The sequence below is a fragment of the Drosophila novamexicana genome, unplaced genomic scaffold (genome assembly GCF_003285875.2).
Source record: "Drosophila novamexicana strain 15010-1031.04,08,12 unplaced genomic scaffold, DnovRS2.1 tig00000108-arrow-pilon, whole genome shotgun sequence".
Taxonomy (NCBI): Eukaryota; Metazoa; Arthropoda; class Insecta; order Diptera; family Drosophilidae; genus Drosophila; species Drosophila novamexicana.
The window spans coordinates 2,678,779-2,734,286 of NW_020824772.1; the positions used below are offsets into that span (position 1 = coordinate 2,678,779).

Here is a 55,508-nt window from a genome sequence, read left to right on the forward strand (position 1 = left end):
CCACATAATGCTGTCGGGATGGCCAAAAGGATGGCACAGGCTCTATTTCAATTTCAATTGTAGTCCTGTTTTAAATCGATTTTTATTATTCTCTTTGCATTTACGAGCATTGTTGTTGGCTTTCCCTATTCTGTTTTCTTTTTTTCACATTTATTTTTCTTTTTACATTTTTAAGCATTATCGTTTGTCGCATTGGTTCGTATGCGGGCAGTTTGTCGGTTCGTTTTGTGGCCTTATGTAGGTGACGGACTGAGAGCCCTTAAAGTCACAACAAATTCCATGCTATTCCAGTCTGGTGCTGTGACACAAGCACTCGTTACACCAGTCAGATAAATTATAGCAAGAATGCTCGAGTCGAGGGGCGTCAACTTAAAGATATCCCGTACTTGGCTTTAATATCTCAAGAGTAACTTCTAAGCGTACTATTAAAAAGCTCTTCAATATTTAAGGCGTGTGAAATAAATACAAAAATATGTGTGGGCGCAAACAGAAACTAACTTTGATTTCGCTTTAGTTTTTACCTACGAGCTAATTTATACTGTTTTTGATTTGTGAGTTATATATAGAAACTATACCAACATAAATCTTCCGAACAGCCTTTGCCAAACCTTTGTACACAGCACTACTTACGCTGGTTTACTGGGTATTAACTTTCTATCCTTTGCTGAAAGAACTGTAAATTTGACCTGAGATTTAGAGCTGGCAACAGCAATTGTTCTACATATAAATGACCGAAATTTATTATTGGGGTGTTGCCCACAGTGGCCATTTAATTGGGCAGGCAGTCATCGGGGCAATTGGCCAGCTCCCCGCAGTTTGCACAGCGAATTCGGCTAATGACCCGTCTGCGGCTTGGTTTTAAAGCTTCGGGCCACCAAACTTTGGCAAAAGGGCATTAAATTTCATCAAGTGCGTGTGGGTTTTTGTGAACTTTCGCAGCTGCCTTAAGGGGTGGAGGGGCGCGTGGGGCTTTTTAGTGAGCTGTCTACCCTCATTTGCCTAACTGACATGTCAACACGTATCTGCGGCGTCGACAGCAGCGCGTTTGCCATTCGTCTTCCGCCCCCTCTAAGCCTGTTGTGGCACACGCCATTTGCGCTACAGGATCTGTTGCCAACTCTATTTCTTTATGGCTTTTGGCTGATCCGCACGCCAACCTTGCGTCGGTTGACGCACTTTTTGTTTGACTTTATGAATGGCTTGTTATAACACAGCACAGTGCGCCTTGTAAGTCTACGCACGCGGTGCAGATTTGACGCTGCTTGCATTTGCTGTCACCCGCTAAAGAGTTGGGCGTAATCTATGCGACATGGGCGTGTCCAATTTAGTTGATGGATGTGTGCCATTGTAACGAGTTCTTTGATTACGTGAGCTGCCTCGTTAGTTGTGCTCAGAGTCGTAAATTGATGCTACAATCCAAATTGTATTCGGCGCGTTTGAGTGTGTGTGTGTGTCTTTAAATGTCATCTTTCGTTTTTTACAGAGGTTTGAGAAGAGAAAAAATATGGCCGCGTCGCCCTAAGGGTGGGGTGATTTGCTGGGTTGGAGGAGTAACCGGGAATGCGAGGACTCCCCAGATCGCGCATGTGCGTTTCGCTTAACAGTGCGATGTCTACCTTGTGGAGCTGCATGTAGAGTTGCAACTCGTGGATTTTGGCTGGAACGCCGCCCGCATTCCAGCACAGAACCCTGAGGGTGCTTATTTTGAGAGAAGCGCGCTGAGTAGCTCGAGCATGCTATTCTGCATCTGCATGTTCGCCTCTTGCATCTTAAAAAAGGTCTGCATCAAAGTATTTAGAGATTCGATTGCTTCGAGAACTCGATCTATAGGAGAATAGTTTTCAATGTGGTTTGTGGATGGCTCTTGTGGGCCAGGCTGTTGCTCAGCACCACGTTGGCGGATGCGAGGCGTTTGTTGTTGGCCTTGGTATTGCTGCTGTTGTTGTCGTATCCGAGGGTGCTGTGATGGTGCGATGTACTGTCCATTCGTCTTGCATGGAGCATTTGCCACCGGCGACTTGGGCGTATGTGGCCTGTTGTGGGGGCGTAGGCTGGGGCCGGAGGGCGTAAAGAGGCTGCCGCTGGTTGATAGCGGTGGGTGCGGGGGCTAAGTGGTTGCCGCACTACTTGTGTGGTAATTGGTAATTTGATTATGAATTAAATCATACTTTTAGTTTTCTCAAAATTGTACGTGATTTGCTGATTTAAGCCCGAAAATGTCGTGAATATGTTAGTTATATAAATTCACAATCGGAACACTTATGTTTTACAGCATCTAACCGAATATTGAATCTTAATATTTATGTAAATATTTGCCCAAAAAATTGTTGTGCTTCGAAGATAAATTAAACCCTTCATTTTCATCCTAAATTCATGTTCGGGGTAATTTTTTGAGAATTGACTGGTATAACACATAAACATAAATGTAGAAAATAATTTTCCAATACTGCAGACACACTACTTGTAATTTAATGAAAAGACAACAATTGTACAAAATTTGTTGGAATTACTTGAGAATGTCTAAATGCGAAAGAGCACACTTTATACCATTTAATTTTTTGTTGTATCAACTGATCAATAATGTCCATTTAATTTGTCTTCTAATTTTTATTAAAATAAAATTTGAAAATTCAGCTAAATAAATTTTGATATTAAGTAAAAACTTTCCAAATAACAAAATTTCTTTTAAACACTCACTTAATTTTTTAAAAAGTTACTCAAACTTTCCTATTAGAAATTATGGAAAGCTTTGAGCAAAAATGTGCCATGGAAAAATACATCAAATTGTGTCCATGCCCAACAACAGGACTTACAGGCGCCTTATGCCAAGGCGTTAATTGAATTATGATTGATTTTTGACGCTGAATTGAAAATGTGGCCAGGCGAAGGCGACAGGCGATATGCGCCGATGGAGACGATGGCACGAGAAATTGATGTCAATTGCATTAAGTTATTAACATTGTAATTACACAAAAATTTCAATGGACATTTTTTTTAATATTTCATTTCTGCATGCAACAATTGAATTTGAGCTGAAGGACTTTCAGGTTTTTACCAACAAGTGCAGTGGCAGCTTCCTGAAGAACAAATGAATACGCAGTTGTTGACTAACTAGTTTAATTGTTGGCAAACAAACGGTAGTATGTAAAGCAATTTGTTGATCGGTAAAGTAAACCAATTAAGTAAACATGCTGAATACACTACAAGTGCTGTCAGCGTGACAGGGTGCTGCCTAACTATACAAAGTGCAGGCAAATTTGATGCCAAAGGAATTTTTATTAGTCGTTTATTTGTTTTGCTTGTCTGACAGTCTGTCAGACAGACTGTCTGCTGAATACGTAATTTGATGAGAGCACGATACGCAGAGCGTCACCAACTCAGCACACAATGGGGCAGCATCCCTACCAGCGCCGAGGCGTGTAAATATGTATGAATATTTTCACAGCTTCCGGCATTGGCCCGCTGATAAGCCAGAGAATTTCAGATGCCTTCTGTAGCCAGCCATTGTTGTTGTTGGTGCTTTTGTTGCTGTTGCTGTAAGTTAGACTCAGCCTTGGATTGACGCACTGCTTTTGGTTGCCTGTTAGTTTGCCTTGGGGCATGACGCCCACCACAACCTTAGCGTTGTCATGAGGTTTTGCTAAAACACTCGCTTACCCCAATACGAGTACTTGTATGTGTCGGCAGTACTGCTTATTCCCAACCCAAATGCTACTTTCACTTCTTACTCTTGGTCTCTTCCGATTTTAAATTTGCTTCCCATAGCTTATGTATTTGTATACCCTAACGTAGGGTATTGCAGTTTTTGTCACGAAATCACTTTATATTGATCTTTGATCAGGAAGAGCCGCTTACTCGTAGTCAACATTTACCATAGAAATAATTATCTAAGGCTCTGTTTTGTCCCAGGAAAGTTATTATTCATAAAATGCCATTTATACATTCTAGTCAGTCTGTAAGTGTATTTAATCTTCGGCACTGCGGAGTTGGTTATTCCCCTTTGTTTAACTTATTTTGTACCGTGTAGATTTATGCCATCAAATCTGAGCCAGCAGCTGGGCGCCAACTGAAGCAGTCAAAATCTCAGACTGATTCTGGTTTTAGGCTGGCCCAATCAATGAGATCACGTCTCGACTAATGTCGCAGGCTGGCAAGCATCTTTAACTGGATAAAACTAATCCCATCGCATTTGGTAGAATGAATGTTTCGGCCATGTTGCTGCCTGCTTCCTTAGTCCTTTGGGCGTTTTAATAAATTACATTTCTGTGTTTGATTAACGAAAAAGCTCTGACAGCGCGCAGCGGCAAGCGGAAGTTGCAACAGGTGTTTGCCACAAAGTAAATCCTCTGCAAAAATTAAGCGTTTATTTGGGTAAAATGAAAACTGAACAGTTGAAAAGCACAGCATATTAAAGTTCGTCAAAGTTAAAGTTAAAGACTTTTCAGTTCAGGTGCAGCCATCAACTGCAGATACGTATAAAGCGCCAGTGTCCTATGCCTCAATACGAACCCAACAGGTGTGCGAACTGCGGCTGCTGCTGGCGCTGACAGGCAAACGGATTGTCGAGCGAATTGCCGAGCTGTGGCTGCCATTGTCTGGCAGCTGGCAGTGACAATGACAATGCCACTCAACGTCGCCATCGCTCCGAATTATAAACCGCATTTGGTTGCTGTGCGAAAATCTGTTTGTAAAATTACGCAGCACAATTGCTAAAATCAGCGTGTGGGCGGGGTTTTGGCAGCGTGATTTGGCGAACGGGTTTGCATTGTATTGAGTGCTCGCACTTTGCGAGCTGTCAAGTCAGAAGCCTCTTTACTAAGCTGATGTGATTATATGCAAATACGTGTAAACGTAATTTATTATGCGAGCAAAATATGGCAAATGTCAGGGGACCTACGGGCTCTGCGATTTATGCAACTAAGCGAAACACAACCAATGGCGACTCAAGCTTCGGTTGAGTCATTCATTGTGCAACGCAACGCAATGACGACGACTGCAGATCCTGGAAGAGCCGCAGCAGCAACAACACACTGAACGACTGCCTGCCACACCCTCTCTTGACCTACTGACAATGTGCTTTTAATATTCATCTAATGCACTCGACGCACTGCGCGGTGTTTTTGTATTGGCTTCATTTTTCCTGGTTGTTCACAGAGCTTGTAGCGGCCGGCTGTGGCAAAAGGCAGCAGATTGTTGCAATGGGAGCTGCACATTGTCTCTGTGTTTGCTTGTTGCTACCTGCGCGTTTTTAGCGCTGTAATCATTAGGTTGCAAGTGGCTGGCTCCTTACAACATGTCTGGCCCGTTCCATGATGGGGTATGCAATTCATGTGCGTACGTGACGTATGCGCATATTGGCAAGTGGGCAAAATGGGAAAAGTTATTGCCGCCCGATGTGGACTTTGATTAATCAGAGTGGGGTATGCAAATGCTTTCAGCATACTTCAGCAACAGCCCTACGTGATAAACATAAATACTTTACATTCCTCTATATAATGACTTGCATATCTCTTTCTATGCGAAGCACTACACACTATTTTATATAGGAGAAAGCACTTATAAGCCACATATTTCACTTTAAATGCCTGCACTTACTTAGCTTCTACATTGATTTAAGTTTCTTATTTGAACGTTAACAGTTTTGACGGCTGCAACTTTGTTGCGGTTTTCCTAATCGACAGTCTTTCTTTTTGCTTGAGTGGTTTCTGCAGTTGACATGGCTGTTATACCCTGTACACCCTGTCGTATTTACTTGAAAATATGTTTGGCCTTCATATATTGCATAACTGGAAAGGAGCTTATCGCTGGATAATGGAAATTTGTCCTTAGTACTTCTTGTTTCTTGGAATGCGAAACTAAGAGAATTTATTTGACATTTTATTTAGTTGGAAAGAATCGCTGCAACCTGCTACCTTTTGAACTTTTTAAACGAGACAATTAGTAAGTACTTACCACATATATTTCCTGCGAGGGCCGCTTTACTGACATCCTACTTTTATAGGCAACGATGTTTATACTGCCACCTCTTCTTCTTTCCACTCCTCACTCCTGATCTACGGTTCATACTTATATACGAATCCGAAAACATCCAACAGCACTCCAGCCTTGCGTCTTGAACTGACACCCAACTTGAACGAGCAGCTGTATTAACATACACTGCCTGGGAGAGCTTCCATTTCCGATCTGCTGCAATTTAGTTTTATGAGAGCAACCGAGCTCCATTCTTCACTGGCTGCCTTGCAGCTTCTACTGAACGCCATCTTCAACAGGCGGCTGTATTTATACTGCTAGCTCTTCTTCTTTCAATCGTTACGATTTAATACAAATTCCGCTCAGATCTCTTCTCTCGTCTGCTGCTTCAGCTAGGCTCTCTTAATCACGCGCTTGCTGGTTCGCTTGCTCGCTCGCACACCCACATATACACACACACATACACACTCACACACACACACACACACACAAACACGCGAACGCACGCACACACACACAGACGCACGCACACACACACACACATTTATATTTTAATACTGAGTATAGGGTATCAGAAGAGCGTGCAAATAAACAATAAAATTACATCTGTGTATTTTTTTTTCGAAAAAATCGTCGCCAGCAAATGGATTCTACGCAAAATAATGTTAAAGTCAATGTGGTAAGTGGCGCTGACTTGAGCTTAAGGTAGAAGGCCACATGTTGATGTGCGGACACGTATCCTTGCTTGGTTACGGCTGTGGCGGTGTCTGTAATTGTGCTAACAAGACTCTGGTAATTATAATTTAATTAAAGCGTTACCAGCTACTCTCATGGTCTCTATGAGGAGCTTTGCGCTCGTGTTTGCCATTAGAATTTTCCATGTGCAGGCAATTAAAGCGAATGAAGGCAGCTGGCAGCAAGCAGAAGCAGCAAACACCCAGGAAGAGCCTGCCGGAGTAGCAGAATATAAAAATTGATTTATGGCCCACAAGTCAACTCCCCAGCGCATACAAAATGTGTGTACGTGTGTGTGTGTGTGAGTATGGGAAAAATGCTGAAGCAAAATTCTTCAATTGCAAGTCAAACACTTGGCTGCAAAGTTTGTGCAAAACTTTTGTATGTTGAGCAGTTGAAATGTGATTAGAATTTGTGGAGAACGTTGGCCGAGGCAGGTGAGTTCGCTAATTGCGTTGAATAAGTAACAGGAATAAAAACAACAACAACAAAAGGAGCATCAGAAACAGCAACAAACTCTAGCTTTGCACAGATAGAGAACATCCTCCGGGCCAGGCCTTGGCCCGCTTAGAGTTTACAGCTTACGGCTTTTAGGTGCACATAATGTAAGTGTGTTGCACAGGTAACGGCTCTGGCTGCAGGTGTGTGCTCATTTGTGTATTAATAAACAAATTACGCAATTAATAACACACACTGAGTGCTCAGATGTGCGCGAATGGTGACATACTGCAGCCAGAATGAAAGTGCGACTCCTGCACTCCTGCCAGGCAGCATCCTGCTGCAATGTCTAGTTGAAAGGAAGCAGCAACAACACCTGCCGCATTAAGCAGGTGTGGTCTACACGTTTAATTATATGTGCTACGGTAATCGTGCAACATGTGCAACCAAATGTGGCCATCGCCGCTAAACGGCCCCAAAGCGTAGCTAGCAAACTCGGGCTGCTTTGGTGCTCTTGACATCAAGTGCGTGGCTGCACTTCTTTCGGGCTGTTGGTCCACTGATGAGGCTGTTGCCTTGTTGGCGTTTTATGCGCTCTACCAATGCTCGAATGGGAATTGAGGCGATGCTATATGAAAATGTGCCAACGAGGCAGTTTTCCTTTGCTGGATTTTCTTTTCGCTGCTGTTGCTGTGCGCTCGCATGGAAAATCAAGCGAAATGTATCTGGCAGGCAGCCAGAAAACCAGGATAACTGAGCGAAACGAAAGCGTAAACCAGAAACGACAAACGAATATTTATTACAGGTGTTTGCCTTTGAGTGACAGCAGTGCCAGCAAAACAGTCGCATAAGGGGCGGCTTCCGTGAAATACAGAATAACAATAACAAGCAGGAGACACGACCTCAAGCCGCTCAAGCAACGATACAAATCCAAGCATCAAGATACGCAATCAAAGGCGCAATAATAGCAGAAGAAAAGAAATAAGCCAGAAGCCAAAAGCAAAGGCAATGTGAGGCGAACTTAAAGTGTATTTCTTCTGTTCCAATAAAAGGTTTTCTTTTTTTAAACATCATAGAGCTTTAATGCAATACGTAATTACGAAATACCTGAGCATGGATAAGGTTTCGGCACATTTTGCATGTTGCAACGATTCAAAGTTCTGAGAGCCGCTTCGAAAATTATGTTTAAAATGTTTTGATGGTATTTTGAGTGCAATGTAAATAATTTTAAAAAACCTTAAAGTTGTTTGAGAAGCTTGATAAAAGTTTGAATTTAATTAATTTTATTTTTCATGCCAAGTTAAGCAGCATTACAAGTAGGTCAGCAGATTTTTAATTCAAATTTATTTGTACTTTTCTGGACCTTTTCTGCAAATAAATAAATAGTACATTTTAAAGCAGCTTCTCAGATCGGTTTCTTGTCCAATATGATTAAGTCGATTGAGTCTGAGCCCTTAATTGTAAAGTACCAAATCAATAAAAAAAAGGTAAAGAGTAAAAAAAAAAATGAAATCTGAAGATCCGAATACCTCTTGTGTGTTTAGGTGTGCGCCATTTATGGTATTTGGTGATGCAAAGTATGAAAATTGTGTAATCAGCTTTGTGCAAATTGAACACCCAAAATCGTCAGATAAGTTGATTATAAGAATTTGCGTGCAATTTCCAAGAATTGGGACAACAATAAAGTAACAATAACATTGTGAAGCTAAGGGGAAATGCGAAAACTTTCCACAGCTCGAGCAGAAAGCTCGTGCAACAAAGTTTTGTGTAAATATTTTTGCAGTGCTTTAAATTCTTTTGTATGGCTGAAAGGCGACCCAAGCAGCTGCCTGACAATATGCACTCAGATCAAGGCGTTGAATTCTTATACAGGCCAAGTCACTTTACGTTTAAGCACCATAATATGTTCCAGATTGCATGCTGAGCACCGTGTCCTGCTCCTGCTCCTGCCTCTGCCCCTGGCCCTGGCCCTGGCCCACGCTCTCCCACCCTCACTAAGCCAAAGAGACAGTCAGCAGTTTTTGCTGGTGACTTACTGACTGTCAGGTGCAACGTCCAAGTGGATTTTCTGGCTGTTTATGCAAATTAACAAGGAGCTCGCAGCGTGGAGCTGCCTGCAGTTTCCTTTTTGGCCATTCAACAAAAGTTTCTCTTTTCGCTTGGCAGCTGATTGTCAGATTTATTGCTGGCATAGGGATTGCCAGCTTGAGATACGAAGAGAATGGGGTAAATAAAAGCGGTTCGTCTTTCATTTTGATTACATTCGCCTTAGTAAGAGGTTGTTGATGGAAGGGGCGTGGTTCTTGGAAAAGAGGCAAAACAGTCAGCCCAAATAAAGGTTGCATTTGTTTTTGTTGAGCGATGGGCGACCCGTGCTTATGTGTTCATGTGCCCATCATATGTAATTAATTTGGCAACAGCTGTTTATCCTAATTAGCGATGAATTCTTGTTGTTTCCACTTATGAGGGTGCCAGTGCGTGTATGTGTGTGTTTGTGTATCTGCGAACGAGCGTATCTGGGGGCGGATATTGTGTATTATTCGCACCACTGGCTACCAATTTGATGTTCCAAGTATACAAATGTCAACGATTGCTAAAACAAATTGTTGGCAGCTGGAACCAGTACCCAAAAAAAAGAACGTATAAGAGATATATAGATCATAGATATATAGACCATAGATCCTAGAAAACCAACATACGGTTAAGAAAAAACACTCCCAATATGCTTTTAAGGTATCTTTCACTGTGTATCTGGTGAAGTAGTTAATGTAAAATTTTCGCTTGCAGCTGAAATTTAAATTTAAAAGTTTAATTCTCTATCTCAATGAAGACCTAAAAGTGCGCTTTCGCATCAAGTGCGCAACTTTCTGTATCGCTCCTTCCAAGCAAAAAGGGTCTCTTTTTTCATATCATCCCTATAACTCTTTTAGGTAGCCTATTGGCCATTCTGGCCAACTGGTTATAAGCCCTTGTTATAGAGTGCAATCAAATCAGCTGCTAAAATCCAATCGAAGCATTCACCGCCAAAAGGAAAAGTGGTTAGCAAAAAAAAGGAGCCGAAATCAAAAAAGAAAATTTGCTAAATTGACAATGTCAACTTGCTCATCAGGCTAAATTGTAAATAAAGCAAAAAGGGAGCGTGAAAACGGAAAACCCAGCCCAATTTGATGTAAAACTCGCACTTTAGTAAGCGGTGCGAGCCCCTTTTACCCTTATTGTCCTATTCTGCTGGTCAAAACCAAATTATTTGATGCTCTCCATTTATTATGCGTCCTTTCGATTCGCCCTTCTGCCGCCCCAAGGCGGCGTCAAATGGCTAACAAGTAGCCGTGTTTCAAACAAAATTTTTAAGACATAATTCCGTCCATATATCCGATATAAAAACAACAACAAAAAGTGAGCCTAATTAGTCCCGTTATTGATATACCACTTGGCCAAAAGTAATTTTATCTTCGCCAAATTTGTCGCATGCGATTTCTATCCGTAGCCGAACACAGCAGTCGCCGGCAACAACAGCAGCAACAACAGCAGCAACAACAGCAGCGGCTGTTGCTGTTCTGTCTTATTGGAAAACTCGCTGTGGTGTGCTGTGCGCGTTCCAATTCCAGAACGTTCCGCATGGCGCTGTGGCGCCAACTAGAATCGAATTGGCAATCAGTTTGTGTTGAAAATGCAGCCGCGTTGGTTGTGCAACGCATAAAAACGTTCACGTTGACGCCAATTTTAAGCCGTGCATAACGGTACAATATAATACGTACTCTGTGTGCGTCTGTGTGTGTGTGCGTATGTGTGTGTGTAGGCGCCGAAGCAAAGAGCGCTCGGTGTCGTGCAACGAAGCCGTGATCGCAGCCGCGTTTCCGTTTTACGCATTCAGTTGCCGTCGAGTCCTCGTATTGAACAAAAGTGCAAGGATTCCGCTGTCGAGTGATGTTCAAGTGAATTAATTAAATATTGTGCTGAATAATATGAATCACTGATGGTATATAAAAGTGAACACTTCTCGGGCAATGACACACGCTGAACAACTGCAGCGGCTACGTGCTTCACACTGCAAATTATATTTTGGGCAACAATTTCAAATAATATTCATAATTAAAGCAGTATATCAAGAATCGAGCGTGTCTGTAGAAGTGAGTGCACTTATATACTCAGAGCTCAATTGTTATGCATTCACAGTTGTTGTATCAAGTGAAATATGTCTTTTATGTGATTTTATTGTGTTTCGCAAGTTGTAATTTTTGTTGTCCATGTTATGTGTGTTGCCGTGTGCTCGCGTGTGTGTGTGTGCCACAATTATTTCTTTTGTTGTCGGCAATTAGCATCGTTAGGAAATAATTTCATTGTTTTTAATGTTCCCCCATTTGCATAATGACTGTTAAATAGAAAGACAAAGCAAATTTAATTTTACAAATACGACAATTCGATTTAAAGCCAGTTGTTACCGCTGCATATTATCTATTTTCCGTTAATTAGATTTGTTTGATATCAATATGGAATGCTGTCAATACTTTAATCATGATGTCAGCTAATCGTTCAAGCACTTTACAATTATTATTTGGCAAATATTTCAATGAATGCGCCATGACAGCTAATAAATATTTAGCCATAAATTGTGTGCTTGCAATTAACAAATTAATTTTATTTCAGCTGGCACAAGCAAACAATTCATGCTATAGATAAACCAATCATGAAATATGTTAAAGCAAACATAAATAATGCGTGACAACAATTTAATAGCAACAACAACAATTGGAGCGTAAGAGACAACAAATATAATATACAAACTCTAAACAAACTGTCAAGCCGGTTGCCGCCTCTAAAGTGCATCAACTGCAGCAGCAGCAGCAACAACTAAAAACAACTAAAAACTTGACCGAATTTGCAATCAATTTGGCGTCTCTAATCTCGACCAGAGTCGCCGTCGCCTTCACGATCGCAATGATTTATTCAGGTGAGTCTCGAGCCGAGCTAAACGCACTTTTTTTTTTGTTTTTTTGTTTGTCGTTGTATTTTTTGTCGAGCTGTTTGCCCGCGGCGTTTAGCTATGCAAATTGATATTTGCAATAGGCGTCTCTTGTTTTTGGGCCTGGTATCGTTTCAGGGCTGAACTCTCAAGTGCAACGATTTTGAATGATTTTTATTGCGCTTGGCACCAGCCGTAAATCCGCAACTTCAGCTAATTACAATTCGCTGTTGCTTGAGCTGTAGCTATGGAAATGATGCCTTTTTCGGTTTTCTTTCACGCTTTTTTGTTATTCTATATATATATATATTCGTTGTTTGAGACAACTTACGGCGTAATTAGCAACAAGGCGGAAGGGCATATTACAAAATGCAATTAAAGAAACACGCGTGTTGTTGTTTGTGCGACATTTTGCGGCTTTTTAAATATGGCACGTGCTTAACTAGAAACTGATTTTATTATAGTAATTCCAATAGCCTAATTGAGTGTTCGTCTAGCCGAATTATCAAAAGAAATCTCGAAATAAACACAACGAAAGCGGGTTACCTGAGCAACAAAGTTTCAACAGGCTTTGGAGGAATTATCACCTGCGAACGCGTATCGTATTGAATGACCAAAGAGACTGAGCTGAGCAAAACAGCGGCTACTTTCAGCCTAATTAAGTGCATGATTTCTTTATTTCACAAACATTGAGCAAACAACTTTTAAAGATGCAAAATATCAAGTCACATGGTTAACTGCGATTCAGCTTATTTTGCGCTCAAGGCTAAATTGATAATATTTCCACCCCTTTCAGGGCTGCATATTTACCATTGTCCGCAATTGCTTAAGTGTCAATTTCACTTAGGCAATTAAAATTGACAGTCGAAAAGGGTCCACAAACGCAAATATGACTTGGCATAGGTCAGAAAAGCACAATACTAAAACAAACGCAAATGAATTAATAATGCGCGTGAAAGCTTTTTCATGTATGTACTTAGAGAGTGGGCCTCAGTACACATACTCGATTTGTTCTACATGCAGACAATTTGCGGCTTGTACGCATATCAAACTCAATGAATTTTATTATGCTTTGCATTCTGTGAATGCATGCAAAATCGTTTTCAACAGTTCTTTGTCTATATAGCAACAGCAGTATAAAAAAAATAATAATTCAACGACAGACGCAGCCTACGTGCATAAGGCAATGAAACCTGAGATTCTTTAGAACAGTTGAATACCAAAACAAAAGCGAACATTTTTTTAAATATGCAACAAACAAAATGTATAACAAATGTGTGTATGTGTGTGTGAGTGAGTGTGTGCGTGTGTGTGTGTTTGTGTGGGTATGGGAAATGGAAACTTACTACTGGTAGCTGGTGACTGGGTGGCTAACCAGACGAGGGCAGTCTTTATCAGAGAGTGAGAGACAGAGACCCACACGTACTTATAAGGAAAGCAGTTGGAATATATACTTATTTATGGGTCGGTTATAAAATTGTTTTAGGTGTCTGCAGTTAGTGTGTGCTGGCATTAAATAACAATAATATAACAATAAAACAGCTCGAGCACGACTCCAGCCCCTAGGTAAAGAAACCAACAATGTAGCCAAAAAAGTACTAGCGGAGCCGAGGCGGTTGCACTGTACAGCCCTTTCATGAATTGTGTACGCTTGTTTAAAGTGAAACGTTTTTTTTTCTTTTTATTTTACATTTTTCGTGCCACTTTGACAGTTTATTGCAATGCTGTTACCTTACGTCTGTCATGGCACACGGGCCGGTAAGGAGAACAAACAATGATAAAGCCTGCCTGGTGAACTTTATTACGCATACGATGCGTGAGCCATGTGCGCCAAAAAAGTTGCTCAACAAACAAAAGGAAAAACCAATTTGGTCATATATTTGCATATATTGTCTTTAACACATTGCTAATGACGTCGCAAGTTTTAATTACATAAGTCTATGCCCTGAAAAATATATTCAATATTTATTTTTAATTTTTTATAATTAAAATATGTTTTTTTTTTTTGCGCTGCAAACTATCAGTGCCCTCTGAACTCTACTAAGCGAATGATATTTAAAATGATGTGGTATTTACAATGAAAGGAAAGGGGTATTTAAATAATTCGCTTCGTGGATAGGTCGCCGGGTTGTAGCCTTTGGAGGCGCCTCTTTCTGATGGGATCAACCAGGACCCCATCGCCGTCCGCGATGCTGCAGCCGCTTGTTGGCGTATCGGCTGCTCAAGAAGTTTATTTGATCCGCGACAGCCTAGAGTTATCTTATTCATTACATTTTTTTCACTTGAAGTACCTAAACGAAAATAAATACTGCTGCTACTATGGACTATGAATGCGACCCTCAGGATTCAGGAGCTATCCATTTTTTCCATTATTCAACAGAAAACTTTGAAACCGTTTTATCTGTTTCACTTGCAGCACACAAATTTCACCTGGCCATACAGCTCTCAAATACTGCAGCTTAATATATAGTATGTATGTGTGTGTAGATATATACGTATATATTTACGACCAAATAGAGTATCTTCTGTGCGCAAACACTTGACTGTTTCCTAATAGCAGGTTTATTTATATTTTGCATTCTGTTGGGACATTTCGTTCCCGTCTAAATAGATAGACTGTTGTAAAGCACCGACTGGCAAATTGCGAGCGGCTGTTAAAGTTTTGATTGCCTGTAAATAAACAGCTCGTTGTAGCCACAAAAAATGAAAGCCAAATGAAGCTTAAAGCGGCAACTTCTTGGGCAGCATTGGTGCAGGAACAGCGAATGCGAAGTGAGCGGAAATGAGTTTGCAGCTCGTGGCGAGCTTAGCACTTGAAAAATCACTTAATTCATTTAAATAAGCACCAAAATGTCACATCCAATGGCTTGGAAGTCCATTTGCCCCAAGAAGGATGTCAAACCGTACGTCCTACGTTCTTGCGCCTCTTCGGCTGCATGCCTGTGTAGAAGTTGGGAAACTAATTTAAAAATCCACTTTCTAAGCACTGCCAACTACACCTCCGTCTGCTTTGCCAGCTAGCCATAGACAAGAACTTGCCATCCTCTTTGGCTGGCTATTTATTTTTTCATTTCTTGCCTTTTTATGATGATTTTGCACTGCGCTTGTGCGTCGCAGCTCGGAGCATTGGGCAAAGCAAACATTTTAGCCTCAAGTGTTTAAATATAAAACGGAAATGAGCTTTGCCAGACGGTAGAGTGTGCTCCTAGCTGTCCCAACAGTGACTTCTAACGAATTATACTCCCAACTGGGATTATACCCGAAACGTGCCAAATGAACTGCACACGCTTACACTCGCACACACACCTACAGTCTTTGTGCCAGCTCTTACGCTGCATAAAATGCCCAGAAGAAAATGTCAATTAATGGCGGCAACTTTTTCATGTCACCCCTGAATTAATTGCACACCAAGGAAGTCATTTTAAATGATTTGCTCTGCTCACTTTAATAATTTGTCATTTAGTTTTGTCATTGTCAAAGTCATCTGCCATTCAATGCAATGTAAAAGCTGTCAAACGACAGACAGCGACACAAACAGCCAGACAGACAGACATACAAGCAATCGAATCAAATTCCTTTTTGGGGCGCTGCAAGCCACGCCCCTGGCGCATATGAGCATTCGTTGGCATTTAAATTGTTTTCCCGATGCGATAACAAAGCTGCATTTGCATTTTTGATTATTATGCAAAAGAAAAAAAAATATCAAGCAGTCGAATTGTTTATACCCTTACAAGCTAAATGATTGATTATTTAAATTATATAATTTTACCTGCCACAATATACGCGGGTAACTCATCTAAATCTACATCTCTCAGAAAACTATATAGATCTACATTTCTTTAAACCAAAAGACCGCAAATTCGGTAGCAAGATTACTGCAGATTTCCTTTACTCATCCAAAATATTGCGACTACGGCTTTAATAGTACCCAAGTATATCAAAACTTCATGTTTCACAAAGTCACAGTTTGAAAGTTTGAAAAACTACCTTGGTCTACATTCTTGGCATCAACAGCTGCCCGAGAAATTAACAAGAAGTTACTTTTGGACTTGTTTTTAGTTTTCACAGAGTTTTGCGCTGTCTGTTGCAACTACTTGCTAAGAACGACAAAAATTTCTAACAAGTTACATATATCTGGCAGACGTAGAGTAAATCAAATTAAATGAAATACAGAAAAAATTGTATTGCAATTTATGGATTTGATTTGTGTTGTTTTGTCATTTTGATTGGCATTCCGAATTGGCAACAACTCATCAATTTGGCAATGTGCTGCGCTCTCTGTGTTTTCTGTGCTCTGAGCTCTGTTCAATTTCAATTTCAATTTCATTTTCAATGCCACAGCCCAAAAACTATTTGCTGTCCAAGTTTTTGTTATTGCAGTTGTTGTAGTCAGAAAATGCATAAATATGTCAGAAATGAAAATAACAAATCCCCATTGAATACCTTATGCTTTTGTTCTTCGGCTTGTGCGGGTGTGCGTGAATAGGCAAGTTAATTGATAACATTTTACTGAGGTCCATTAAAATGGATTTGCTTTCGGTTTTAATTCATGCGTGTTGTTCGCAACGCTCTCAATTGCGATTAGGCCAATTGAAACCACAGTTTTAATTTATATTTCACTTGTTAAGTTTTTGCCAAAGGGCATGTCTGCTTTGGCAGCCATTCATGCGTTTATTTCGGCGTCATTCATTAGACGGCTTATGAGGCACTTTGGCGACACGCCTCAATGATCCTAACCAACTACATATGTGTGTGTGTGTGTGAGTGAAAAAGTGTATGTGAAAAGCTGTGAAATTTTCCCATGAATTTAAGCTACTACTTTCAGAGGATAAATGGACGCGAGGGCGTTATAATGGTCTTATGACATTTGTAACGCAATGAAAGTTTTGTATCAGAGATGATTTAACGAGATAGAATTACTTAAATTTAGTCACAATTAATTTAATATATCTGCGTGTCTAACACAAATGAGAACCGCAATTGTTTCTAAAATTTTGTAATTTATATTCTACACAAAATAACTTTTAGGGTCATAAGTTATTTAGAATTGAAAACGGTTTAGCCATTGCGTTGTGGCCACAACAAAATTTTCCTATGCCAAATAAAAAATAGAAAACTGGCAAATAAAATGTGAGAAATGTGAAAACTTAAATAAAAGTACACATCTGTAAAAAACGACACGAAACAGCATGAAAGGGAAACTTGCTGAAAATGTGAGCGGAGAGTGAGAAATGTGTGCGCAAAACTGAAAACAAATTTGCCCAAAGCGTTTTCACAGCCAATTTTTTATGCAAAGCCAAAGACAGCGTTTCACACACACATCCATCTCTCTTTCTCTATCTGTACATATGTGTGTGTAAGTGTTGTGTACATTTTCCTATTTGTTGTGCATGGTACATACATCCTTTTGTTGGACGGAAGCGAACTAGCCGCTCGCTTCGCATCAGCACATTTTACATTAACATATGTATATACATTTTGCATTCAAGTAGATAGGTCCGTGTGTGTGTGTGTGTGTGTGTGTGTGTGTGTGTGTGTGTATATATTGTGTGTGCATTTGGGCCAGCAATGAGCAAAAGTGTCATAAAACATTCAAGCACACGCACACACAAATGCACACACACACATACACACACACACGCACACACACTCATATTGCCACACACTTGAGTGCTGCAGCTGCCCTAACAATACGTTTTGCAAGGAAAGCGCCTCGACACCCCAGTCGGACGCGCACTAATGCAAGTAGCATGCAGCTCGTGTTGTTGGTGTTATTGTTGTAGGGAATTTTTGCACAAATTTACGCAAGTGAGAGCACAGTGAATGAAGCACAAATGATGGTAAACAGCTTTAAGAAGAGATGTGAAGGATGAAATTGTTGTGCCCCACACTTAAGTGGCATTTAGTCTAAATCTCAATCTGCTTTTCAGTCGAGTGATTTCGCCTTGTTAGTGACACACACTCACACACACACACACATTGATAAACAGCACTTGGCCAATTGTTGTTGGTGTTGTTAGTCATTTTCCATGGCAGTTAAGTTGGACTTTAGTGGCCATAATGGCAATATTTATGTCAAAAAATCTTTTAAAGGTCTGCACATTTTAAATATCCTGTTTAATGGTCACACACGACAGCTAAACACTTAACCAAAATATATGATCTATTTAACGAGTATACATGACATATGCATATTATTCCCAGAATAAATCACAATTCCTTGTGGCTGTTGAGTGTAGTGTATGCTTTCTACATATTAGAAGCAAGACATTATTGTATTTTATGTATCAACAAATCATGTTTTAATCTTAAGCTTCGTAACAAAAGTAATTCTAAAATTTCTGGTATGCCTAAAAGTATGCTTGTTTGTAAATTAAAGAAATTGCAATTATTTTCAAGAATTATATAAACATTTACTTGTCATGTTCTGTTAGTCGAGAAAAGTTATAATAAAATAACCTCAGCGTGTCTGTTAGAAATTCTTATATTCTGATTCTGTGAGGGACACACTGAGTTTGTCAACCATCAAAAGATAATAAATAAATAATTACAGAAAATATATTAAAAGTGACAACGCAAGACTACGATACAATAACACTCTAACAAATTGGGAACCAAGGCTATCGTATTACTCATTTTGAATAATTATATATTGAAAAATTAAACTTGGACTCAAGTCTCCGTTCATGTACAAGCATATTCATGTTAACCAGCTATAAGCCATTGAAGCTTTAATAAATTAGAAAATATTAAGGCGCATATTTTGGGAGACACGTTTTGACCAAAGTCATTAGCTGTCCAAATGGAAATTAGCTGCCACAAATAATTTTGATGTCCCAAAGTTCTGCCCAAAAATAACTATATATATGTTCAATGTTGTCATTGTTAAGCCGAAATTCAAAGGCGTGTCGAGGCGCACAAGCCTTAACAGATTTAGATTATAGTAATGAAAGCTAAATAAGTTATTACACAAAAATGATTCCCATTTGACTTATTTTATGTTCATTTATATATAATGAGCACATGCATGGGATTATTACGCCATACATATATGCATATGTCAACGCTTATGTCAAAGTATTTAAATTGCGCCCCAGAGCGAACTTTGAAGACCTTTTGACCTTTGTGCTTAAATGGCTCCTAGATGCTTTCCTGATAATTATATAAGCCAGATTACATATCGTACATGTTCCAATATAATCTCAACAAAATTTTGTGCGTGCGCATATTATCAAAGCATTTGGTGCTGAACGGGAAAAGGAATCGTTAAAATATTTAACATTATATAATTATTGATTTTTGCTCAATATTCAATAGTGAATGCTCAGCGAACTTGAATTGAAAAAGTTTTTGGGAGCAAAGAGACAAAATATATTTGTATGTGTGTATGTATAACAATGTTAAAGCTAATTTGCATGGCCAACGGATACGGAGTGGAGAATCAGGCTATGCATACAAATTAACAAAGGAAATGCAATTTGTCATACTTTGCACTTTGACGTTTCATTTTGGTAGCTGGTGAAAAGAAGGAAAAGATTATCTGACAAGTTGTTGGCCTGTGAAAAATGCTGCCAAGCTTAAGAATGACAGCGCATGAAATGAGAGAATTGGGCAGGATGCAAAGGGAAAACAATTCAAAAGTGCAACCGCAATGCGCCTTGAAAGGCAAATTAATCAATCCATACACGTAGGCAGCCCAAAGGGTGAAGCACACGCAATTTTATTGTACAAAATCCAATACTCTCGTTCTCATTTATTTATCTTGGCAAAATTTTACAATTAACGCAAACTATGCAGTTTAATGAAACTGCACACTTGCAGAACAAATTTACTAATAACAATTTAAAACTATATAGTGCAGCTTACTTAGCAAATGAACAGGTGATTTGTGTTTTGAGAATGGTTGGCAAACAAGTTATTGAAAACTGAACTATTTGCGGCAATTAAAATTTGATTACAGTTTTACTCTGCTCGCTGGCGAGTAATTGTGAAAAATTTCAACTATTATTGCTATTGATTTTAAGTGCACCATCTGTAGTAACTGTGCTCTTTATTACTTTATAGCGCCAAGGTGGCATTAAGTCATATTGCGTATACGACAGCTGCAGCGTATGAAGCTCTTCTTCACCTCATCTCTCTCTCCTTCTTCGTTTGCAGCATATTTCTGAAAAACTGACAATCTGACAACAGAGAAAAAAAAAGAAAAATAAAACAGCTAATACCGACACGTTCAAGCCCAAGCTTTTAGGCAGTCGTGTAAACAGTCGTGCAAACATTTTGCTGATGAATGTGCCGCTGGCTTAGTGAGTGCCAAGGATGCCAATGAAAGTGTAGCTCAAAGTGATTCATGCCACATATTGTTGCATGTAAACACAAACAACAGACAGTAGTGGCAACTCAAAGACTCTGTTTGCATAGGACACCAAGGCACAAAGGCTAACCATTTCCATGTTCTGAATGGAGACGACGCGTGGACGCCAACGGGCCACGGCAACCAGACGGAGCTATCGGGGCATTCGCATTGGCCAGTGTTTGCTAACATCAGCCAAAACAACAACATGGCCATAATAAGGCAACAGCAACGAACTAAATGTAATTCATGGTTACAAATACCCAACAACCTGCTGCTACTGGTAAGTGCGCGTGATTCGAAAATATTAATGTATTTAATTATGTTGCATTGATTTCCCGAATTACAACTCACTTGAGATAAGCTCTGTGCATCACTTAAACACCCCTTACTCATTAAAGATGTTTAAAGAAGGTCATGAATATGTGTGTCTCAGACCCAAGGAGGCATATCCGATCCTATCTATCCTTGGTATATAAATGTGAACCAGAACTTGAGCTGAGTCGGTCTAGCTTTGTTCGTCTGCCTGTCCGTCTTCGTGAACGATCCACATAACTGAAAAATTAGACAAGAATATATACATTTTTAAATAAATGTTTTAAAAGACAAAGAAACCTATTAAGGCATGCAAGCTATCCCCTAGTCGCACACTCTAGACTAGAACACTTTAATTTCTTTCTATCTTTGATTCACAATTAAAACTATTTTTACCACTCATTCATCATAAAAAATGTAAGCGTGTGTGTGCAATTAGTCAATGTTGGCGTGTTGAAAATATTGTTGGTAACATTTCCTGTTTATATTTCCGCTGCCCTTTTCCGCTGTTAATAAAAGCACGCACATCCTGTGCACTGCACAGTTAGAGGCCTTCGGTACCACAGGGACACAGCCAGCTTGTATTAGGCAATTCACACATGTCAACAGCAAATAGGAAAAGCACATGTAACTGGAATGTGGCACGTGTGGCAGCTGCAGCGACTCAGTTGCACATGGCTGCAGTTGTCGTCGACTCTTGCTCTGCGTGTTGCAATCAACATTGACATGATGATATGTGCCATAGACATTGATTATATTGTAACTGTCAAGTTTACACAGCTCTAAAGCCGCGTGTTGTGCGGAATGCGAATTGCAGTTACTGTTAGGCGAATGTGTGGCAATAAATTCTAAGAATAAATCTACATGCCACTTGTGACAGTGGCAGCGAGTGCGTCGCTTTTATGAGCTAAGTGCGACTCGTAAAAGTTACGTATACGCCACCGAAATGTGCCACCACACGTTGCACGACTGCTCGTAAAAAGATCATTAAACAGCAGAGATGAACGGCACACTAGTTGCCCAGGATTTCAGGACTCTGTTAATGGACGAACTATTTAGCTAAGCCTTTAAGCTACGCTTAATGACTTTAAGCAAGTCTTAGCCTTTGTTTCAATTTGACACATAGGATTTAATTTGCCATTTCTAACTGTTGGATTATTATAATAATAATGCATTCCCATGGAAAATGGCCTGAATTGCCGACTAAATACATTGCGGATTAAATTCAAGTGCAGTTTTGGCTTTTGGTAAAAACCACTTGGGTGCCACAAAACTGTAAACGCTCAAGGACTTTTCACTGCAATTTACCCATTCACGAAAGCCAAAAAATAATGCTCTGTGTAATGCTAAAGCTCAACTTGAAGTCAAGCAAAATTTGTATTTTACGAGTAGTTATTGCGTCGGTTTTATTTTGGTTATGTGCGCAATACGCGAGCAATTATCAGCTTTAAATTAAAAGTTCCTATGGGTTTTTAACATTGAAATGCGGTGACCGCAAACTTTTGGCTCTATCTCTGTATATTTTGTGGCATTTTGTGATGCTATGTGGCGTTCAATGGTTCCATGTAAAATTGTTGCACATTTTGCACCTAATTCTACGGTGAATTTTTTGGCTAACTTTGAAGTAGAAAAAATACGTTGCTTGTTTAATTTAAAGCCAAGGCTTAAATCCGATAGCTACTTCAAGGCTGGGAATTGCAAATTCATTTCAATTTACGCATAGTCTTTAGTCTAAGTACTTGCATTTGTTCGCTCTGAAAACTATAATTTGCCAGCAGGTCACCAATTAAAGCGAGAAACTTTCTTTTACAGTACATTCTGTGTTTCTACAGAATTCTTGTTTCTTAGTTAGGTAGCCGACGGCAGTTTACCCTCGACTCACTGAGAACCTAATTGGGCCATTGCAGTGACCAGCGGATCCACCTACCATTCTCCTCAGGGCCCAAAAGATTAAGAAACAAGCGCAAAGCTCCAACCCGAGGCATGGGTAAATCTGATATGCGTTTGGGTCTTTGCACAAAGAGATATGATAGTTCCGACAGGATTTTTCAAGTTAACAGCTTGCTACAACTCCTTTGGCGCTTGACAAAGCGTGTAAGAGGCGGATGCTTTAAAAATAAAATAAATTGGAATATAAATTAAACTTTTGCACAACAATATGCTGCCAAGTAAAGTAACTGAATAGTATACAATTTACAGCATTAATTTGTAATAAAGTAATTTTATGCAAAATCTGTACGCACTGAGCTTCCAGTGCTTGCAGTTGGATTTATTATCGTAATTAACAATATATTTTGATGACCGCAATCTAATATGCTTTGATAATTTAAACTCAATAATTTATGTCTGATTTTATTCAATCAAATAGCCTTTCTATGTATTGAATCAAGATTATTTACAGTTGAATATATTTTCATTTACATAGATTTCCTTTCATTGAAATTTTACGCGTCGGCTCTCAATTAAATGGCCATTTCGAAATCCAGACAACTTTTTTATGCCACTGTAATTAAATTGAGCACATGGGCCCTGAAATTTACCGTTGCCCTGCCAAGCCCGAGCGCGTCATGCCGTCGGATGTAAATCCTTCGTCAACTGGGCGAATGCGTTACGAAAAAGAAAAAGTTGCGTATGCGTCGTGTGGGCCGGGGGAAATGCTTCTTTTTTGGATTTATAGGCGCTGTTCATTTTAAATGTCAATTATTTATCATGCAAAAGAATTTAATGTTAGCAAATTTCAACTTGTAACTCAATTTGTTCATTTTTCATTATTAGCTGCCATAAAGCCACTTTTACCACGCGAATTTTGTACGAGAATGAAATGACAAATATTGCACTAGGAGGGAAAACTCATGTATGTGCTTTTAATTTTCAACGCTTCACAAAATTCGCTTTGGCGCATGCCATACCTTCCCCCCAAGCCCGGCGCCATGCAACATTTTTGGCAGCCTTGGCCAGAAAGGCTTCCTCTTCTGGCTTGTTTACTGCATATATTGTTTGTCATGTGTGTAATTTTTGCTGCCTTCCAACCGCCCTGAAAGCCACTGATTGCTTTTATTGTGAGCCCACAACAGCCCCGTTCTTTAATACACTTTGTTCTGCAACGATACCCGAGTAACAAGTAGTGATAAATTTCTGCTACCTCTTGCACGGAACTTTAATATTTTATTATTTTATATTATTTTTTTATTATTTTAATATTTTCTTTATAACGATATATCATTTTATGCGCTGCTTCACGACTGATGTCTAAAGCATACTCAGAAATTATGGCGAAATGTATAAATGCCGCTTACGGGGTAAAGTTTTGTGTTACCATTTTGCCCAATTAGCACAGTACCCATTAGTAGAAATTCAACTTGACTGTTTTGAGTGAAGTATTTGTGCAAAAGATTTTCTGATTAGGGATACCCGCTCTGAATATACCCTAATATTAGTTCAATATGTTTCATTTAAAATTATTATTATTACAGTCTTTATTAGACTTCGGCTAAAACACTAAAGCTACATTCATACACTCACCTGAAGTCGAGGCCAACTTATCGAATTTTTTAAAAAAGTTTTGATTTGGTGCTGAGGAAGCACCGAAATGTTGTATTGAATTCTTATCATTTATTCTACGATATCTCTAGCTTTTTAAGACCTTGAAATTGAGCGTTCAATGAATCCGATTTGGCTGTTGATGTTTATCAGGAACATATTAGAATTTTTATGCTTGTTAGATACTCAAAACTTTATTAGGCATTAATCAATTTATTGGGCAAGCAACAAGACAACTTTTCTATAATTAAAACTTGAAGCCAATTCATAGGCCATATTTTGAATAGCTAATTTCGACCAACGTCAGCTTTTTCCTTGACAATGACTCAAACCCAATCGATTGCTGTGGGAAATGACTTTGTGACATTCAATATTGAACAGCAGTAAGAAAGTAATTACATTTACAAGTGCACAATTGGCGACCCTTCAAGGTCTACAATAACAACAGCAATTGTTAACTGCTTTGATTCCTAGTGAATCTTTGTATGTAAACAAAGCATTTGGCAAGCCATGAAGGTGTAGCAGCTGTGCTCTATCGCATCAAAATGCGAGTCTATTAAAAATTGAAGCAGCTCTGATGCGAGTACTTAAGTTAAATAATATTTAATCGATTTATTGCGTGTTTTGAATATTTGAAGCCTAGTAATTAAGTCACCCAAGCCCAATATGAGGTGATGTTTTTTCTTGCCTTTTTGCTGCTCAAGCATTAAAGTCGAAAATAATTTCAACGGCTGCTTGCCACAAATATTGATTAGTGGCCAAATTGAGCGCAAATATTGAGTGTGTGTATTATGAATTTGCGCTGTATTTATAGCATGTTTGATGAGCCGATAGCACTCGCTATGGCAATCCGAGATTGCATTCGAGTTCATTCATAAAATCAGTATGACGAGTGCTAGGTACATTTGATAAACATGGCTAAAACGATGACAATTAATGGCCACAATTAAATTGCAATGTGCACGCCAATAGAATGGCGAGTGCTAAACTCGCCGACCCCTTCCCATCTCCCTGCACAACACCCTCTCTGTGGTCACCTCTGACTGTGCCATTGTTACAGTACTGAAATGTCATCGCTTCCGTTTCCGCAAGCACTTAACCTGCAATTATTTGTAAATCCCAGTTGAGTGGCATTTTGGTCTAGCTTGTGGCTTATGGCCAAGCAATTTCATAGCTGGTAAGTCTTTTCGTTAGCCATGTTAACCAGGTTTTGCCAGTCAGCGTCCGAGCGGCATTTCCCCGCTGGGCATTCATTTAAGTTTTCAAAAGGTATATTACAAAATTCTCCGACCCACATAACAAACACCTATTTGTTTTGGCCATTATTCTGCTGGCCTTGCTTCTAGCACTTGAGTTTTTCATCTGGTATCTACGTATTTTCATAAATTAATTAATTAAGCATGCCGACCACGCACCGCCTGTGTGGCCTAAAGCATAGAGCTAATTATGCATTGAATGGGCTTTTAGTAATGCTCGCTGTTTCTTATTAAATTGGCTTGCAGGTGGTGAACACAAATATACACCCATCACAAAAGTACCGCCATGAATGAGACAGAGTGTGAGGATCTCATTAAATCTGTGAAATGGACGGAACCGGCGAACCTGATCTCTCTGGCCATACTCGAGTTTATCAACGTACTGGTCATTGGCGGCAATTGTCTTGTAATTGCCGCCGTCTTCTGTTCAAACAAATTACGTAGTGTTACCAATTTTTTCATCGTTAACTTGGCCGTTGCCGATTTACTAGTGGGCCTGGCGGTGCTACCATTCTCGGCCACCTGGGAGGTGTTCAAGGTAATTGCAACGAGATATTTAATGAGAAGAAAAATACATAAAGAAAATAATTTATAATTGCAGGTTTGGATATTTGGTGACGTGTGGTGCCGCATTTGGCTGGCGGTGGATGTCTGGATGTGCACGGCATCGATACTGAATCTATGTGCCATATCTTTGGATCGCTACGTGGCAGTCACGCGACCCGTCACCTATCCAAGCATAATGTCAACGAAGAAGGCCAAGTCTTTAATCGCCGGCATTTGGGTACTCTCATTTGTTATATGCTTTCCGCCTTTAGTTGGCTGGAAAGATCAAAAGGTAAGCAGCCCACAACAGACTACACACCCAGACACACACACACGAACCCACCCACAATTACAATAAATTAAAGTGCAAAGTACTTCACTGAACTAAATTGAAGGCAGAAAAACTGTTTTTGGCATGCAACCGTCTCTCAGGCAACTACAAAAGAAACCGCAGTTAGACGCTTGGGCGACCCTTTGGACAGCCATGTTCTCAATAGGACCTGTCATTGACACCATTACAAGTTAAAGTTTTGGCCAAAACCGCTGCCCAGCAGCATGAAAATGTGGCAAACGTTGAAAGCCTGCTAAGCCTGCCATGTGGTTCATTTGTGTCAACATGCCCGTAAAAGCAGTAAAATTGCTTAAGTCAAATGTGTATGCTGGTAAATACCCTGTAACTAGAGCAATACCCTCTGCATACTTTATATATGAGCTTTTTTCTGTATCCCACAATCGTTATAGGCTCATAAGTCAGCTACAACATTATACATATCTCATAAATCCCTGGAGGCATTCATGTATATCCTTCCGCCTCTCGCTTCAGCTGCTCAGCCATACAACTCTCTTCCCAATTTTCATGACTGCAGGTATTCATATCAAGTGTAGCCTTTCTTGTCCTTTTTGCTAGCATTTTTGACTCGTTTTTGTGTTGTCGTTTTTGGCACACATGCATAAAGAGTCTTATGTAATGGCAATGATAATGATGTGCCACACATGTAGCAAAGGCAACACAGACAGAGCCAGCCAACAGACAGCATGGCATAATTCAAGTGTGTGCGCCTTGTACTCGGATAATCAGATCAGCAGCGATATGGCAACTAACTGGGCCAACGAATTACGACTTCCTGAAACACTTTATTGTCCACAGCATGTGTGGGTGTGTGTATGTGGGAGTGCTTGTTGTTATTGTCCAATGAGCCTTAGGCCAAGTTGGGTCGAATTTACTGGCCATATTGTTTCAACTTTGTAGTTAATGGGGAGATTCAGCTGACAAGTGGGAACTACCTACAAATATGTTTGGAGGCAATCTTGGTCTGTTTGTACGCTTAATCTTAATGGCAGTTGCCCATCGAAATGCTCCATTCAACTCGCAACAGTTGCCATCGGCCGCATTCACATAAACGTACAGTATCACATGAAAGCATCTTTTGAATGCATTCCTGTTTCTGTTTGCCATTGCATTACAGCCTCCCGGTTGCCTTACTCACTTAATGAGCATAATTGAAGCTCGATTTACAAGACCAGCGGCAGGTGGCATTGATTATTATTATCTTGCTGCCGTGTGCTATGTTGCGAGCAGCTCAGCCATTGAATGCGTCTCATCCCTTACTCTCTCATCGACTTTTCAGTTGGCTCCATTCAATTTCCACTCAGGTGTATATTTACCCCTGCCAATCCTGCAGATGGAAGAGCATATAATATATATATATATATATTTATATATGTATTCCGCTCAAATGTCGCCCTTGGCATCCGTAAGAGGCTTTAAACTGTTTGGGGCACATTTTATTAATACGCTTTCCACTTAAGGGTACCCTATATTTCTGATATGGCTAAAAGGGGTGTGATATACATACATTACAATACAGTTCGAATATAAATATATTTAAACAATCGAGGTCAGCTATGAATAGATATTTGATTAAATTTAAAACTATTCAGCAAGCATTAAAATCATTTAACAGAAATATACCTCGACGCAGGGTATCCCCAAGCCGACTAGACTTTCACTTGTTGAATATATATATATATAGTACATGTGTATATCCAGTTCCTGGCGCCCAAATGTATGCTACACCTTAGCATAATATTTATGCACAACACGTCCCGGCATATCTTTTGCAAAATAAACCGCTTTAAGTTGCATTTTTATTGGCTTATTGTGAGCAATGTGTGAGTCAGAAATTTTTGTGAGCGAGTCTAGAATTTCAATGGGTTAGCTGGATGACAAAGCTTTTAATATAACCCGTCAAATATCATATATACTAGCACTTCAAGGGGTTCGCCGTATGATACAGCTTTTAATAAAAACCCTCCAAAAACTATCTCTATGTATAAATATTCGTGTGCATTTCAGGCCATGGTACAACCGACCTACACACGGGGAAACTATACGCTTTACTATGCCACCACAATGTCAAGTACACAGGATGAGCAACTAGATGTAGGTAGAATTAAGAAAAAGCAGGAGGAGGCTGCTGCCTCACTGATTATTGAAAATGGCAATTTCAATGGCAATGTCAATGGCAATGCTTACAATCCATACGATCCCAACTTTGCGCCAATCGATGGCTCCGCTGAGATACATATTGCGGCCATGACGACGACAACAACAGCAACAGCAAGGACAACCACAACAGCAAAAAGCACAATTTCGCCTAGCACAGAAATGGATTATGATCTGTTAAATGCTCCGGCGGTGAACGTGCCACAGCCGGCAACAAGTTGCCCCTGGAAGTGTGAGCTAACCAATGATCGGGGCTATGTGCTCTACTCGGCACTGGGCTCCTTCTATATACCCATGTTTGTAATGCTCTTCTTCTACTGGCGCATCTATCGAGCCGCTGTACGCACCACGCGTGCCATTAATCAGGGCTTCAAAACTACAAAGGGTGAGTAATAAATATATCCTTTATATAGTAGTGTGAACATCAAGATCGGTAGCTAACATTTGGACACATTTTTTTAAATTCTCATTCACAAAATTTATGGCAACTTGTGCGTAGCTAAAAGTTTTGTCCCTTTAATATTTTCTAATAATTCTCACTCAATTCAATTTGATACTCTTAAACAGTAAATTATGTAACCCACGTAGCGGTTGTAGTTCGTACATTTAAATACTTACAATTTAATCCTCAATTTTCATATCGACTCTTAATTAATTTTCAAACTCTAAACGTGTAGAATTGTTGTGTGACGTCTTTGCCCCCGTTTTTTTGATTTAATAAAAAAACATCACAACAAAATGAACATAAAAGAGTCCGTCAAATATAACACACATATACACACATACACATTTTACAGAAGATCATCAGAGCCATTGTCAATAATAACCAGGCTAAACACATCCATGAATATCAGTTACCAGACCTGTTTCGAATTCCAATTTCGAATCAATGCAGTGCAGTCTATATAAAAACGACAATTATAATTTCCTTGGCATCAAAAATGTTGAATCGATTCGAAATCGGTATTCGAAACAGGACTATTATATAAGTTATCTTAGCATATTGAAAGTCAAGTATATAGAAGTTCATCTCTCTGTTTGTGCGTAAATGTCCCGTGTCTAACAATTGCAATTAGCAATTGCATAAATTACCAGACATTGTTTTACAAAAATGGCAAATATCCAAATTTACATTTATAAATAACCACACACATTTTTTTGTCGGCATTTTGTTTTTGTGTTCTGCACTCAATACATTATGAATAAACAAACAACGTTATAAATAACATAAATAAATAAACAAACATTTATAAATAGAGTTCTAAGTAAAAATGCAAGTGTAAATGGAAACGGCAAGTTTGTAATTTAATTAAGTCTACAGCAAAAAAAAAAAATTAATGAAAATGAAAACAATTAAAATAATTTAAATATTATCAATTTGTATACTAAATCCTTGTAACTAAAACCCTAACAAAAAATATTATAAACTGATAATGTGCATATTTGTAGCTTATACTTTAGTAATTATCTTAATTAGTATACCCATTTAAGTAATGCTCTAAAAATACTATACATGCAAAGTTCAAAATAACCCCGAAACCGAAAATTGTCAATAACACTCCTCAGAACATTTGAAAGCCCCCCTTTATGTAGAGCTTTCCCTTTAAATTAAGTTAAGTTTTCCGTCACATACACGAATGAAAATGAATACACATTTGATACTCTTAAATTCAGTTCTATCCTAGAATTAAGACACTTTTATATAAGTGAAGTCTTCGTTTTTGTCTCCATATCTCGCTTACGATCCCTGCAATAATTGGCATTGTTTCGCATCTACGAACATGAAAGAACACATCAAACAAATCGGCTTAGGCCAAAAGCAGCATAAATGAAATGAAATGAAAAAACTTCAGCCATTAGGGAAGGAAGAGTACAAAATTCCGCATGATAGAAATGAGTTTGGGCTCTAGCATTTTGCTGCTGCTGTGTGAATTTATATATTTTTTGTTTTGCCATTTTCTGGTACTTTTATTTGAAGTAAGTATTCCTTGAAATTGCTATAAAATACCCGTCCAACAGCTGGTATACACTTGTGTGTTTGTGTATTCTCAAATGTGGCTCATTAGTTGCGCAGTATTTTGCCAATCCTGCAGCGCACTTTCTTCCAGCTGATCAGCTCATTGGGCACAATTCTAGTTGGGTTTTTAATCTCGTCGACTTGGGCTCGACTTGGGGTCTACCTGGAAAAGTGTTGCCAAGCCAAGCGCACGCATTGGCTTTAATCCGAGCCAAACAACAGGGCCAACTGGCTGACTTAATGGTTATATAATAAAAATCAATATGCCGGGTTTCGTGCGTTCAATGCTTCTGCTAATTGTGCACCCAGAGCAGCTACTCTGGTGCGAATCCCAAAATAAAAGCCCAGTCAAAAGTTCTTACAATTTGCCCAAAGCCTAATGACAGTTTAATGTCCGGAGTGTAACATACAATTTGAAATTTTTTTCTATTATAATAAAACTTGCTATAATTTCGCTGGGTTCAGCTAAGCTCAACAGCTATTAAAATTAATAGATATAACAGGGAAAACAAGTAAAAGTTTTTGTATATTTCGTGTCCATGAGTGGATTCTACACTTGTTTACCCTGGCGCTACTAAGCAAATTCATATTAAACTTACAGTACAACTGAAACACACACTTGATAGGGACATTCAGCACTAGCGTGTGCACAATTAATCAAGAAAGTACGAGGTCGATATACACACACCCTAGACTACAATTTAGTTATAAAAAACTGTTATGTATTATGACGATACTCTGTAACGCCCAAGCTTGCTGCATCGACAATATTATGCCCTACTTTCATCACCAACGTGGAATTTAAGTGATTGACGAGATTCGAAATGTCATTAACATTAAAGGCGTGGCTCTTGAATGTAGCTAATTATGACCTAAATACTTTTCTGCTGGCATATGATGACATCGTGCTGTTCTCATATGTCTAGTTTTAGGCTCTGTTGTTGTTGTGCTGGCTTGTTTAGCAGCTGGCGTGTGTCCTTAGTTGGCGTTGTTTTGAAGACAAAGCCCAGATTTTCAGAAACAGCCGCTTGCAGAACATCAGCCGACAGCCTTGGAACACACATAGGCACACACAAGCACACAATCACACACACACACACACACTCGTACACACTCATGCACTCATGCAGACACAATGGCGCTGAGGTTGTTATAGTTTTTGTCCGGGCCACTTGCCGTGCGTGTCTTCATTTCTTTCACTTGCCGCGTCGGTATTAGTTTTAACACACAACACGAAACGCAATAGTCTAAAAACATTTCGTGACACAATGCGGGGGCGTGTGTAACGCTGTTGTTGTTGTTGCTGCTGTAGTTGTTGTTGTTGTTTGGGTAGCTCGCCTATATGGCCCACTCGCCCTTTAGTGGCTTTTGAAGGTAATCAAGTTTCAAGTTCAAAAACTAGCTGAGGTTCATGGCGTTGCCTATTAAAATGTACGCAGTAGTAGCAGCAGCAATAGGAGAGTGTCAGGCGTGGCATTTGAGCCTGTTATTGTTGTTGCGCCAGTTGCACACAAACTGAGGGCTTTCAAAATTTCAATTTCAATGGGCCCTGGCCCTGGCCCCGTGTCAGCAGCAGGCGTGGCTACTTTCACGCCAGCCTGTCTCAGATTTCACCTCGACTTTCACTGGCATCAGATTCACTTGGCTTAGTTTCTCTAGAGTGCCGATTCAAAGGTCAATTTGCAACAAAAAAAAAAACAATGTCACAAAACCCACATCAATCTGACTAATTAAACATTTAAATGTGTTTACAACAATACATTTAAAGTAGATTGCAAATAACGGCAATTGACGAGTAATTAATTTTATAATTAATTGAAGCAGCTACAAAATCGATTACGCTTAAATGTGCGATGAAATGGTATTTTTATATACATATGTAAATCAATTATTTTTGTATTGTTTTTCTCTCTTTTTGTTTCTGTCATTCTTTTTGTGGGTGAATGTTGTCAGCGACACATTTGCATATTGCGTGGCATTTCCATTTCCATTTTCAATAATTTAGGCGGAAAAAAACATTTTTTGTTATTTGTTTGTTTGCAGAGCAGCCCACGCTTATACTTACATAAATATGTACATATATCCCACTCAATGCCTGCGGCCGTACGCAAGCCTTCCGCATCGAGGAATAAATATAAAATAGTTTTCATATTCACATTAATGGAAATATTTACCGTTGCAACGTTTTCCTCTTTCGAATTCTTTCAAATTTATTAAAAGCTTTAAAACGGATTTTCTTCTCTTTTGTTCGGCTCTTTTATGAAAAGCTTCTCCTCTGTATTTACATTTTTGCATATGTCGTATGGTTTCTTGTTTACTTTCAAGCAAATGAAATTTTTCCCATATTTTACTACTCTCAATTATTAATTTCATATGCCCTTGCCAATATTAATGCTCATGGCAGCTTTCTTACCATATTGAGTATTCGGATTTATGTAAAAAAAAAAAAATAAATTATATTCAATCCGAATTTCTATATCTTGATTTCTTGTGGGCAGATACAAAAGTTTTGAAATGTTGTTGTCAACAATATTGTGATTATTTTCTACCGACTGCATTAAATTATCAAATTGTGGTGATAGTAAGTCCGACTGACATTATTATACATAATTATATACTCATTTCTCTAACATAAATTAATGAAATTTTCCGTGTTAATTAAATCAGTTTTGTTTTGTATTATGTATGAATGTAATAAATAACCAAATGGCCATGAAAAAACCCAAATTTATCAGACCCAGCGCATATACCCTTAGGCCACAACACGTGCCGGCAAATACAAATACACATTGCTCTTTTATATAGATTTTCCAATACCCAATCAAATCGAATTAGATACGTTTGTACATATGTTGTCTATTCTGCTTCCTAATTATTCGAACACACTTTATTGAAGCATACTTTTTCGATCTCTTCAAAAATATAGAATAACCTAAATTTGTCTAGCATGCTCCGAAAAGTAGGCTCTACATATCTATAAAATTATATGAAAATTGGTATTCGGAAATGACAAATCGTTATACATTCATCAACTATATTATAATATATTGCAGTAGTGTGTATAATTTTATAATTAAAGATAAATTCTAAAATTTTTCTACAATTATCTATATGTTAAAGTACGTAGTTAGATACCCGTTTTATGCTAATGTGTGCTAGCCTTAATTACTACAATTTTGTTTGTCTCTAACCAATGAAAACACAAATAATCAAAAATCAATACCGATCCATACTGAAGCAAACAAAAATCACGCACACACAAGCTCATGTATGATACAAGCTAAATGTTTTCATGTCTTCACGACGACACCAAACACAAACAACCAAAACAACCTCATGTGATTGCATTCCATGTGAAATTTGTATTGAGTTCCATTTCGACATCCTGCCAAATTCCCACACTAACTTATTGCAGGCAGTCCGCGCGAATCGGGTGGCAACAATCGCGTGGATGATTCCCAGCTAATCTTGCGCATCCATCGCGGACGACCTTGCGGCACACCACAGCGAACGCCACTCTCCGTGCACTCCATGTCCTCGACGCTGAGCGTGAACAGCAATGGAGCACCTGGAGCTCCCCCTGGCACGGCAAGTGAAGATCAGCAGTCAGTGCCGGCTTCTCAGCTGGGCACGTCCAAGCGAGCCACTTCGATGCGCGTGAATCGTCAGCGCCACGAGAAGGTTGCCATCAAGGTGTCTTTTCCCTCCTCGGAGAACGTGTTGGAATCACCACGTTTAGGTACTACGCAGCAACAGCCACCAGCGCCCCACTATGCAGTGATCAGCAGCGGCACAAAAGGCGGCGCCAGCAATCTTTCCAACGGGCGACGCACCTCATTCAAGAGCAGCCTCTTCGATATTGGCGAAACCACGTTTAATTTGGACACAGCCAGTAGAGCAGCAGCTGATCTGGAGAGTGGCATTTCGACCGGCTCGACGTCGGCCAAGAAGCGCTCCGGCAAACGCAGTGTAAAGTTTCAAGTGAAGCGCTTTCGCATGGAGACAAAGGCAGCCAAGACGTTGGCCATTATTGTAGGCGGCTTCATAGTTTGCTGGTTGCCCTTCTTTACGATGTATCTGATACGCGCCTTCTGCGAGGACTGCATACAGCCGACAGTATTCTCGGTATTGTTCTGGCTGGGGTACTGCAACTCGGCAATCAATCCGGTGATCTATGCGCTCTTCTCGCACGAGTTTCGCATTGCCTTCAAGCGGATTGTCTGCCGATGCGTCTGCACTCGCAGCGGCTTCCGAGCCTCTGAGAATTTCCAAATGATTGCTGCACGGGCACTAATGGCACCCGCCACATTCCACAAAACCATTTCGGGCTGCTCCGATGATGGTGACGGCGTCGATTTTAGCTGACTAATCGGCAACTACGAGACGAGTCCGCTGCAGCGCACTGCCTCGCTGCCGCAAGAAGCCAGCACTAGGGATGGCGATGTGGATACCACGGGCAGCACCAGACGTATACGGCGCGGTGGCTTCTGCAAGGGTCGTGTACTCTAAGCACACCAAAGCAGCAGCCACAACTACAACTACTTACAAATACTTGACATAAGGCAATGCATTTCGCTTTTGTACTTTTGTAAACGCCGCCAGCCCAATTGACATTGACAGTATTCGCATTGAACAACGTTGTAACTTTATGGCAATAATTTTCACGTATTTAACTAGGCATAAGGCATACATATACTTACACTTATACCTGTAGTTGTAAGCTTAATTAATGTGACATAATGATAACCAACACACTTTCAGTTAAGTACTTAGAGATAACTATATTAAGCAGGCCCCATTTGTTCAATTTTGCCGCTGGCAAAGTGAATCAGTTCAGTTACATGAGTTACATGCTAGTAGTTAATGAATATATGTGTGTATGTGTGTATCGGCCAATAATTTGGTTAGGTCAACAGCATTTTCAATAAAAATGAAAGCAAACAAAGAGCAAAAAACGAGCGCCGACAAAATAAAAGGTAATTTGTAATAAGAGCAATTGGAAGACACAACAGTTCCGCAGGCACACAAAAACAAACACACAAAGGTAATAACAAACCCAACACTGGTCAACATAAACATAAACATCCACAAACACCTTCTGCCTAAGCCAAAATAAGAAAAGTATTCACAACATATGAAAGCAACAACAGACGAATTGATTCTGAGTAGTTTAACTTCATGATATGGTCGAGACAATATTAGACAATAGACAAGATTGCTTAAATCTGAACTCTGCCTAAAGCTCTTATCACAGATACAACTTATAAGTCTGAATTTACTAAGTTTAATTGAATGTCCTAAACACTCTACTTCTACAATCACACAACACCAACTTTTCAATATTCAGGTAGCATTCTGGGAATTTTCATTAGTGTCTGTGCATCTGTACATTTCCAGACCTCACCTCAGCTACAGTAATGTGGGCTATGCAATCAATTCGCATTGCGATTGTATTGAGTTATTTGTACATCAAACAGTCGAGGTGCTTGTATCCAATATCCATTAAAATGCCCGGATAGGTCAAGCCCAGTGCAAACGTGCAACAATATGACGGCGCCGCGGCTTGAGGCGTATCAGGCAACCATAAATAATTGAACAGCGTAACAATCAGCATGACATGGTATTATTGTGCTGATTATTCATTACATTCACGCGGCATGCAATGAAAATTTATACAGCTGTTAAACGTGCGTATGAGTAATAAATGCAAAACAGGCAACAGCTAGGCCCACGCAACATGAATGTTAGTGTGTGTACAAGTGTCTGTATGTGTGAGTGTGTGTGTGTGAAATTATGCAAATGTATGTGTGTTAATGAAATAAAGTTCGCTTTGAAGGCAGCTTAAGACGTACAGCAGGACAGTTTTGTTGCCAAGGAAGGCGCTGAGACAGGGGCCAGCATTGAGTGCTTGTCGCGTTTATGCTAAGACATTTGCATAATTACGCGTTTAATTTAGTAAAGTGCAGCCTGGCAGAGTGCCAAGACATGACACGGTTACGCCAAACAGTTTAGGCAATGGCAATGGCAACGCATTGAAATGCGTGCGTGGTGTGCAGGGGGTGTATGAGCAATATTCAATAAGACGGGAAACATTATGTGTATTGTGTGAAGCACCAAACTAATGTTAATTCAATTTCTCCCATTTGGCAGGCTCCAAGGGCATTGGCTCACGTTTTGAGGAGCAGCGTCTGACGCTGCGCATACATCGCGGACGTGGCTCCAACCAGCAGGACTCGATGCACAGCAATGGCAGCACACAGAGCACCACAACCACACTAGGAACGCCCTCGCCGGAGCGTCTGAGCAAATATGCGACGCGAAGACTGCATCATCAACACGACAAGATCAAGATATCTGTGTCATATCCATCTAGCGAGAATATCAACGAGCTGACGCAGCCGGAGCCGACTCATGAATCGCGGCGCACCTCCAGCAATGCCCTCTTCTCCGTACACTACAATGGCGCCCATGGACGCGAGTCCACAGAATCGCAACTGTATAGGCAGCAGCATCATGGCGGCAGCACGTGCTATTTACAGGTCAGCAAGGCGCTGCCTGAGCTGGCGCGACGCCAGAGCAACAGCAGCGAGGTTGGCGGCGTTGTGGGTCATCCGCGAGCCGCCAACAAAAAGATGGGCAGACGGAATATCAAGGCGCAGGTGAAGCGTTTTCGCATGGAGACGAAGGCGGCAAAGACATTGGCCATTATTGTGGGCATGTTCATCTTCTGCTGGTTTCCGTTCTTCACGATTTATATAATCAGACCCTTCTGTCAGGACTGCGTTGATCCGCTACTCTTTTCGGTGCTCTTCTGGCTGGGTTATTGCAACTCGGCGGTGAATCCTATGATATATGCGCTCTTCTCTAAGGACTTCCGCTTTGCATTCAAGCGGATCATATGCCGATGCTTCTGCTCCCGCCAGAGTGTTTCCTTGAAGAGCTCCCGGCGTGGCTCCGACATGTCTGCTGTACGCATTCAGGGGCGCACGCCCAGCATTACGCCCAGTGCAGCGGCACACAGCTTTGGCGATGAGAGCGAGCTACATCATTCCCATTCGGAGCTGGGCAACGAGTCCAGATGACGTTCATTTGGGCCCAGCTCAAGCTCGCAGAGCAGCTTGGGCGGGTTGCGTAAGACGAGCCTGAAGGTGCCCGTCTACGAGATTTGCCATCCGCTAGTCATGGAAACGCCCTCCTATTCCTATGTCGAGGCTCCCGGCGAGATCCCAACCTCAGCCAGCAATGGCGGGGCCAAGCGCACGCAATTGTAGCCGCGGGAGCTGCTGGCGCTGCGTAGCCTGGCGACCAACGAGAAGAATCCCCATTCAATGCCAGGGCAGCGACCGCGGCGCACGGTGCGCATCGAATACAGCGATGCGAGGGTCTAAGGAGACATACTATAGAAGTAGGCATTAGGCCAAGTTAAGAACAGTGCTGAACAAATGTAAGCTTCTAGTTAAAAGCTCACAGATAAAATACGATGAAACGTGTTTGGTTAAACCAAAACAAATTCTGCTTTTTCCATTTGAACAAGCAAATTAACTATAAATTGTAAATGTGCATAGAATAGTTTCAACTACTAATTACTCTTTGGCTTAAGCGTAATCCACATAAATCGATTTTAAATAGTTAGTCAAAAGACAGAGCAGTAAAGTATTTCATACTAGATCAAATTTGTGTCTATTTGTTATAAATGATGTCTACATATATACATATGCGTGAGTCTTTGAGAAGACCAAATTGCGATAGTTGCCGGGTAGAAAGATTATCGCCGGGAATAAAATTGAGAGTTGTACCTTTAAAATTCCATATAATATGCAAAAGTTAAATAATTACAGAAATCGCCATAACCAAATAGTTGCACAATGCGTATTAAATATAGTAATTCCATAAATGTTTATTGACATGTTAATGTTGTGTGCTGTTCAGATTTTAACATACTTTTCAAAATATATGTGTATAATCGCGACATATATGAATATACCATATGAAGAAAATACATATGATTCTCAAATATAATATTCCATACGATTCCAGTTAAATGTTCAGTGTGCTATAAATAAATGCTTACTTAATTTATTGAAAAACCAGCACGCGATTATATTTTTTTGCGCCTTTCAGATGCCAGAGTAAAAACCCGAGTGATGGGTTTCCTTTCAATTGGGCGTAATTCTTATGAGCACTCAGCGATTATGGACAAAGAGCTAGAAAAAGCATAATTAAAGAATGTTCTAGTCAAGATTGCCCGACTAGCTAATTACCTTAGAACAAGTGTCTTGAATGCTTGTACCTGTTATTTAATTATCCTTAATTTATATGATCCTGATGCTGGTGTGTAAAAACTCAAGGAAAGGTAAAAAATGCCAGTGCTTACAAAGACAAAAATGTGTTCGATTGGTTTATATTTTATTTTTTGCATAGTTCAGCACTCCCTTCATACCCATAATTAAATCCGCAGGGTACAGAAATTCCAAGGCTGAAGCATCAAAGGAGAAATTAAAAACTGCATCTGGTTGGGACATAATGAAAGCCCGGTTAGAGCAGCACATAAAGCTGGTCAGTCAAGCCTGCGGGGAACACACCTTTAATCTGGCAGCCTCCTTCAACTTTTTCTTCGAAACTGAGACAATAAATACTTTTAGGGCAATGAGATTGTGTTCTCGTATTGAAGCGTGCAACTAATTTATGCGGCGAGGGGTTATTTGCCGGAGCACCACTAACTAACTTTTGGGCGCCTATTCCGTTCGAGGAATCCAATTTATTTGACTTCATTTCGCTTTCACTTCTCGCTACAAAGTGTTTCATTTGATGGAACTCAATTGATAAAACGCATTAGCTCGGCGCTAAAGTTCCAGAGCTCCCCCGTTTAAGTACCTTCCATAAAAACGTGCACGCTGGGCAAGTGATTCGTGGAGCTACGGCAGCTACGGCAGATAACATCGATTGTTCATTTAAGTTCGACTCTCATATTATCCAGGCAGACAGCGGAAACCCATTGTTTATCATCGACACGGAACCACCCAAGCCACCCTGTCCATCCGCAACCGTTGAGTGCTGCTTAGTTTAGCAAGCTATACAAACTTCTTCGTAATGCCTAGCAATCAGACACTTATTTAGATTAAGTGCGTCTTAAATTTGCCGATTTAATTAATTAAATTGAGTTCTGTTTAATGAGCGCACAGTCATAGTTGTGTGACTAAAGTGTATACTTTCAAGCCCTATAGCCATCAATCTACTAAATTCATAGCATTATGCTAAAAAACTGCAAACTAACAGCTACATTTTAAGGTTTTAGGACTTGAGCTTTATTCTCAATATTTGCCGGGAAGGTAAAGCAGGCTGCATTTAAGCCACTTTACCTCCGCCTGTTTATTGTTTTACTGTTTCCCTTTAAAGCCCTTAAGAGTGATAGGTACATGAGAAAAAATTCGAAAAATAAACAAACATAAATGTACTACGAATGCACTCATTCAGCCGCCTGGCCGACTGGCCTAACTGGCCACGGCTTAGTCGTGACATCGCACGGAAGTTGTTTGCTTTGGTAGGTGCACAGAGGCGGACAAACAAACGGCAGGACAAGACAAGCAAAGGGTGCAGAGGTCACTCAAACAGTCCTTGCTATCGCACAATCGATAGAGCAAACAAATCTGCATACAAACCGGGAAAATGAAAGGTTATAGGAGCAGAGAGCGAGGGAGAAAGACGAAGAGTGGGAGTGTGTGCAGAAACAACAATTCTACCATTTCTACGACCACAATATGAACTTTTAAAGTTGACTTTTACCATGTAAATATTGTCGTTTCGACTGGGCGAACTACCACTAAGATCAACTGATGACATATGCCCCATATTCCATGGATTGCTGTAATTGATTTTCGTGCCAAGTCTAGATTGCAACTTTTTTTCCTGTTATTTTTTTTTTTTTTTTGTCGATGGCAGCAACCACTCTAAGGCAGAAACCTAAGCCAAAATCCTAGCTTTTAAAAGGAGTATTCCTTTTCGTTTTCCTCGGCTTATTCAAGAAGTCAGTTCGGCGTGCCAGACTATAAAGCCGATTGTGCAATGAAGCGAACAAAGAAATATATGTATGTACACTTTGCCAGTATGTACAGTGCACAACAATACACAATAATAACAACAATAATATCTTAAACGAACGTCTGGAACGAACAGAAGTTAGCTGCAGCTTAGCAAAAACTGTAGACAACTCTAAAACACGGAAAATTCAGTGAACTGTTCGCATACTTTTTGCAGTAAACGTGTTAAGCAAAAGTTCCAATGCAGCCGCAAAGTGAATCGAAGTGTTCGGGGGAACAATTGATGGGCGAATTGTATATTTTTTCACTAAATAATTGTCTCAAAAACTTATTGAGCCGTACGGCACGGTTTTAGAGCATTTGCTTTTAACTTTGTTTGTCTGGTTTATGCAAAAGTTTAGTATTGGACTTTAGTTTAGTTTGGTTTAGTATTGGCAAAGTTTTACTCGAAATCGCACGGCATTTATTTAACAGTGCTGCCTATTTACTGTCTAAAAATACACAAACAAGTAAAGTTTATGAACAAACTAGGTGATATTTCCAGGCCTTGCGCGGTCTTAGTTTTTTGCTTCATATTGAAGGCATCAATTTTAATTTCCCGCCCGTGGAAATATTCTATCTACCCGTACTATCTTGATGTCTAATGCGGTATCTCACGTCGAAAATGAGTTACCTTAAGAACCGAAAACTTGCACTCGTAGGTTTCCTGTTCAATTTATTCTCGTGTTAATAAACTTGAACTTCAGAAAAGAAACTCTCGTTAATTCAATTGTTGAGCCGCATTTTCCATCTAAGAGGAATAGATTTAGCGAAAAGTATGAAAAACTTTACAAATGAATTTTCACAGAAAAAGTTGCGGAATTCCCAACATCACGGAAATACGTTTTTATTAAATTTCTATCGGCCAGGACTAATAGTTGTATGTAGATATTAATTCAATATATTGGTTTTTATGCTGTTTTTAATTTCAAAGTGCAGCCGCGAGCATTTGAAAAATGCTATTATGAAAGACCAACACGAATTATCTGTAAGGATCGATTCAATATCTATATAATCTGATTTATAAACCATATTTTTAAGCTTCAGCACACTAACCTGGACTTAATACGTAGCTTTATTATATTATTCGGCTTAAGCATATGTGCTTAATAGCTATTTAAATGGATCCACACTTGGGCACAGTTGCTGCCGCGGTTATCCGCAATGATGGCCAACATGAGTTTCCATGTGTGGGACTCTACCTTCCCCCCACCCCTAGCCATCATGACTTCGTGCCCCCCTGCCTGACAAACACACAACACGCAAGCTGCTGACAATTTGCACAACGCGTTAATTTCCTTAATTTCAGTCTAATTGTTATGGTCGCCCGCGGTGCCATCAACAGAGCCAGTACCACAGCAGCAGAGCAGCAGCACACTCAGCCCAGTTAGTGGCAATTGGTTTTTGTTAAAATAAAAACGGGGATAAAAAAAAGCATTGCTAAGGCCCTCAAGGGAATCGTAAGTGGGCCGACAAACGTGGTTGGGATTGGCATGATTCTTGTTTAGCTATTTGACGGAAAAGGCCTGTATACCCGCATCGGGGACCCACGACTACATTTTCCGAACACATTTGAGGACCACTCTGCCCTTTCCATTTTACTTTAATTTTTATGCCTTGATGGCAACGAGTATTTTCGGGTGCGACCAATCCGCAAAAATGGCAAGCAATTGACTTTTATGGCAAAACAAAACACAGCAAAGTCAAGCGGATATACTTTAACCACACTCACCTCCACTCCACGCTATAGTCCACTCCACTTTAACCACACTCCACTTTCAAGTTTCCATCGCAGTCGCAGTCCATTTGACTTTTTTGGATTTTTCGCGCCACTTGCAGTTATGTGTTAAAATGTTTTTGGTCACATTTTGTCGAACGTTTTTGTTGTTGTTTGAATTGCTGTTTGTGGCTGCTGTCAACTGAATTATCATTTCTGGCAGACATTCAACTCAATTTAATAGCCGATTTGCTTGAATTCAATTTTGGTCAGTCAGGGGGAATCGGCGAATGCAGTTGAAGCCAAGCCAAACGCGGCCCTTGTCCAGTTGCCAATATTAGTGGGTTCTTATCCTTGTTGACACTCGATTTCACGCACTTATAATTCCATTCTGCTGAGCTGCCATTAAATGAGACGCAGTTCCAAAGCGCACTTGGAAACTTCCTTAAATTACCTAAATTAGCTTAGAGCAAAACTCAGCCTAAGTGAACTGTCTCTGTTCGTTTCATCACAAAAAAAAAAAAAGAATGTACCTAAACGGCCTGAAATCTTGTTTAAACAAAGCACAAAAAAGTTGGTTTCTCTTTTATTAACTTCTTTGCCCCCAGCGTTTTGTTACAAGCGGAAGCGGAAGTTAAAGTCATTGCCATGGCCAGACGTTTGTTGTCTCTCGTTTGTTTTGTATGTGTGGTTGAGAGTGTGTTTGTTAAAAGCTGTATGCAGTGTCAGAGTCTTAGCTTCACACTGGCGATGGCCACGTGATTTTGCAATAATAATTTCTGTGTACATCCTAAGAGGCTACAAACCGTTTTTAAAGCAAAACTGTTAAGGCCTGCATATTAACTCTTACTAAACTTCGTAGGAAACAGAAACAGAAAATGGAAAATTCCAATTATTAAAAATGTAAATGTTTCTAGGATAAGGAAAGTCAGACTAACGAGCCATAAGAGTAGATAATTTATTTTCGGAATTTGCAGCTATGGCTCAAACTGATGGAAATAAGATATAGCAAACATATTTTTAATATTTTGTACTTTAATTATCCATAAAGCAATTTTGGCTAGCCCAATTATCTGAAGCCAAAAATAGACTACAAAAATAGAATATTTTATAGAAAATTCAACAATTGTTGCTTTCCCTCGTGCTATGTTGAAATTAATACGGCACGCGCCCATCTCCACAAGCTGAGCACAAGGTAAAAGCAGTCACCAAAATATTTGCTGCTTGCCATAAACATTTTAAATAGAACAAAATATACGCCTGAAGCTGAATTGAAAATGAGCCCAGCAAAGGCAGCAGCAGCAACATTCTCAATTATGTGCGCGTTAAGCTGTAGAACAAGTTTACAACAATGTGGAATAACTCTTCGATTTTCTAATTGGCAGATGAGACATATTAATTGGTTTGACACCATGACGGCAAATCTTTAAATAATAATTGAATTATTAAACAAAATGCATGCTGGCATAAATGAAAATTGCTTTAGGCACCCTCAGCTTAAAAATTAAAGCACGCATATAAATTGAAGAGCATTAGTCACTGATTCTGGGTCATCAACACCTTTGGGGGCGGGTCGCAGCTCACCGCAAGCCAAACAAACAGACTGAAACCACCTGAGGCGCACAAAAGGCGCAGGCACAAAGCGGCCCCGGAGGCTTGGCCATTCAAACTCATTTGGTGGCCATTAATTGCAAGTTTATTGCCAGAAAATGGCGGACACCGGCAACGGTTCTCCGAACCCTCAGCCGGAAGGGCCTCCGTTTATAAAAATTCTCACAACTGTTTGCACTGCCAGCCGCGATGCTCAAATTTATGACGCAGCCATAAATATGACGGAGGTTTCTTTAAGAATATGTGTGACTGCCGGGCTGTGAATAACTTTTATGCTATTATGACAGCAACTCGCGGAATGCCCATGCCTTAATTCACACTGCACTAGCGCAGCGAACGTGGATGTGGTTTGCGGTATTGACTGCATGTGATGTGAGAATGTTAGACAAATATTTTGTTATAAAATGTATTTAAAAATTCTATTTGGTAATCTGTTAAAAGCGGGTATTACCTGGCTATTTTACAAATATCTATAAAAAATATTTTGACGGCGGTAAACAAAAACTTTCAAATAACCTTATTACGCAAATTTACCAGTGCTGCTGAACCGGTACATACTTACATATATGAGAATCGCGTAGTAGAGCATAAATTAAGAATACTTTTTTTTTTATTTTCAGTAAACTTGCAAACATACACAAATTCATATATACATAAATGCATTCATAGAAACGCACATTAATACTTACAAATACACACACTCGTATATTCATACTTTCATACATACATACATAAAGCAGATCCCCTGGTCTTACAATTTTAGACATAGCCTTTTCAGCCAATTCCGCACCTGGAAAATGTAAGTCTATCTTGAGCTCCATGTTATAAGTTAAATGTTACAAAGATATTTGAAAATAAGTTTAAGATCCATCGAATTGAAATGAAATGTTAGAATCAACTGTTTACGCCACGATAGTCTTCTCGAGAGCAGTTAAAGACGAAAACGTTTAAGGCTTTGAGCTTAAAATATGATTTATTGAGCTTTAAGTGTGATTGATTGCACCTTGACGCATTTTTAAGCCAGATCAACGCATTCATAAGCTTTAAAAGCTAATTTGAGCTTCTAGCACATAATTTATGCCTTATACATTGAAGGTCTTCGTTGTTTAACTTAATTCAAGCATTTTATAAAATCAGTTATTTATTTGTGTCAATTCTTGCGTTCTCTGGTCGAGAGAGCAACAAAAAATGGTATATAAATTACTTGTTTAACCTATTTCGCTGTCATTTCTCAATAATTTGCGCTCTAAAATTAACATTTTAATGCCATTCCCAAGAAATGGCTGCCTTGCTTACCAGTATTTACATTTGACTTTACGCTGCCATTTATTTTCATTCACTCCTAATCAAAATCAAAATGTTCACATTAATTTGGTGCTTGATGTTGTGAATTTAAATGTAAGCTTCTGGCATGACATTCTGATATCTGAGTTGTGTTTGTAATAGACACTGTGTATGCAGAGACAGCGCGCGCTAACCTTCAGCCAAGTCTGGCCCACTTAGAACTCAGTCCAATTTTTCCGGTTGCGCATCACGCCCACATGCTCAGGGGGCGATTGAAGCCCACATGGCCCGTGGAACAGCATTCTAGCTGAAAGTCAACTGGGTTCTTTGAATACGAAATATTTTAGTGCGTTGCCACATAGTGTCGTTTTTGCTGTATGTCCTTTTAGGGCTTTTCATGGGTTTGCCTACTAAATGTCGAACTGCGTTCGGAGCCAGCATTATGCCGTTGACAGGGCCAAGATAAACAGACGTCCTGCCGCTTGGCTGGCTGGCATTAAACAGCTGCATGCCACCCCACGTGGCCACGTATCACAGTCGCGTTTTGCCGCAGTAATACAGCAACAATTGCAGTTTCCATTGATCCCCCCTACACCAACCACCGCTTCCGCTCTAAACTGTAAACGTAAAACCCCAAACACCCCGAAGCTATTCTGGTGCGACGTGCAGCTAAACGAGCGTTCAATGCTTTTATGGGTTGGCATTGTTGTTTCTGTCGTAGTTGTGATTGTTGTTGTTGCGCCAGGAAAAACAGCGACATTGTCAGCTTTGGAGATTGTGTGCAAAAAAAAAGCTGAAAAGTATGCTCCAGTTTACACGCTGTGCGCCCAACTGCAGCGATGAGCCGAGCATTTTAAGTAGCTAACTTTTTGCGTCTCAATTAAAGGCAGCCAATTGAGCTGTTTGCCGTTGGCCCAAATGTCAAAGCACTGCTGCGGTTGCCTTGCCTCACAACGAGCGCTGTTAATAAGCCGCAGCCATAAATCAATTGGCTCCCGGGGTACCGCTCAAGCAGCCTAGTTAAAGCCAATTTCTAAAACACAAAAAATTGACGTCAATTGTAACAGAAACGCCTGATAGAACATCAGGAAATACAAATACAAAAACAAAATAAAATAAAATAAAACACAAAATACTCATTGCTGAAACTTATCACGCAATTAGAGCTGCTGCACACCTGGCCATAAATTATGGGCCCAGCACAAAAGTAGGCAACAACGGGGCGCAAAAAATTAAAAGCCCTGGCAAAACCTGATGAAAAGCAGCAAGCGAAGTGAAACAAAACGAAACGAAACACAAAATTTGCTAGCTGTATGTGTGTATATGTGAGTGCTTGTACTGTAAGCAAGATCTTTGCACTTCCGCAGCAAAGCAAAGCAGCGGGGCGCACAGTGCGTATGATTAATGCGTTATAATAAAAGATGATTTGTTTTAAGGGTAGGTACAAGGCAATGTGGAAAGTCAACAGCCGCTACATAAAAGTCAAGTCCCCATTCGAAATGGGATCAGGTGGAGTATACACACACACACACACACCCACACACACAATCACAATCTTTGACTGAGTCACATGTAAATTGGCTTTGAGCGTATTTTTGGCCTGTATGTTCAATTTTGATTTGCTTTGGTTGTATGTTTGTTGTTTCTTGCCCTGCCAAGCTCATCAATAGCTAAAAGAGAAAGCAAATTGAGCTATTTTTTGTTAGAGTGAGACAGGTATAAATCCATAAATACCCCCAGGAAATTAAAGACACCACATCTACGTCGTTTCGCTGCGAAGAAGCTAACTTAAGTAAGTGTACCCAATCGATTTATTCATAAGCAGACTCGCTTAAATCTTATTTTTGGTAACGGAGAGAAATACAAATGTCATTGCAAAGAATCCTTCAAACATTTATTACATCTGCAATTCTTTGACTGATGAGCCAGCAAGCGCTCCCCATCCAACAGGTTGTTGTCTTTTACTCTGTGTGCGATGACGAAAGAACAACTACAAGGCCACAGCGGCGCCAAGCACCGAAAGTGCGTCATCAGCCAAAACTAGACGCCCACCGAAAAGGAATGATATAATACGCACTCGAATCTCTGTGGTCTACTCCAGCTGCGACTGTGCCCAGTGTCTCCCCTATAGACATTTATATAAATGGGCGACAACTAAACCAAATCTGCCAGCTTCTTACAAGACACTAGAAGCATGACAAAAACACAAAAACTCTCAGAACAATACATTCAATTATCAGGAACAGCTTCCATTTCCATTCACATTGCTGCCAATTGCTTTCAACTGCCAACAGCAGTTTGCATAAATGGCTTTTTGTGCTCTGTAACTAGAAATGTGACTTTGCCTGTGACTTCGACTTGAATTGGGAGTGAGTTTTAGACAGGGTTAGGAGCTTGTCGTTGCTAATGCTGCTGCTGGTAGGACCAATTATTTAAGGCAAGAGTTTAGACGTCATATTTTTGGTCCGAATGGAAATGAGGCCATGGACAATGGTATCAATTGAAGCACAAGTATATTCCAACTGTTCGACCTTAGTTTTTGCTTCGCTTAAAAGTTAGTCCATTTATGTAAACTCCAAAACCCAAAAGCCTTTGCCTCAACTGGTATGTGCTTAGATTGTGCGCATTATCAGTAACTGTGACCAAATCATAACCACACCCACACCCACACATACTTACAGGACGATGAGGGATCAGGCTAATGCTTTGCTTATCGATAAAGTAGACCAAATTGATGGATGGGCACCAGGGGCGGATACTTGCGGTTCTTGCGAAGAAAGCGCCAGACAAGATGGCGACAGGCTGATGATAAGCCCCGCTGGGCTTGAATAACAGTACTATTAATAGCAAATTCTTGGTTACAAGAGATTTACTCAGGGCTTTGCACATGAGCTGCCTTAAATTAAACAGCACAAATTTTGTTGGCCTTAAAGCTCTTACACATAAAGTTGACCAAGCGAAAAGAATTGCCCTAGCTGTTGTTGTTGCTGATGTTGTTACTTGTTAGCCGCCGGGATTTGGGGGTGTTGGGGCAGCTCGTAAATGTTTTACTCATTAGCAATGGCGTGAAAAAACCAATAAACGCCTTCAGTTCATAACAGGAACGCGGGACGGGACGATGCCAACAAATGCAATCAAAGTCGAACAGAAAACTAAAGAAATAATAAAAATTCCGTTATGATATGATCATAAAAGCCAACATAGGCGGCTGACTGACTCAAGCAAAACCAATTTGTTGGCGCTCAATAAAAACAATAAAAATATTGCAACACTTGTTAGTGCCCAAACATTCAGTTTCACGCATTTTATACGGCTCGACGAGCTTTTTGTAATCGCTTTCAGTTCATTTTATTTCTTATTTTATGCCCACTTAATGGGCAACAAGTATATGAGTCCAATAAAAATGTGTGCAAATATCTGTATACGGTCTCATAAATCTATATATATACTTTTTGTTTAATAACTTTAACACTTGAGACGATTTTACAATGCTCGTCAGACAGGCTGATGAGCGGCTCATCGTTGCAATTTATTATTAATTTGATATATATGTACTTTTCTTCTTTTTTTTTGATGACTCATATTTGCTAGAGAAATTGAATCCTATATATCAAGCGTACAATAAAGAGCAAACGGGAAATTCGTAGAAAAGCCTCCTCATCTCCTTCTAAAAACTGTTTTCCATACAAATTCTTTTTTAAGTCTAAACTGATTATTATGAAAATTTGTGAATTTATGTAATTTCTCTATAAATGTAATTAACATAATAAAATTAGATATAAATTTTGTTATTTTTTTGTTTGCACTTACTGATAAATAAATATAAATAAGAATATGTACTTACCAAAAAATGAGCAGAAAAACGCTCTAAAGAATATGTAAGTATGGCATTTAACATCAAAGTATATCCTATGAATATTCGTGAGAAAATACTTATTAAAATACATGTTCACTTGCATACATATTGTACACATACATACGTACATATCTGCATGCAAACATACATAGAAATATATATAAGTGCATATGTAATTCTTCTAAAAAAGATTTGAAGGTGATTAGACGAAACTTTAACTTTCGTCCATGCAACGTTGAACCCCCAAAATAGTGGGAAACACGTCTCAAATGAACTTTATCTCAAAGATTTTACTAAACATTTTCCACATTTGCGGGCACAACTTTCCGGACTTGCAGCTTTCTAGCTTTTACAGTTTTGTTTTTGTAAATGGTGCAAATAGTTATAATTGTTGACATAATTTAAGCGCTTATGACGCACATCATATTTATGCATTTTATTGTCAACTGCAATTGCTAAACTAATGTCAAATTGTCAGCTGACGCATGGCGTGAAAAGCGCCAGCGGCAAATGTGAACAATGCGGCGACCGCAGCTTTCATGCATTTAACATTTGAAGCAAATGGCATGGAAGTAAATTTTGACGGCTAGTTCTATGATTTATTATGATTTAAATGCGGTTTGTTTTGTGCTCTACTCCGTCGGCACTATAATATGTTTGTCTGACTGAACACTCGCTTGTTATTGATGGCTATGTCGACACTTTCAGCATGCTGCATATTGTGACAGCTGTGACGACACTTGACGCCCCCAGTAAATGTCATGCTCTGGGCTTTTGGCTTCTATATACCACTTACTGAGACCAGTCAAAGTTCAGCTCAGGGAATACGTTTTTGTGGTGTCAGCGTCGTGTAGGAGTATTTCAACAAGCATCATAAATCATCTTACATGGCTTATTTTAAAGGTGAAAAGGAAATGCATTTAGAATGATAGATACGCTCACATGAGTTAAGTATTTATGAGAATTGTTGCCAAAGTTTAGAAGCGGAGAGGGATTTCTTTGAGAACAATTGAGCTCAACAGAAATGTTCTTATCGTTCGCACAACTAATGCTAATAATCAGCTGCGGTAGAAGCTTTATCATAGATATAGATTACAGAATAGAACACAGTAAAAGTTGCCCTAACTTATCCCACATCAGCTATACATTTTATTGACCTTGAAAGGTCTTTATCTTAGTAATCTTGTACACATTTGAAGCTCCATTGTATTCGAATAAAAATCAATAACTTTTCAGGCTGAGGTTAGATAGTTGGTTAGGCGCCTTGCTCATATATAATAAATTATAGCTAGTCTAGCTATAATGTTATAAGTGAGGTTTCTGTTAGCGGAAGTAATAAAAGTCGAAATGATTCATGCTGCCTCTCTTACGTATTTATTTTAAAAAAATTAATCCTGATTACACACATGATTACGGGTAGCATGAAATACATTTCTTTCATATAAATAGCAATAGCAATAAGCGCAAAGCTAGACTTTTAATTAAACACATGGGTGTACAATGAATTTACAATTGCGGGCATGTAGCACACTGATGACGGTGATGGACTATACCCACTGACAGCTCCATGGGATGCTGCTCACACACTCTGCCAGGCATTCGTCTGTGCAGGGCACACAGCAATACATCACACATACGCCACATTGCTCATTAGGCATTCGCCCAGTGGTAATCATTTCTGTAAACTGTTTTCGATCTGCGCATCGTGCGGTCTTCCCCTTAGTGTTGTGGCAATACACGCCCACACAAAACGCACATGCGAGGCACGTAGAAGCCTTTTTGTGTCTCAGAGTAACGACAACAAAAATCCCTTTGTTGTTTGTTGTTGTTGTTGTTGTTGTTGTTGTTGTTGTTTGTGGTTGTTGTTGTTGTCACTGTCCGCGTGCAGAGTCGATGGCAACGTCAACTTGACTTGGCTGTCAGTCAGCTAACAAATGAAGCACCGTCGAGTCCCCAGCAAAACTATTTATATGCGTCTACCCCAAAGGCGTGGCCAGGGTGCGGCTAGGAGCGGCCAGGATATGTGTGAATGAATGGTCGCCTCCTTGCTGGGCTCCCAGCCATTTATGGGCAACATATTTAAGCGCATTGTTTGCGTCTGCGGCTCGTCGATTGGCGCCTCAGTTTTGATTAATAGCACACGCCACCAGCTCCACCTTGGACAGTGGTCAATGGCCACACTGAGGCGCAAAAATATTTGCAATGCCAGCAAAATTGAATCTCAGTCAAATGTTATGACCAAATGCGCAGCGTTGGCATCATTTCATGTGCTAGTCGCGTTCCAAAGTCCGACGCAGGGCTAATTGCCTGCAACTTTGTCCGAGCTGATGGAGGGGGTGTTACTGGCTAACTAGCCAACTAACTAACTGGCTCCACACTCCTTGGAGCGCACACGCTGCGTCTTTTTATCAGCTGGTGGCACACGCACAAACAATTTAGTTTTACTAAGTTGCCAGCTCGCCCGCCCTCCCCTTTGTTGCTGTGAATAATGTTCCGGGCTTTGTAGCTGAATGTTAAGAATGAGCATGGGGACATAGCCAAGGCGAGAACGAGGATGATGATGATAATGGGCTCGTTGCCGTTACTCGTTCCTTGCAGTCCCTTATGGTTGTTGTTGTTGTTCTTTGGGCTTGTTGGCTTAATTGATTTAGTCGTAGCTGCATAGGGTTTAATAGTTGCTCATCATTTATGAGAAGCCCAGAAGAAGCTATCAGGCGGCACAGCAACCCCAGCAGCCACAATTGCCCCTCAGCTAGCACTTAATTTTTGCCACCACTGTGTTACACATTTGACACGCGACGCTGAATACAGAAACCGGTTGGGCTACTCTTCAAACGCCACTTTTGCCTCCAACACGACCACAATTCACATGCTATCACGCCCCAGCCATGGAGTCAGCGACGCCAACGCCACTTTAAGCCGCTTGGCGGACTGCTGCCTCCTCAGAGAGTTCAGATTCTTGACTGCCGGCACATGGCCATGAATGGCATCTTATCTCGGGGTGCTGCCACCGCTGACAGCGGCGCATTTCAGTGGGAAGGCATTTTAATTATTTATTAGTAGATCAACTAGTGAGAAATTTCAAGAATCTCGATTAGGTAATGCTGCAGCATTGGATAGTTCAGATACCCTATGGTATCAGTGACACAGATATGACAAGCTATTAATAATAATATAGTATTAACATGTTACCCACATTATTATTAACAATGAAAATGTGAAATTAAAAGGTATTTATTTTTGGGGAACACCTCGGGCATAATCATTCTATTACTTATCAAATATTTGGTAACATTTTATCCAAATTATTATTTTTTAGGAAGTGCGCCTATGGAATACCCCTAACATAGCAAATAAATGTTCATTTATTTATCCAAGCAGTTGCCGACATTTTATTGAAATTTTTCTTTTTCATGAGCAGAGGAAATGAGAAGGTATTGGTGTAAGTATGCTGACCTTGGGGAATACCCCTAGCATAAGAAATATTCATTCAGAGCAAACTAAACTGCGTATTTGATTTGTTCTGTGTTCTGTGAACTACACTGGACAAACTAACACGGTCATTGTGCAGCGTAATTGTTGTTGGTAAGATTATAATAGTGCATTTTGCTGTAATTAACTGGGATCGAACTTGATTTATGCGATTGCATTGCTAGAGTAGAAGCTGATACCATTTATAGACAATGTCGCTACTCGTAACCCAGTTCCAATTAATCAATCGAACAGCAAGCAGACAATATATAAAAGCATCGTTAGGGCATGACCAATGGAGTCAGTTCCACCTCAGCCTCAGCCGAGATCGGACTCAAAAGGGATATATAATTTGCCATTCATTTACGCACAGTATGCGAACAACAGCGGTAAGCAATTAATTGGATTTTATTGATGCCAGTTTCGGAGATTTCGAAAATTTACACCTGCAGTTGCTACTGCCGCTTGTGGCCCTATTGGCCGCCCACCACATCGATTGTGGCTCGGCTCATGTGGTCCCATTACCGCTGCCAGTGTCTGGCACATATTTAGTAGCACAGCCGGTGCCAATCCTGTTACTTGTGCAGCCGCCAGAGGATGATGGCAGCTATAAGCCGCCAATTAACGCAGATGATGGCTTGTGGAAGCCACAGCCGGGCCTGGAGGGCGAATATGTGGAGTCCTCTACCGTAGACGCCAGCTTGAATGACGAGGCGCTGACAATTGACAACGCTGCTTCTGCGGAAGGTAGTGATGCTGATGAGGCGGCTTCAAGTGCTGCTGCTGCGGCTAGTGCAGGATCTGGTGGCGATAGTGGTGATGGTGGCGGTGGCGGAGGCGGCGGAGGCGGCGCAGGGCAGGCAGGACAAGCTGGTGGCATTTTGGGCGGAGCTGGAGGCAGTGGCGGTTCCGGGGGCGGTGGCGGTGCTGGTGGTGGCGGCGCCGGAGGAGGTGGCGGTGGCGGTGGAACAGCCACATCCGGCGAGAATGGCCAAAACGGCGAGCCCGGTGCACCCAGTCCAGCCGGTGCACAGCCGGATGGCGAGGACGGTGCCGATGGCGCTGATGGACCCGACGGACCAGATGGCTCCAAGGGTGGAAAAGGTGGCAAAGGCGGTCAAGGAGCACGCAATGGGGCCGGCGGCGGCGGCGGTGCCGGTGGCGCAGCACCACAACCAGCACCAGCAGCTGTCCTACTTCCGGCGCCCGTTTGGCCACAGCCGGAAAACAATTTGATGTAAGAAGGTTTCGAAATACTTGATTTGATGAATGCTCACATTCTCCGCTTACAGCGCCGTGGTCTAAGCAAATGTCCTGTGCCATCAGCAGCCAGTTCAACGTAGCCTTTTAAGTGTCTCTATTAGCCATAGGACTAGTCAACTATGTGAGAATCAAGCAAACGAATATTAAAATTCGAGAATGCCCAAAACGCAAGCACTACTCTGTGTCCATATAGATATATAATAGTGCTTAGCTCTGGCACAGCATGCAATTAAGGCCTGCAATAAATCCTTGCAGTTTACAAACTGGGCCAAGCAACTGGCGAGCAGCAGCTGGACAAAGTTCTAGCCTAGCCACAGCTGCTTGACATTTACAATAGCAAGGAAAATCGAGATTTATATTTGCTCTCTCCCTCTCTTTCTCTCTCTCTCTTTCTCGCTCTCTTTCACTCGCCTTGTTCCGGCATTATTTAACGGCATTATCTCAGCAATTTAAACTTTTCTGAAATAGCAATAAATAAGCTTGTCCTACATTTCCGGCTACCACTGTGCTCATGTCCAAGAATTTGTTGTTGTTAGCTTTTGGAGTTTTGCATAATTGTGTGTCACATTAATGAGCTTTTGACAGCAGCTTTCAACAGCGTCATAAATTACTCACATGCCTAAAAGCAGGCAACAAACATTTGCATACTATTAAGAGCCAAACTAATAGGAAAGGAATAGAGTAAGTGAAAGAGCGAGAGGGCATGTTAGTTTAATACCACATGTCAACAACAAATTGACAAATATTCAATATTTTCCATATTGTTGCACTTGACAGCTGCTGCTGCTGCTGCTGCTGTTGCATATACGACAAATTGTCAGCTTGTTGCAGTGCACGTTCAACACCAAAATGCAGCGAATGCAGCAATTTGCTGCATTGAATGCCTCCCCGCGGCAGCATTTGGCGCAAATGAAAAGGAAAACCGTGGAAAATTGTTTGCCAGACAGCAATCAGCATTCGGCAATCGCATTTCACATTTCACATTTCTCGCTGCTTACTTTGTTGTGCAAATGCGCGAAATGTTCAGCGCATTTGCTGCATCAACTACAGCGGCAGTAAATTGTGTTACATTATCTTCGCGTGTTGTTTTAAATTGTTCGAGCATCTACTTTATTTGTGTAAACTTTGGTTTTGTTATTGTCAGAGATAATTAAGCGGGTATGGAAACAATTAAACATTTGTATATCGGGCAGTTGCGGCTGGACAATAGAACAGGACTTAAAAACTGAAATTGCATATTCTGCCTAATCAGCATACAGATTTAATATGATTAAGGAATATATTCATTCAATTTTAAATTTATTTGAAGGTAAATTTATTTATATTCATTTAAATATTGAGTAAGTTTTGCTTTGTAACCGTAAAAGCACTTGCTATTTTTAATATAAATATAATTTTAATGCAAACCACAGCCACACATAATTAAATTTCATTAGAAGTCCCATTTTCAGGAATGTGCCTTTTCATCAAATCACAACTATACATAAATTCTCGCGAATTTCCAAGGATTACAACTCACTCAGGTGGAACTCTTTTCAGCTAAATTTAAAAAATTTAACAATAGCCCAGCGTTTCTTTAATAACAATGTTTCGA

General features: G+C 40.2%; 3 protein-coding genes across 3 annotated transcripts; all 3 read left to right on the forward strand.

Annotated features, from left to right (window-relative positions):
- The first annotated feature begins 10,845 nt into the window (after window positions 1-10,845).
- LOC115771825 (octopamine receptor Oamb) lies at window positions 10,846-35,649 on the forward strand. Its single transcript, XM_030717704.1, has 7 exons — window positions 10,846-11,122; window positions 11,791-12,094; window positions 20,264-20,739; window positions 25,814-26,105; window positions 26,169-26,405; window positions 28,470-29,004; window positions 34,052-35,649. The coding sequence occupies exons 4-7, from the start codon at window positions 25,854-25,856 to the stop codon at window positions 34,999-35,001; spliced, it is 1,974 nt and encodes a 657-aa protein (XP_030573564.1). The 5' UTR covers window positions 10,846-11,122; window positions 11,791-12,094; window positions 20,264-20,739; window positions 25,814-25,853; the 3' UTR covers window positions 35,002-35,649.
- Window positions 35,650-36,730: 1,081 nt separating this feature from the next.
- On the forward strand, window positions 36,731-37,718 carry LOC115771683 (octopamine receptor Oamb-like). Its single transcript, XM_030717500.1, has 2 exons — window positions 36,731-36,734; window positions 36,787-37,718. Exons 1-2 carry the CDS (start codon window positions 36,731-36,733, stop codon window positions 37,716-37,718), a joined length of 936 nt encoding a protein of 311 aa, XP_030573360.1.
- Window positions 37,719-52,945: 15,227 nt separating this feature from the next.
- Window positions 52,946-54,085, forward strand: LOC115772108 (PE-PGRS family protein PE_PGRS16). Its single transcript, XM_030718075.1, has 3 exons — window positions 52,946-53,040; window positions 53,104-53,888; window positions 53,944-54,085. Exons 1-3 carry the CDS (start codon window positions 53,026-53,028, stop codon window positions 53,954-53,956), a joined length of 813 nt encoding a protein of 270 aa, XP_030573935.1. The 5' UTR covers window positions 52,946-53,025; the 3' UTR covers window positions 53,957-54,085.
- The last annotated feature ends 1,423 nt before the right edge of the window (window positions 54,086-55,508 follow it).

Excerpts from the sequence above, each read along its gene's own strand:
- LOC115771825 (XM_030717704.1), top strand. The coding sequence starts at position 25,854 with ATGAATGAGACAGAGTGTGAGGATCTCATTAAATCTGTGAAATGGACG. Across the intron at positions 26,406-28,469 it reads TTGGCTGGAAAGATCAAAAG|GCCATGGTACAACCGACCTA; the intron begins GTAAGCAGCCCA and ends TGTGCATTTCAG. Across the intron at positions 29,005-34,051 it reads GGGCTTCAAAACTACAAAGG|GCAGTCCGCGCGAATCGGGT; the intron begins GTGAGTAATAAA and ends AACTTATTGCAG.